The sequence below is a fragment of the Hyla sarda genome, chromosome 8 (assembly GCF_029499605.1).
Source record: "Hyla sarda isolate aHylSar1 chromosome 8, aHylSar1.hap1, whole genome shotgun sequence".
Lineage (NCBI taxonomy): Eukaryota > Metazoa > Chordata > Amphibia > Anura > Hylidae > Hyla > Hyla sarda.
Window position 1 is genome coordinate 103,042,589 of NC_079196.1, and position 72,089 is coordinate 103,114,677.

The 72,089-nt window shown below is 44.0% G+C and overlaps 1 protein-coding gene across 1 annotated transcript; it reads left to right on the forward strand.

Annotated features, from left to right (window-relative positions):
• The first annotated feature begins 5,796 nt into the window (after positions 1-5,796).
• Positions 5,797-45,658, forward strand: LOC130284222 (cytotoxic T-lymphocyte protein 4-like). Its single transcript, XM_056534360.1, has 5 exons — positions 5,797-5,934; positions 9,516-9,866; positions 20,342-20,466; positions 31,857-31,959; positions 44,061-45,658. The coding sequence occupies exons 1-4, from the start codon at positions 5,859-5,861 to the stop codon at positions 31,956-31,958; spliced, it is 654 nt and encodes a 217-aa protein (XP_056390335.1). The 5' UTR covers positions 5,797-5,858; the 3' UTR covers position 31,959; positions 44,061-45,658.
• Positions 45,659-72,089: the final 26,431 nt, after the last annotated feature.

Consider the following 72,089-nt stretch of genomic DNA (forward strand, 5'->3'; position numbering starts at 1 on the left):
TGATCAGTGCTGTGTCCTCGGCATAGCACTGAACAGTATTAGCAATCGAAAGATTGCTATAAATCGTCCCCTATGCTATAAATAGTAAATTGTATAGTAAAAACGTAAATTGTCCTATTTTCCCTATTTTACCCCAAAAAGTGTAATATATATATATATATATATATATATATATATATATATATATATACACGTGGTATAGGTCATAGCAAAAAGTATGCAGACTCCCAATTTCAAAAAGGCTGTGGTCTTTATTTAGGTCATCAGCAGTTCAACGTTTCGGCTATAGTGTAGCCTATGTCAAGCATATATATATATATATATATATATTTTATATACACATTTGGTATCGCCGCGTGCGTAAATATCCAAACTATTAAAATATCATCCTGTGGATTACCCCCCCTTATCCTGTTGATTGTGTCCTGTGTGATCTCTACCAATAAATTGGGGCTGTTCTCCCATCTCTTGCTCTGTTGATTGTGTGAAAATCCCTGAGGAGCAAACCCTGTCACAACCATCCTTATAGATCAGTTGATTTTTATGCAAATATTTAAGGGGTTATCCAACCATAAGGTGATTTGAGTCCGTACCTGCCAGATAGTAATGGACATGCTTAGGAAACATCTGTCTTTGTCTTGGGGCTAAATGGCTGTGTTGTGAGATTACCATAACACCGTGTCTAACTTTTTGTGAACTGGTATTTCCTTTTTGAGTTTTCTTCTTTGCCTACAAATCCCATTATTCCATTTCCTCCCTCCCAAACATCAGCCCCCCCCACCCATTGAAAATTAAATGAGCTGCATCCATTCAAAAAGACCTGGGGTTTTCAATCAGGGTGCCTACATATGTTGTTTTAGTGGCAGATTGATCTCTCTCCCACCAAGCGATCCCTCCACCCATTGAAGCAGACAGGCTCCCTATCATCAGCTGACTAGTGAGGTCAGGTCTTGGCCACATTGCAACCTAGGAAAAATCTGAGACAACAGTCATTTTGTATGCTGTTAAAAATAAATATTGGGGTGAAAATCACATAAAAATTGGGAGAAAACTGTCACACACAGGTACAGACACTATATTATGAACTACACTAACTTTACAGCTCCTGTAGCATAGTCAAATAAAGGGGTATTCCAGGATTTTTTTTTAAGTCAATGCACATCTGTTTTTATGTAATTTAGTTTTATCATTAATTGTTATTTGTCAGTTGTATGTCATGTGTGAATGCATAAATATTCATTATTTTACTATTTTCTATGCCCTAACATTTGCCCTTATTCAATACGGCCTCTGTAGCATCAGACTTGGGCACTCTTAATAGTGTGCTATCTGTGATGGAAAGATAAAGAGAAAGTCTGTTGCGAAAGATAGTGAAAAGCAGTGTCAAAATCTAAGGACAGGAAAACAGAAGGACTATTGTGCAGTGCCTTTTCCATTTAGTAACAATTAGCTTATTATTGGACTTTTGTGGGGTAGTGGAATAGAAGCCAGACAGTAATATGAAGGACATAACCACAACTATGACTCTTAATCTACATGTTAAGGTGTAGGAGTAGTGATGCTCTGGAAAAGCAGGTGCATATTCATAGAGTTTAACCGATTTAAAGTAATGTAAGGCTGGTGTCTCACATAGCATTGCACTTTTATGTGGCATTTTCCCAAGTTTTTTAGCCAGCGCTTGTTTTGCTTGATAACACTGGGGCCAGATGTTAGCTGGAGGTAAATAGTTACATAGTTACATAGTTAATATGGTTGAAAAAAGACATACGTCCATCAAGTCCAACCAGGGAATTGAAGGGAAGGGTGTAAGGGGATAAGGGGAAGGGATGCAGTTTTATAATTCTGCATAAGCATTAATGTTATTTTGTTCCAGGAATGTATCTAACCCTGTTTTAAAGCTGATAATTGTTCCTGCTGTGACCAGTTCCTGAGGTAGACCGTTCCATAAATTCACAGTCCTCACGGTAAAGAAGGCGTGTCGCCCCTTTAGCCTAAAACTTTTCTTCTCCAGACGGAGGGAGTGCCCCCTCGTCCTTTGGGGGGTTTAACCTGGAACAGTTTTTCTCCATATTTTTTGTATGGGCCATTAATATACTTATATACGTTTATCATATCCCCCCCTTAAACGTCTCTTCTCAAGACTAAACAATTGTAACTCCTTTAATCGCTCCTCATAGCTAAGATGTTCCATGCTCCATATTAGTTTAGTCGCGCGTCTCTGCACCCTTTCCAACTCCGCAGTGTCCCTTTTATGAACAGGCGACCAAAACTGAACAGCATATTCCAGGTGAGGCCGTACCAATGCTTTATAAAGGGGGAGTATTATGTCCCTGTCCCTTGAGTCCATGCCTCTTTTTATACATGACAATATCCTGCTGGCTTTGCATGCTATTCTTTAGTCTGTGATCTACAAGTACACCCAGATCCTTCTCTACCAGTGACTCTGCCAGTTTAATCCCCCCTAAGACATACGATGCATGCATGTTAGGGAACTATTGGGTGGTGTTTTTTTCCGGACAAGTATTTTTCCTTGATAGATCTGTATTGTTTTTTTCCCACTAAAAATGCATGTGCAAATGTGTGCCATTTTTGTAAGTTCTTATTTAGTCTGTTGTCTGTTACATTCTTAAAGAACAATCCTTGAATCATATTATTATTGAATCACATGATTTGACATGGGAAAAACAACACATAATAAAATACCTATATTGAAATACACTGGCTCAGATTTGTGAACACTCACAAAAGTCTTATTTGCCCATAGCAACTAATTAAATTAAACCCGAGCTGTGATTGGTTGCAACATTTTTGACTTAACTACCATGACTGTCACGAATTATTTGCATCTCAGTTGTCATGTCCAGGTTAAGGATCAGTGTAGACCTGGTTCTAGACCCAATCACTATCCCTACCTAATAGGGCAATCTGAACTAAATGGCAGCCCCCCCCCTGGGACCTTTGTTGAACTAATTGCAGGGGCGTCAAGAAGCTTTAAGCAATCCAGGTCATTAAGACATGGGCAGAAACACTACCAAATCAAAAGTCAAAGAGTAAACAGAAACAAACCAGAGTGTCAAAGCCAAGAGGGTAATGTAGTACAAAATCAAAGCAAAACAAAGTCAGAACAGGCAAGGGTCGAACCTAGAGAGTGTCGACGTACAAAGTCAGCAGGCAGAGGCAAAGTCCGGAATAAGACAAATGATCAGGCCATAGAAGGTCAGAACAAATAAAGGAACTAAAGGAAACAGGAATGCTGGTGACAGGGTAAACCTCCTTCACAGGCATAGGCCAGATAGATACAGTCACAGATTTCCACCACTGCTTCTCAATCTATTTTTAAGGCTCGTTTATCCTTAAGGTCAATTTATTTTAATTTTATAACTTTAGCTTCCAAATACTTCCAATCCTCAAATCCTGGGCTTGCATAGTTTTTAGTTTTTGGTAGCAATAACACATAGTCATTATTATTAGTTCAGGAAATAAATGAAAGATAAAATGTAATAAGTTTTTAACTACAGCATGATCTTTGACAATTGGATAGGACCAGGTGTCACCTTATTCTAGATGATGAAGCATTAAAGAAAAAGCCAGAGAAGCCGTAGATGAAAAAGTAAACTGTTGTTATTTCTGTCAGCTTTGTACCTTCATAATATGTATATTATTTTCAATTATGCTACTAAAATAGAGCTGAGCGGGGGAGCACTCACGAAGTCCACTCACGGTTACAGTGCCAAGGATATCTTTATTCAGGTGCAAGTTACAACATCAGCCAGACGCCAGGTTCCCGTGACAGGGGTAAGCAGCTTTCACGCCCGCAGCTTTCACGCCCGCTCAAAGGGCACTTACTGTAAGGACATGCTGTGAGTTGTAGTCATGTGGTGAGGGAGATTGTCACCCCCCTACAACTCCCAGCATGTCCTTACTGTGAGGGCATGCTGGGAGTTGTAGTTGTGCAGCAGGTGACAGGCTTGTCAACCCCCCCTTACAACTCCCAGCATGCCCTTACAGTAAGGACACGCTGGGAGTTGTAGGAGGGGTGACAATCTCCCACACCACATGACCAACTCCCAGCATGCCCTTACTGTAAGGACATGCTGGGAGTTGTAGTTGTGCGGCAGGGGGCAGGTGACAGGCTTGTCACCCTCCCCCTTACAATTCCCAGCATGCCCTTAACGGTAAGGATATGCTGGGAGTTGTAGGCATATGGTGCGGGAGATTGTTACCCCCCCACTACAACTCCCAGCATATCCTTACTGTAAGGGCATGCTGGGAGTTGTGGTCATGCCTGGACGGGTGGCAATAAATGTATTAACCTATTTTTCTTTTCTTTTTTTTTCTCATTTCAGATCTGTGTATCTTGTGGACTACTTCGGATTCGGTGGACTGCTTCGATGACCAGCGTTTTTTAAAATCTGTTTAATTCTAATAAAATGGTTAACGAGGGCTTGTGGGGGAGTGTTTTTTGGAATAAATTTTTTTGAAACGTGTTGTTTTTTAAATTCATTTGACAGGCTTAGTAGTGGAAGCTGTCTAATAGATGGAATCCATTACTAAGCCTGGGCTTAGTGTTAGCCCCCAACACAGCTAGCGCTAACCCCCAATTATTACCCCGGTACCCACCGCCACAGGGATGCCAGGAAGAGCCGGTACCAACAGGCCGGGAGCATCTAATATGGCACTCCTGGGCCTAGGTGGTAACAGGCTGGGGTTATCTAGGCTGGGGAGGGCCAGTAACAATGGTCCTCGCCCACCCGGGTAATGTCAGGCTGTTGCTGCTTGGTTGGTATTTGGCTGAAAATAAAAATAGAGGGAACCCTATGCGTTTTTTAAAATAATTAATTATTTATGCAAAACAAATATACGATTCCCCCATTTTTATTTTTAGCCAAATACCAACCAAGCAGCAACAGCCTCATGTTACCAGGGTGGGCGAGGACCATTGTTACTGGCCCTCCCAGCCTAAATAACGCCAGCCTGTTACCGCCCAGGCCCAGGAGCACCATATTTGACGCACCAGGCCTGTTTGTTCCGGCTTCTCCTGGCACTCCTGTGGTGATAGGTACCGAGGTAATAATTGGGGGTTAGCTCTAGCTGTTTTGGGGGCTAACACTAAGCCTCAGCTTAGTAATGGATTCTTTCTATAATACAGCTTCCACTACTAAGCCTGTCAAGTAAATAAAAAAAAAACAACACATTTAAAAAAAAAATTATTCCAAAAAAAAAACACTCTCCCAAAAGTCCTCATTAACCATTTTATTAACATTAAACAAAAAAAATGCTGATCACTGTACTCCCCTGAAGTAATTGACAAGATACATGGATCTGAAATGAGAAGAAAAAAATGAGTAAGTACATTTAGGGGAAAAAAGTGGTCAAAAATAAAAAAAAAACACACACACACACACGTATATATATATATATATATATATATATATATATATATATATATATATATCACATTTTTTTCAAAGCTGCAAATTTGTGTTTTGAAGTCATTTATTGGTTTTCGCTCATGTGTGCAGAAAAAATGGTATATAAAAGTGATTTATTGGTTTTTACTTATGTAAGCCAAATTTATCAACCCACCATGATAGTATAAAAATGTGTCACATATAAGCAAAACCAAAAGCAAGAAAAAAATGCTTACAGAGCTCGCTTACCAAAGCAACGGTGATAAATGTCCCCAATTGTTTTTTTGAAACCACATCAAGGGGCATGGAAAAATGACAAATGTGCAAGCTAAACTCTTCCGCTAAAAACATGTACCACACATCAAGTCTCTTACCTCATTTCAAGGTAAAGGAAACCTAAGGCATTTGGTCTTATCACTTGTAACAAACCAAGATTAAAAGAGATATATGTTGAGAAAAACAGTCTTTGTAATGAACGCTTGTCTTGTTGGATTCCTTCTTCTGACTTCATTGCAGTTTTCTGGTGAGTTTTTACTATGTTTATATTGCATTGAAAACTGAGATGATATTATAATATAAAAGATTATATAGATTATATAGATTATAAAAAAAATATATACACACAAGTACAGGAACATTTATTTTCTGTTCTGATAAAATACATATGCAGAGTCCCAGTATTTGCAAAAGATGTGCTTTCTACAAATGACTAATTCTGAACAGCATATTTTTATCAGCTGGTCGCTATTAGTGAAGCAACCATCTGAAATACATACACATACAAAAATAACATAAAACATCCTGAAAACATGTAGAACCTTTGAAATATTAAACATATTTTCAACCTACTATATAGAGCAATATAAACAACTGTATCGTAAACAAATGCTTACCCAAATACATAACTGTTTAGTTTTAGTTTAGTTGCTTATTTCTTTTATTTTCCTTGTTTGATATTTAATTTTATGTAAATAATTTAACATATTCTAATTAAGTCTGTTGAACAGAGGGATGTAAAGTCATTGGAATACATTAAGTTTACAAAAAGCAAATGCTTTATGGGATATTGGAAGATACTGCATATACTTATCTAGCTTTGCCCGGCATCTTTGACATTGCTGCATTTTGGCCATAATTTTGTATCAGTATTTGTAAACCAAAACCAATTGTGAACCAAGACAGAAAAGGTATAATACATATTAATGAAAATATGGATGAAAATATCAACCAAAGTTCTGTAATGTCAAAGTTGCCTTTTGAGGTTTCTAAATAACATTGTACCAAATAGGTAGACAAAGCTCAATTTAGAAGCACTGCTGCTGGATTAGCACAGGCAGCCAAAGCTTTCATGTCACGATAAATGCACCCAGGTTGTTAGAAACACTAATAGAGATTTATTGTTCCATTCATGGTTAATTATACCTTTTTTGAACATTAAACATTTGATGAAATATTAATATGATAGACTGTTGCTATGCTTGCTACGTTGTAAATGTATGATAATAACTATGGCAGCACATTGTATTGTTAATAATGTTTTGGTAGAGTTTAGAATAAAAAATTGATACAAAAAGTTTACCCATACCAGAATTCCAAGTCTGTTCTACATTGCAAATTTTCATATTCTAATGCATAAATGACATTCTTTGTATAAAATGTTTTTAAAATAAAATGCCTTCAGCAATTAGTGCTTTGTGTATACAATCCTATTATTACTATATGAGTAGACATCCAACCATTTTGTTGCCAGACATTTTATTACAGCAACTATCCCCCCAAAAAGCCCATAAGGCTTGTAGAGAAGTAAACTTTCATAATATTACATGCTGCCATTTGTTTCCTCATGGATGCTCATGAATGTTATGACAGAAATCCCTGGGTGTGCTTTTTTTTTGTAGCAGTGTATATCGCACAGATCTATGAGGCATCCTTGTGCATTGGCCCTTAGTAAATGTTCCCATGTACACTACCATATTTGTCAGAGTTTTCAATTTAAATCCTCCAGTGAACAAATATCCATTCTATAATCTATATGATTGGAGTTCAGAAATCCATGGAGAAATTCACCTATTCATAACTTGGTCAAATACCTAGTAGAACACTAAAGCTAACATCTCCCCCACACGCAGGGCGTAGGGAAGTGGTGGGGGGCAATCAACTGTTTAGGTAGCTGGAGGACTTACTTTTGCTACCATGGCGTTTGTGGTTCTGCAATTGATAGAGCCTGTCTGTAGCAGGTTCTATTAATCAAGTACATAGAACAATGCAGTTTAATAGAAACATTAAAAAATAAGCATATTAAGTATTGCCACATGTGGAATTTTCTGAACTATTAACATATAACATGATTGATTATCTTGTATAGAGAATGGTTTAAATGTAAATAAATGACAAACACCAGAATTGCAGGTCTTTAATCATGTCATATCCCAGAAAAAATGGATTAAAAAGTCAAATCAACACCAAAATGGTATCAATAAAAACTTCAGATCACTCATATAGCCCCATACATGGAAAAATCTAAAAGTTAAATAGGTGAGAAAATGGCAATAAAAAAAAATCTAAAAATGTTCAAATTCTATAAAAGTAAAAAAACCCACAAACAATACAAATTGGGTTGCACCAATTGCAACCCAATTGCACCAACCTACATAATCAAGATACTAGGTTAGCTTATAGGTTAATTTGAATGCCCAGTTAATGGTGTAAACAATAACCCCCCCCCCCCCCCCGCAAAAAAATAAATAAAAAAAGCAGAATTGAATTTTTTATTTTTATTTCTTTTTATTTCACCCTACATATATTCACATTTGTTGACGCTTTGTAAATTGTGTAAATATGATATGTACAAATGTCTAACACATCAATTACCTGAATTGCATTGATATGTACACTGATGGTCTTGGAGGGAAACTGCTGGGAATATTATTTGGAATCTACATTTCTCACGGCTGCACTCATTATTCCCATAAGATCCTCTATTGCCCAGGGCTCCATGAGTAGTCAGTCCCCCCTTAGTTTACTTTATGTGACTAATAAACTGTACCACAGCTAATAACTGCATGTGTTTTTGCCTCAAATTACCGAAATTGCAGTCAAAATTGATGATGCAAATGACTGTAAAATGTGCAGGTTTTTGCAATACTAAGCTAAAGTACAGCTAATTAGCCGCAACTTGTGAGCGCAGCCTAAGACAAAAAAAAACAGTACTCAGTACAGAATTTTATTTATTTTTTTAAATCAACTGGTTCCAGAAAGTTAAACAGATTTGTAAATAACTTCTATTTAAAAATCTTAACCCTTCCAGTACTTATCAACTGCTGTATGCTCCACAGGAAGTTCTTTTCTTTAAAAAAAAAAAAATTCTGTCTGACCACAGTGCTCCCTGCTGACACCTCTGTCTGTCTCAGGAACTGTCAAGAGCAGGATAGGTTTGCTATGGGGATTTGCTTTTACTCTTGACAGTTCCTGAGACAGACAGAGGTGTCGTCAGAGAGCACTGTGGTAAGACAGAAAATAAATTAAAAAAGAAAAGAACTTCCTGTGGAGCATACAGCAGCTGATAAGTACTGGAAGGGTTAAGATTTTTAAATACTGCTATACTACTACTGAATAACACCACTATACACAGACCATTATCACCAATAATACCACTATACAAATGACAAATCATTTCATTACACCATGACCACTTATCACTGACATTACCACCATATAGTGACAGGATAATACTACCATACGGATACCGAATAAAAACCACAATACACAGACCAGTATCAACAATATCACCACTATACAATGGACAAATAATTGTGTTACACCAAGACTAACATTACCACCATATAGTGACAGGATAATACTACCATACTCAATAAAACTACTATTCAAAGACCACTATCACCCACAACACCACTATACAAAGGACAAATATTTGTACCACACCATGACTACATATTACCACCATAAAGTGACTTGATAAAACAACCATACTGACACTGAATAAAAACCATCTCTACACAGACTGTACAGACCATATCAGTTATTATATACAGTTACATCAGGTATAATAATGACTGAACAATAATTACTTTTTTTTTTTTATAGCACACACTACGTGGAACAACTCATGCCTAAATGTAGTGGTTTTCTCTAGAATGGACAAAGTGGAACTCTGCCGATACAGTCTGTTAAACAATTCTACTTTTAACCTGACGCTAGAAAGGGGCAACGATGGAAGTATGGAATGTTTGGTAGAAAGCATGGGTACAGAACTGAAATTACACAACTGGACAGACAAAACACAATGTAGTGTTTCTACATTTAATGGCACTTTTTCTTTAAGTCTTATTAACCTTAAAGGAAAACATTCTGGCAACTATGCTTGTCGTTTGAAAAAAATTTTTCCACCTCCTTTCAGTAATTCTATTATCAATAGGACACTTTTGTATGTCAATGGTAAGTACTCAATGTTCTCATATTATATCCTATAAATTTTGAGACTGTGAGGCTAAATTCATACATGGAATTTTTGGTGCAATTATTGATTCAACTTTTTAGCCAAAATCAAGAGTTCGTTCAACAAAGAGAAGTGTAAGAATAAATAATGCAGCAGGTACTGCCAAAATCACCAGCAGTATGACCACGCAGATGTGCGCAGTCGTAGACGGCAATGAAGTCTGGTGGCATTCTACTCAAGAATTAACATTTATTCTTCCTGCTTAATTCCACTTAGGAAATTTTGCAGTATGCACAGAGTTGCAGATTTGGCTGCAAGCAGAATTTCGCCGGCTGAAAGTGTGCAGAAATACTTATATGCAATAAGATGTCAGATCGCGGGGGTCCCGCTGCTGGGGACCCCCTGGATCTTGGCTGCTGCACCCTGTGATCATTACTGCACAGAGCAAGCTCACTCTGTGCGTAGTGACGGGCGATACAGGGGCTGGAGCAATGTGGCGTCACGGCTCTGCCCCCTTGTGACGTCACAGTCCGACCACTTAATGCAAGTCTGTGGGAAGGGGTGTGACGGCCGCCACGCCCCTACCTCAGACTTGTATTGAAGGGGCAGGCCGTGACATCATAAGGGGGTGGATCGGTGATGTCACGATGCTCCAGCACCTGTATCACCCGTCATTACGCACAAAGCAAATGATAAGTAATGATAAGGGGGTGCTGCAGCCAAGATCCCGGGGATCCCCAGCAGCAGGACCCGTGTGATCTGACCTCTTATCCCCTATAATTTGGATAGGGGATAAGATGTCCTGGGGCGGAGTACCCCTTTAAGTACATTCCCATTGCCTGCTCCCCGATGGTTATATGGGGCCTCCAGTATTCGGTAACTATTACACACAAGAAGAGAGGTTTAGGTTTCTACTATCCATGACTTTTAGGTTTCACTATGCATATACCATGAAAAGGGCACTCAATGCCAAGATCTAAAAGGGCATAGGAGGGGTCGAGTGCTGAGAGGAAATATTCAGTCTCCTTTTATGTTTTCCACTGCCAGCTCATCATTTGTAGGCATGAAGGGTGGCTCAGAGTGACTTACTGGACTGAGACAGCAAGACAGGCATGGAAGAGAAAGGCATGGTGTAACTGACTGATGGACAATGCCTACTGGCACTTTCTGAGTTGCATGTTATTGACAGGGTGACCTAGATACTGATAACTCAGGAGGATGTCAGGAGGAGTAAGGCAAGCATGGCTGACTGCTGACCCTGGCTGGCTGAAACTTGCTGGCACTCTCTGAGCTGTGTATTTTGAAGTAAGCGTTACTCTGCCTTAGGGCATCCAGTAATACAGTAAAATCTCTAAATTATCATTAAAATGACCCTCTGGTTCTTCAGATATGTACTCCAACATCAGATTAGAAAATTAAATTGCTGCATTGCTTGCCCGTCTGCCATAGCTCTTAAACCAAAATATATCCATTTGTTTTGGGGGTCTTAGTCCTGTATTCCCTGGTTGAGCAGTTGCTTAGTATTACAATTTCCAGAATGCATTACTTTCCCTCAGCTTTTCATATTCCACCCACCCTGCCTACTCTCCTTCCACAGCAGTTTCACACTATTTATTTCACAATATCAGTGAGGTTGCAACACCTACTGTAATCTTTCCCTGTCTGCTCCTATGTCTGCTACATTGTTAAGCACAAGGTAACATGCAATTTTTCAAAATCAAGGTAAAAATTTAGCAATTTTAGAATTCTGCAGAACAAATAAATTATGCAGATTGTTGTTGTGAAAAGGAAGAAAAACTAAAAAAAATAAAAAAAATCATAAAAAACAATAACAACATAATTTTTTTCTTGCCTCCCCCAAAAATTTTTAAAAACTGATCAAAAAAGTCAAATGTATCCCATAATAGTACCAATAAAATTTACAGCTTGTTTTGTTTTCTTAACAGCTATTTTTTTTTGTTTCCTCACACACAGCTCCATGAATCAAATGGTGCATGATAAACACACTCAAAACAGACAGGATAATCCTTTATTTAGACATGCGTGCAAGTCAAACAGCATAACTAGTGCCACACATGGACTATTTCCAAAAACTGCAGATTCGGGGTAATGAATATTCAATTTAATTATTCTATTAATACCTGCTGTGTTTACCTCTACCTTGCCTAATTCCTGTGAATCCTGTTGTGAATTCTAAACCCTGTTGTGAATTCTTTAAGAGGTGCAATTTTTCAAATGGGGGTGATATAAGGGAGTTTCTAGCATCTAGGCCTCTCAAATCCACCTTAGAAATAAATTGGTCCTTTGCTACATCAATTTAGGAAATTTTCATTAACCCCTTAATGACCGTTTTTTTTTTCTTTTTTGCACTTTCGTTTTTTGCTCCTTGCCTTTAAAAAATCATAACTCTTAAAATTTTTCACCTAAAAATCCATATGATTGCTTATTTTTTGCGCCACCAATTCGACTTTGTAATGACGTCAGTCATTTTGCCCAAAAATCTACGGTGAAACAGAAAAAAAAATTGTGAGACAAAGTAAATTAAAAAAAAACCGCTGTTTTGGAAATTTTGGGGGCTTCCGTTTCTACGTAGTACATTTTTTGGTAAAAATGACACCTTATCTTTATTCTGTAGGTCCATACGATTAAAATGATACCCTACTTATATAGGTTTGATCTTGTCGTACTTCTGGAAAAAATCATAACTTCATGCAGGAAAATTTATACATTTAAAATTGTCATTTTCTGACCCCTATAACTTTTTTATTTTTCCACGTATGGGGCGGTATGAGGGCTCATTTTTTGTGCCGTGATCTGAAGTTTTTAACGGTACGATTTTTCCATTGATAGGACTTATTTATCGCTTTTTATAAATTTTTTCATGATATAAAAAGTGACCAAAAATGCACTATTTTGGACTTTGGAATTTTTTTGCGCGTACGCCATTGACCGTGTGGTTTAATTAATGATATATTTTTATAATCCGGACATTTCCGCACGCGGCGATACCATATATGTTTATTTTTATTTACACTGTGTTTTTTTTTATGGGAAAAGGGGGGTGATTCAAACTTTTAATAGGGGAGGGGTTAAATGATCTTTATTCACTTTTTTTCACTTTTTTTTGCAGTGTTATAGCTCCCATAGGGACCTATAACACTGCACACACTGATCTTTTACATTCATCACTGGTTTCTCATAGGAAAACAGTGATCGATGATTCTGCCGCTTGACTGCTCATGCCTGGATCTCAGGCACTGAGCAGTCATTCGTTGATTGGACAGCGAGGAGGCAGGTAGGGACCCTCCGGCTGTCCTGTAAGCTGTTCGGGATGCAGCAATTTCGCCGTGGCTATCCCGAACAGCCCACTGAGCTAACCGGCACTTTTTACTTTCACTTTTAGCCGCGTGGCTCAGCTTTGAGCGCGCGGCTAAAGGGTTAATGTTACGCCGAGCGCTCCGGGTCCCCGCTCCTCCCCGGAGCGCTCGCTTCACTCTCCCCGCGGCAGCGCTCCGGTCACGTCCTCTGACCCGGGGCGCTGCGATTCCGCTGCCAGCCGGGATGCGATTCGCGATGCGGGTAGCGCCCGCTCGCGATGCGCACCCCGGCTCCCCTACCTGACTCGCTCTCCGTCTGTTCTGTCCCGGCGCGCGCGGCCCCGCTCCCTAGGGCGCGCGCGCGCCGGGTCTCTGCGATTTAAAGGGCCACTGCGCCGCTGATTGGCGCAGTGGTTCCAATTAGTGTGTTCACCTGTGCACTTCCCTATATCACCTCACTTCCCCTGCACTCCCTTGCCGGATCTTGTTGCCTTAGTGCCAGTGAAAGCGTTCCTTGTGTGTTCCTTGCCTGTGTTTCCAGACCTTCTGCCGTTGCCCCTGACTACGATCCTTGCTGCCTGCCCCGACCTTCTGCTACGTCCGACCTTGCTTTTGCCTACTCCCTTGTACCGCGCCTATCTTCAGCAGCCAGAGAGGTGAGCCGTTGCTAGTGGATACGACCTGGTCACTACCGCCGCAGCAAGACCATCCCGCTTTGCGGCGGGCTCTGGTGAAAACCAGTAGTGGCTTAGAACCGGTCCACTAGCACGGTCCACGCCAATCCCTCTCTGGCACAGAGGATCCACTACCTGCCAGCCGGCATCGTGACAGTAGATCCGGCCATGGATCCCGCTGAAGTTCCTCTGCCAGTTGTCGCTGACCTCACCACGGTGGTCGCCCAGCAGTCACAACAGATAGCGCAACAAGGCCAACAGCTGTCTCAACTGACCGTTATGCTACAACAGTTACTACCACAGCTTCAGCAGTCATCTCCTCCGCCAGCTCCTGCACCTCCTCCGCAGCGAGTGGCCGCTCCTGGGATACGCTTATCCTTGCCGGATAAATTTGATGGGGACTCTAAGTTTTGCCGTGGCTTTCTTTCCCAATGTTCCCTGCATCTGGAGATGATGTCGGACCTGTTTCCCACTGAAAGGTCTAAGGTGGCTTTCGTAGTCAGCCTTTTGTCCGGAAAAGCCCTGTCATGGGCCACACCGCTCTGGGACCGCAATGACCCCGTCACTGCCTCTGTACACTCCTTCTTCTCGGAAATCCGAAGTGTCTTTGAGGAACCTGCCCGAGCCTCTTCTGCTGAGACTGCCCTGTTGAACCTGGTCCAGGGTAATTCTTCCGTTGGCGAGTATGCCGTACAATTCCGTACTCTTGCTTCAGAATTGTCCTGGAATAATGAGGCCCTCTGCGCGACCTTCAAAAAAGGCCTATCCAGCAACATTAAAGATGTTCTGGCCGCACGAGAAATTCCTGCTAATCTACATGAACTTATTCACCTAGCCACTCGCATTGACATGCGTTTTTCCGAAAGGCGTCAGGAACTCCGCCAAGATATGGACTCTGTTCGCACGAGGCGTTTCTTCTCCTCGGCTCCTCTCTCCTCTGGTCCCCTGCAATCTGTTCCTGTGCCTCCCGCCGTGGAGGCTATGCAGGTCGACCGGTCTCGCCTGACACCTCAAGAGAGGTCACGACGCCGTATGGAGAACCTCTGCCTGTACTGTGCTAGTACCGAACACTTCCTGAGAGATTGTCCTATCCGTCCTCCCCGCCTGGAAAGACGTACGCTGACTCCGCACAAAGGTGAGACAGTCCTTGATGTCTACTCTGCTTCTCCACGTCTTACTGTACCTGTGCGGATGTCTGCCTCTGCCTTCTCCTTCTCTACAGTGGCCTTCTTGGACTCTGGATCTGCAGGAAATTTTATTTTGGCCTCTCTCGTCAACAAGTTCAACATCCCGGTGACCAGTCTCGCCAGACCCCTCTACATCAATTGTGTAAATAATGAAAGATTGGACTGTACCATACGTTTCCGCACGGAGCCCCTTCTTATGAGCATCGGATCTCATCATGAGAGGATTGAACTTTTGGTCCTCCCCAATTGCACCTCGGAAATTCTCCTTGGACTTCCCTGGCTTCAACTTCATTCCCCTACCCTGGATTGGTCCACTGGGGAGATCAAGAGTTGGGGGTCCTCTTGTTCCAAGTACTGTCTAAAACCGGTTCCCAGTAACCCTTGCCGTAACTCTGTGGTTCCTCCAGTAACCGGTCTCCCTAAGGCCTATATGGACTTCGCGGATGTTTTCTGCAAAAAACAAGCTGAGACTCTACCTCCTCACAGGCCTTATGATTGCCCTATCGACCTCCTCCCGGGTACTACTCCACCCCGGGGCAGAATTTATCCTCTCTCTGCCCCAGAGACTCTTGCCATGTCCGAATACGTCCAGGAGAATCTAAAAAAGGGCTTTATCCGTAAATCCTCCTCTCCTGCCGGAGCCGGATTTTTCTTTGTGTCCAAAAAAGATGGCTCCCTACGTCCTTGCATTGACTACCGCGGTCTTAATAAAATCACGGTTAAGAACCGCTACCCCTTACCCCTCATCTCTGAACTCTTTGATCGCCTCCAAGGTGCCCACATCTTCACTAAATTGGACTTAAGAGGCGCCTATAACCTCATCCGCATCAGAGAGGGGGACGAGTGGAAAACGGCATTTAACACCAGAGATGGACACTTTGAGTATCTGGTCATGCCCTTTGGACTGTGCAATGCTCCTGCCGTCTTCCAAGACTTTGTCAATGAAATTTTTCGTGATCTGTTATACTCCTGTGTTGTTGTATATCTGGACGATATCCTAATTTTTTCTGCCAATCTAGAAGAACACCGCCAGCATGTCCGTATGGTTCTTCAGAGACTTCGTGACAACCAACTCTATGCCAAAATTGAGAAATGTCTCTTTGAATGTGAATCTCTTCCTTTCCTAGGATACTTGGTCTCTGGCCAGGGACTACAAATGGATCCAGACAAACTCTCTGCCGTCTTAGATTGGCCACGCCCCTCCGGACTCCGTGCTATCCAACGCTTTTTGGGGTTCGCCAATTATTACAGGCAATTTATTCCACATTTTTCTACCATTGTGGCTCCTATCGTGGCTTTAACCAAAAAAAATGCTGATCCCAAGTCCTGGCCTCCTCAAGCAGAAGACGCCTTTAAACGACTCAAGTCTGCCTTTTCTTCGGCTCCCGTCCTCTCCAGACCTGACCCTTCCAAACCCTTCCTATTGGAGGTTGATGCCTCCTCAGTGGGAGCTGGAGCTGTTCTTCTACAAAAAAATTCTTCCGGGCATGCTGTCACTTGTGGTTTTTTCTCTAGGACCTTCTCTCCAGCGGAGAGGAACTACTCCATCGGGGATCGAGAGCTTCTAGCCATTAAATTAGCACTTGAGGAATGGAGGCATCTGCTGGAGGGATCAAGTTCTCCTGTTATTATCTACACCGACCACAAGAACCTCTCCTACCTCCAGTCTGCCCAACGGCTGAATCCTCGCCAGGCCCGGTGGTCTCTGTTCTTTGCCCGATTTAATTTTGAGATTCACTTTCGTCCTGCCGATAAGAACATTAGGGCCGATGCTCTCTCTCGTTCCTCGGATGCCTCAGAAGTTGAACTCTCTCCGCAACACATCATTCCACCTGACTGCCTGATCTCCACTTCTCCTGCCTCCATCAGGCAGACTCCTCCAGGAAAGACCTTTGTTTCTCCTCGCCAACGCCTCGGAATCCTCAAATGGGGTCACTCCTCCCATCTCGCAGGTCATGCGGGTATCAAGAAATCTGTGCAACTCATCTCCCGCTTCTATTGGTGGCCGACTCTGGAGACGGATGTTGTGGACTTTGTGCGAGCCTGCACTATCTGTGCCCGGGATAAGACTCCTCGCCAGAAGCCCGCTGGTTTTCTTCATCCTCTGCCTGTCCCCGAACAGCCTTGGTCTCTGATTGGTATGGATTTTATTACTGATTTACCCCCTTCCCGTGGCAACACTGTTATTTGGGTGGTCGTTGATCGATTCTCCAAAATGGCACATTTCATCCCTCTTCCTGGTCTTCCTTCTGCGCCTCAGTTGGCTAAACAATTTTTTGTACACATTTTTCGTCTTCACGGGTTGCCTACGCAGATTGTCTCGGATAGAGGCGTCCAATTCGTGTCTAAATTCTGGAGGGCTCTCTGTAAACAACTCAAGATTAAATTAAATTTTTCTTCTGCATATCATCCCCAGTCCAATGGACAAGTAGAAAGGATTAACCAGATCTTGGGTGATTATTTGCGACATTTTGTTTCCTCCCGCCAGGATGACTGGGCAGATCTCCTCCCATGGGCCGAATTCTCGTATAACTTCAGGGTCTCTGAGTCTTCCTCCAAATCCCCATTTTTCGTGGTGTACGGCCGTCACCCTCTTCCCCCCCCTCCCTACTCCCTTGCCCTCTGGTCTGCCCGCTGTGGATGAAATTTCTCGTGACCTTTCCATCATATGGAGAGAGACCCAAAATTCTCTCTTACAGGCTTCATCACGCATGAAGAAGTTCGCGGATAAGAAAAGAAGAGCTCCCCCCGTTTTTTCCCCTGGAGACAAGGTATGGCTCTCCGCTAAATATGTCCGCTTCCGTGTCCCTAGCTACAAGTTGGGACCACGCTATCTTGGTCCTTTCAAAATTTTGTGTCAAATTAATCCTGTCTCTTATAAACTTCTTCTTCCTCCCTCTCTTCGTATCCCTAATGCCTTTCACGTCTCTCTTCTCAAACCACTCATCCTCAACCGTTTTTCTCCCAAATCTGTTCCTCCCACTCCTGTTTCCGGCTCCTCGGACATCTTCTCGGTCAAAGAAATTTTAGCTGCCAAAAAGGTCAGAGGGAAAAATTTTTTTTTAGTGGACTGGGAGGGTTGTGGTCCTGAAGAGAGATCCTGGGAACCTGAGGACAACATCCTGGACAAAAGTCTGCTCCTCAGGTTCTCAGGCTCTAAGAAGAGGGGGAGACCCAAGGGGGGGGGTACTGTTACGCCGAGCGCTCCGGGTCCCCGCTCCTCCCCGGAGCGCTCGCTTCACTCTCCCCGCGGCAGCGCTCCGGTCACGTCCTCTGACCCGGGGCGCTGCGATTCCGCTGCCAGCCGGGATGCGATTCGCGATGCGGGTAGCGCCCGCTCGCGATGCGCACCCCGGCTCCCCTACCTGACTCGCTCTCCGTCTGTTCTGTCCCGGCGCGCGCGGCCCCGCTCCCTAGGGCGCGCGCGCGCCGGGTCTCTGCGATTTAAAGGGCCACTGCGCCGCTGATTGGCGCAGTGGTTCCAATTAGTGTGTTCACCTGTGCACTTCCCTATATCACCTCACTTCCCCTGCACTCCCTTGCCGGATCTTGTTGCCTTAGTGCCAGTGAAAGCGTTCCTTGTGTGTTCCTTGCCTGTGTTTCCAGACCTTCTGCCGTTGCCCCTGACTACGATCCTTGCTGCCTGCCCCGACCTTCTGCTACGTCCGACCTTGCTTTTGCCTACTCCCTTGTACCGCGCCTATCTTCAGCAGCCAGAGAGGTGAGCCGTTGCTAGTGGATACGACCTGGTCACTACCGCCGCAGCAAGACCATCCCGCTTTGCGGCGGGCTCTGGTGAAAACCAGTAGTGGCTTAGAACCGGTCCACTAGCACGGTCCACGCCAATCCCTCTCTGGCACAGAGGATCCACTACCTGCCAGCCGGCATCGTGACAGTTAATAGCGCGCGGCACCGCGATCAGTGTCGCGTGCTATTAGCAGCGGGTGCCGGCTTCACTATGACGCCGGGCCCGCCGTGATATGATGCGGAGTCACCATGGGACCCCGCATTATATCACGGGAGCGGGACCAAGGACGTACTCATACGTCCTTGGTCCTTAAGAGGTTAAAAAGGAGAAAAAAATTGTTTCTAAACTTCTAAGCCCTCTTACATTGTAAAAAGCATAAAAGGGCATTTAACAACAAAAAGTAAATATATTGCAAATGTGAATTATTAGCACATATATGTGGAATGACTATCTTTCTTAGGCTAGGTGTTCACACAGGTTATTTTCTGATGTTTTTTGGCAAACCCACTGCAGTCAGAAATGTATTCAGTGGGAAGGAGAAGTAGAAGTCCTTCTTTTATATTTTCCATTCATATTTATGGACATTTATCAACGGGTTTAGTCAGGTTTTCTTTACTATAATTGTCGCAAAATTGTCGCAACTGCGGCTACGCGATTTTTCGTGTGACATTTTGACTGGAAAGCGAGAAAAGCAAGTTTTCCAAAATTAACTACATTGTAATAATTTTAAAATGGACTACGGGTAGTCAGGTATTTATTAACTACGACAATCGCAACTGCGCAAAAAAAGTCGCAACAGGGTTAAAAATTGACTAAATTTACTCCAGCTCAAACATGGAGAAGAAAAAGCTACTACCAAAGTAAAAAAGGAAAAATTGCTTACGTGAAAGAAAATTATCAACAGGCTGAAACCAGTTGATAAATAAGTCACACATAAGCAAAAAAAAGTAAGGAAAAAATTACTAAAAAAAAAGAATACATAAGCGAACATTGATAAATGTCCCTCATTGAGTACACAATTTTCCAAAAAAAATGTAAATGTTTCCCTAAACAATTTTGAATAAAAACAAAGATCAGAAAATTGACTTTAGGGCTGACTTTTATAAAAGTGCATAAGGGCATTGAGAAAAAACAAAATGCTAACAAAAATGTACCCTTAAATAATATGCGTAGAACCTCCAACTTGTCCTGCAAAAAAACATGTAAACATATTGCTGGGAATTTATCATTATTTCAACAATTTTTTTTCTCACGTTTGCTTGTGTGAACATTGTGTGTACTTTCCCAAATTTATGGTGCATGTCCTTTATAAATAAATGGAGTTAGATTGTGCAAAAACTTTCTGAATTTTATATTGTCACATTTAATCAATTTCCACTGCAGAAGTCCAAGCAAATTCAACTTTATCCTGAAGAGTTTTACTAAAATAACTTGTATGTATTTGTTCATAACTTTTTTTTCTGATGGGTTCACACTGCATAGAATCCAATTGCTTGGTAATACCTTGAATGAATTTCTTAGTTACTATGTTTAACATTTTTATCCTAGATTTTGCTGAAGAACCCCCAGCTTGTAATATACTGTCATTTGTGGAAACATGGTTTTTGATTGGAGTCTCCCTCTTCCTGCTTGCATGTTTCATATTAGTGTTATTCATAAGCTCTAAAAGAAAGGTGAGTATTTACCACAAGTAATGAGGATTTTTAAGCACACAAAGGGGGTATTTATCATTAGTGCAGATTTTTGTGCAATGCGTAACCCTCTGTGCAAGTGTGCGGTTTTCGCAGTTGCAGTGCAAAATTTATTAGGTTGGGCACGTCATACATAGGCCATACTCAATTTTGCAGGTGCATGTCAGTTGATAAATTCCACCCATAGGGTACGTTCGCATGTACAGGATCTGCTGTATCTTTTTCTGCATATTTTCTGCAGCTGATTTTTTTTCAAAGTAAGATTTTATTAGAAGTTTACTTCTTAGAAGTTTTTCAATAGAATACAAAAAAGAAAAGCGGGCACTACAAAGGTCTACATTAGTAAACTAACAACAATCACGAGGCAAGTTAAGGTTATGTGACAACAATGAATCACTGCAGGCACTAGGTATATGAACAATTGGTTCAAAGATATTGAAACACATGTGGAAGCAGTTATCGTGATTGATGTAAGAGACAATGTCTATCAATTTGTGCCATTAACAATTAATGAAACAAAAGCTAAAGCTGGCCAGGAGAAAAAGTGGAGAAAGGGAAGAGAAAGGGGCAGAAGTAGAGAGCAGCAGGGATGGAAGGGGAAGAGGAGGGGCGAGGATGGGAATGGAGGTGTAGAGAGGACAAGGCATGAAATAGAGTCGAGAGGGTGAACTTACCCCATAGTAGAACTATGCTCAGACGTCCGAGACACCCGTTATGGAAGGTAAACATATCCGACTTATAAAGGCAAGTGATATGGATAAGCAAAACAGGGCGTGGATGTAGGTTACCAGGCATCAATAAGCCAAGTACATGGATGCGTAGTCTGTGGAGGTGAGGAATAAGGTCCAGGGGCACCAGACTGTGATATATTTGGTCAATTGATTAGATGAGTCTGCTAGTAGTTCCTCCATCCTGTGTAAGTGTGCTACTTCCCAGAGTCAGGATGAAACATTTGGGGGGATGGGGGACTTCCACAAATGGGGTATCAGTGTTCTTGCCGCTAGGAGAAGGAAAGATATCAGTCTGACTGTACCCTGTGGCATGGAGAGAAGCAGGGATTCAGGGGTATGTGGAATACGTATGGATGTAATACGATATATGATCCGATATTGAGTGCTTTAAGACCCTGTACCATCTTGTCAACACTTTATAGTTAATCTACTGGGCCTTGCATGAGATGGAGGTATGGTGGCACTGGGCTAGAGCTCTAGTCCAGTCTGCGTCAGGAGTTAGATATCCCAGTTCATTTTCCCAACCCTTTCTGTATGGGAGTGGTTTGTCTGTGTATGCTTCGAGCACAAGGGGATGGAGTATACTAATAGCATGAGGCACAGCTTCCCACAAAGTGCATAAGTGTTCAAACTTAGTAAGTCATTTATGCAATCACAGCGTCTGCACGTTTGCGGAGTAAAAATGATGTAGCTGAAAGTATTGAAAGGTTTGTAGAGGTGTTGGGGGTTACCTTGCAGGAAATCCGACAGTCTCAGTGCTGATCAAGTTGACAGATCGAGAAAGGTCACTCCTGAATCCTTAGTAAAGGTTAAGAACGAGTGAGTAGAGCAAAAGGGTGGGAAGGCAGGATTGCCAAACAAGGGTACAAGTGGGCCGTCAGGGCGAGAGAGAGCGGAGTGGTTCATGTAGGAAGCACGGGCTTTGGCTATGGAGGTCAAGATGGGAGGGAGGTCATGAGGCACGCTAGAGATAGAGGAAGAGCAGCGGGGGAGCCACATCAGGGATTGAGTTCTATGTCAGATATTGACACTTCAAGTTGGATCCACTGTTTATAACAGCGATGATGGAAACAGTCTAGGACCCTAGTCAGAATCACGGCTAAATAATAGGAGAGATAATCTGGGAGGGCCAAAACCTCATTAGTCTGAGACCAGATCAGAATGTGACGTGCTAGGAGAGCAGTGATCTCTCTAAAAAAGGCACGAGGTAGATGTATCAGTATACAGGAGAAGAGGTATTGGGAGGACGTTCATTTTAAAAATGTTTATCCTACCCAGCCAGGAGAAATCTCTGCACTCCCATCTAGACAGGTCAGATTTCAGTGAGAGGAGGAGGGGTGGGAAATTTACTTCATACATATCTGACAGACCTGTGGGGACAAAAACACCTAAGTATTTGAGGGAGCTCGATTGCCATTTAAAGGGGTATGAAGTCTTCAGGTGATGTACAATGGAGGGGGGCAGGGTAATGTTAAGAGCCTCACATTTAGAGGGGTTCAACTTAAAATTGCTTTACTCAGAGTATTGGTGGATTGTTCGCATAAGGGAGGGGAGGGAAGTGATAGGGGACGATAGGTAGAGAAGAATGTCATCTGTGAAAGCTGAGCATTTATAATGGTAGGAGGAGATAGAGAGGTCCTTGATGTTAACATTCTTGCGTATTGCATCAAGAAGATGTTCCATACAAAGGACATAAAGGAGCGGGGAAAGGGGGCATCCCTGTCTCATCCCATTACCAATCGTGAATGGATCAGAAAGTTGGCCATTTATCCGCAGCTGGTCCTGAGGGTGTGAATCTAGAGCCATGCAAGCTAGCATAGAGGGGAACAGTCCGATTTGTTTAAGGGTTTCCACGAGAAAGCCCCAGTCTACACAGTCAAAGGCCTTTTCTGCATCTAGAGACAGCAGAAACAGAGAAGTTTTATGGACGTGGGCATAGTGAATTGCTGAGAAGGTGCGAAGGGTGTTATCCCTAGCTTTTCTGCCTTGGATGAAACCTACTTGATCCGGGTGTACTAGGGCTGTTATATGGTAAGCCAGTCTTTTAGAGATGAGTTTGGCGAAAAGTTTGGTATTGGTATTGATTAAAGAGATGGGTCTGTAACTGGGGCATAGCAAGGGATCCTTGCCTTCTTTTGGGATTACTGTGGTATAAGCTTTCAGGAAGGATTGAGGCGAGGGAGGTGCATCAGAGATATAGTTGAAAGCCAAAAGTAAGGGGGGAGATAGTTCAGGTCTGAGGGACTTGAAAAATTTAGCTGTGTACCGATCCAGACCTAGGCTCTTGCCAGCAGGTTACGAGGAGGTTTCAAGTTCCTCAGAGGTGAATGGAGCTTCCAGAGCTTGAATCGAGGCAGACAAAAGATGGGGAAGTGTCATGTCAGATATGTATTGTGAAAAGGAAGGGACAGTAGGGGGGGCAGATGCCAGGGTGTGGGGTTTTGGTAGGTTGTACAAAGAGGCGTAGTATTGCCTGAAAGTCTCAAGTATATCTGGCGTAAGGGAGGAAGGCAGACCGTTAGATTGTTTAATGGTAGAAATAAATAAGGAAGATTTTTTTTTTCTCACAGAGAGCATTAGCTAACAATCATCCAGACTTATTTCCCCATTCATAAAACAGTTTACCTGTATTTCTGATTCATCAGGTCCCAGTAAACCATGTCCTACTGTGTTTGTTTGTGTAATGTTTCTAAAGTGCTTTAGTTGTTGCAAGAGGGACACCATTTTAGCCGAGTGTTCTCTCTTAAGACGCGCCCCATGCTTCACGAGGACTCCTCAAAGAACACACTTCAAGGCTTCCCATTTAATTAATGGTGGAGAGGCATCAAGGAGATGATCGGTTTGGAAGTGCTCTATAGATTTCTTAATATCTTGCAGGCATAGAGTATCTAACAGGAGAGATTCATTAAGTCTCCATGAAGAACAGGGTTTGGCATAGAGAAGAGAGCCGGAATGTACATGTGACAGGGGCGTGGTCGGATAAGGTTACTACACCTATTCTGGAACCAAGTACAGTGGGTAGCATATGATGGGGGCAGAAGATATAGTCGATATGACTATATACATGATTAGGATGTGAATAGAAAGTGTAGTCACGATCCTGGGGATGTAGGGTCCTCCACTCATCACTAAGTTTTAGGGAGTGCAGTTTCCTTCTGAGAGCACAAAGTTTACTATGAGATAGGCTTGCATGACCTGAGAAAGTGTCCACCTGAGGGAAAAGGGCTAAGTTAAAATCGCCACACAACAAAATTGGGCCTGATACAAAATCTGTCATTTTATCCAATACTCTCAGAAAGAAAGACACTTGATTCCTTTTGGGAGAGTATATTGTTGCTATAGTGAAAGATTGGCCCGAGACCTCACAATTTGCAAAGGCATAGCATGCATCAGGATCAAGGGAAGAGGAAGTGATTGTAACTGGGAGAGATCTGTGGAACACCACTGAAACTACCTTCATCCTGGCTTCGAGGTTGACACTGTGAAGCCAAGTTGGGTAGTATTGATTATTTAGTCTAGGGAGATGACCTTCCTTGAAGTGGGTTTCCTGTATATTTTATCACAGCCCTGTCAGGACCCTTGTAAACAAATAATAATTAAAACTTAATATTTATTGATATGCATTAAAATGTAAAATTTCAACAAATTGTGATATACACTCGTGATCACCCAAATAAATCAAATAATAATAACGAGGTATTGGACCACAGACCTATAATACCCAATTTAACAGGTATCAGATAGAGTTAATGACAACTAATATCTGCAGTAATCCTGTATATGGTGAGAGTGTGAGATATCACCGTCCCCCAGGCTACACGAGCAGAGGGAATATCACACTTCAATTCCTCAGTTGCCAATACATAGGTAGTATGATATAGTTATCAACAACACAACACCCAGTTGTGCAAACAGCTCAAAATAATGTTTGACAACACAGGGTTAGGCTCACCATTTGTTCAGGTATAGTAAATCCAATATCACCTCATGTGCATAAAGTGAAAAATAATGTTTAAAATGTACATTACAGTTCATGATCCATTAGTTCCGACGCGTTTCTCCCTTTAATAGCGGGGTTTATCAAGGAACGTTTGTAGGAATAGTCCAATAAATAAAGACTTGTGTCAGGAGTATAAGCTAGCTCACAATGAGCATCAGTCTGCCTGCATGGTAAAGAAACAGTATGATCAGATATATACATAAGAATATGTATGCAGTAAGATCAAGCATATGCATAAGGATATGCTGCCATAATTGGTTCCGATTGAGGCACATGTACATACCTCACTCCTAAAGGCTGTATGGGATATCGATAGCGGCGCCCGATGTGCACCCCGGTCCACTGTTGGTCTGCACAGCTGAACCGCATGTCCCACACTGTCATGTTTAAATACCTTCTAGCTCGTGGCAGATGCCGCCGGGTACTTCTGGTGACGTATAGTCACTTCCGGTCCCACGCGCGTCATGCCACGGCTATTACAGAGATATCTGGTTAGTATCCGCAGTATCTTCTAGCAGATCTTTACCTCTATCAGAGGAACTAGATCGCCATATTAAGGATACTGTTTTACCCGTCTGCCTACATTATCACAAGCCTAGATGTTGGCCCTGTATAGTGACGTACAAGGTCATGTGATAGTCACATGATACACTCTCATGTCGGCATTCATGAGGCGTCCCGTTACCACGGTTACCCGAGACATATCCTCTATCCTAGTTTTACACACTGTTTCTCAGTATTGCAACAATTCTGCAGGAAAGACATTAAATTGGGTTAGGTGTAGATGGACGGACGAGGCTGATGGTATATATTTATATATATATATATATTATAGAGACCAGAGTTGACCAATTGGTGTAATGTATAGGGAAGATGGAAGGTACTGCATCTTAGCTATATCTAGGTTAATAAAGGATATTTTTCCTGTAAAGCCAGGATATGAATATGTTGTTTGTGGTGGGAGAATGGAATTTGGGATCATTTTTCTGGTGTGTTGAAACCCTTGACATTAAGGGTTGCCAGTGTGATATCAGCCGCCATGTGGGTGCAGTGTATGATGAGTCCACTTACCACGGGTGTCTCGGGTTGCCAGCACAGTCCCTGCGCAGGGCAGATAGAGGGAGGAATCGCTACTCCTACAGTAGGGAAGAAAACAGAGAAAGCAAGGGTAAGAAAGGAGTAAGGGAGAAAAAAGTATCAATAAGGGAATGGGTACATGGGGTCTAAAAAATTAGGCCATAAGGGCCGGTAACAAGGTCAGAACCAGTCCAACCTCAAGCTAAGGTGGGAATTGTAGAAGGTGCGCCTAATCTGAGGCGTGGTGAAAAGGGTTAGTAGGGATAGTAACAAATAATATGCAATGCGGGGGGGGGGGGTATAGCAAAACTACTCGGGTGCTAGCAAAGGGTGCAAAGCTAACAGCAGCAAATAGCCAATGGGCTATAAAACAGTGACAAAATATTGGGAGGCATGAACAACTAAAATCGTCAGGTAACATGGGGAAGAGGCAGATATAATGTAAGAATACTACGGTTGAGGTAACAGAATAGTCAACATCAATATTATCAAAGATTATACGATATGTTCCGGGATTGTAGCTGAGGGGCAATAAGCCCAAATCAGGGAGCTACAACAGAGGAAGAGCAGAGGAGAAAAGTCAAACTACTTAGCAGGTTTGCTTGTTCAGGTTTTTCCCTTGCTCCTCTGAGGGAGAGGTGTTAGAGAAGCGCCAGCTGACCAGCCATCAGTGGTCAGTCTCTTGTCAGGGGCCTTTGGTCTTTGAAGAGAGACAGGGAGGAATAGGCAGTCCCAATCTGGCAAGGGGACCGGAGGTAGCTTGAATGTAGATAGAAAGTGGCGGAGGTCATCTGGTCTTCGTAATATGGCAGAAGTGGAGCCATGTCTAGCAGTTAGAGAGAATGGGAAACCATGCGGTAGGTAATCTGGGCATTTTGCAGTAGTTGCAGTAGAGGTTTCAGAGCTGCTCGCAGTTTGAGAGTACAGAGGGATAGGTAAAGGAAGAGATATATCGGTGTTCCGTTATAGGATAGGTTGGGGAGGCATCGTGCCTGCCTCATTGTGTCATCCTTGATCAAGAAATTATGGACCCCACAAATAACATCCCTGGGTTTCTTAGGGTTAGGGTCTTTGGCTTTAAGGGCCCTGTGGGCTCTGTCAAGTTCCAGAGGTGTGTCCTGGGTCTTTGGAGGATCTTATTGAATAGTTGTTGGAGAGTAATTGGGATTTCTTGTGGAGGAACAGATTCCGGTAGTCCTTTGACCCTAGTATTGTTCCTTTTGTTCCTATTTTCTAGATCATCAAGGTGTTCAATTTCAGTAGCTTATTGAAGAGAGAGATGTTTGGTGATTTCCTGCAGTTCTTGGATTTGTGCAGACACAGAGGTGCGGAATTCTTCAAGCTGGTGAACTTGTTATGACAGGCTGGACACCTCAGCTTTGACTGGTTTGAGGTCTTGCCTCCAGGCTAATTTTAAGTCAATAGCTAAAGTGGGCATGTCTGATTTAGTAGGAAAGAGTGCCAGCAGGGTTTGCAGTTCTAGATGTTTTATTAAAGTATTGACTACCATTTCAGGACACGGGAGAGTGGGATCATACTCTCCGTCATACAGGTAGCAAGAGAAGAAAGTATGTCAGTAACAGCATGTTGAGGCTGGTATGTGGTATGCAGTTGGTCAGACAATGATAATGGTGGCTGATTGGAGTGGGCCTGCACAGCAAGGGTTGTCCTCATCGCTTCAGTAGGAGTAGGGTAGTAATTTACCATTGGTCTGGAGGACGCCATTACAGTGGTGGCCGTGGTACAGATTGACACAGCGTGGGCTTCACTCCCTGCATAAGATGGAGGATGCAGGGAAGAGGTCTTGCGCCACTGTGCCTGAGTGTCTGCAGAGCTCTTGTGGGTCTTGTCATGTTTGCGGCATTCCGGTTGGGCTACTGGTGAGCAAGGAGCTGGGAGGGATCTTTGGATCCAGAGGACGTCAGAGCATGCTGAGCTGACAGGCGGGTGGCCGTGGCTCTGACATCTGAGCTGTAGCGGGCGGGATGCGGGGCTGGAAAAAGCCAGTGATCAGTCGTTGTGGGTTGCAGGCACTTTGGGCTAACTTTTTCCGGCTTCTCCCCCGAGATTTGCCTCTCATAAGATAAGCCTTTAGAAAGCGGCCCAGGCAGAAGCTCCTAGTGCGTCTGGCTCATCTCAAGCATGGCGAAGCCACGCCCCCTCTGTAGCTGATTTTGCTATCCATTGAAGTTAATGGGTATCAAAATCAGCGGCACAAACATTGCACCAAAAATATGCAGCAGATCTTGTACGTGTGAACATACCCTTAGGGTACGTTCACACGTACAGTATCCTACGCAGATTTAATGCAGATTTTAGTGTAAACTAAATAACTGAGCACAGCTTTAAATCTGCAGCTACAAATCCTGCGCATCAAATCTTCGCAGGATACTGTACGTGTGAATAGACCCTTAGGCTATGTGCACATGTTAGAATTTCTGTGCGGAATAGCGCTAGGAATGTCTGTACGGAAATTCCGCTGCAGCAGAGTCCCAGTGAATTCAACGGGATTCTGCTGCTCTGTGCACACAGCGGAATTTGTTCATTGTTCATTCTTTGTGCGGAGACTGCATGGAATGTATAGCCGTGTATGAGACAGCACATTCCTGTGAGGTCCCTAAATGTTTAAAACAAACAAAAACATTTGTAGACATTCCCTTTAAGGCTCTTGTGAAAATGTAAGCCATATAACTGTTAATACAATTAAAAGGAACCTTTCATTTGGAAAATGTAGTCAAATTTGTAAAAAAAAAAGCATATTATACAGCAAGAGGAGATGAGCAGACTGATATATAGTTATGTGGGGAAAAGATTTAGAATAATTTGTCGTTAATTCATGGAAATCTATGCCTATTCTGGGCTAAGGTGTTATGTGGGCGGTCCTACTCTCTAAAAGTACTCGTATACACAGACAACTGTCAATCACTATATACTACTTATCCCAGAAGGAGCACAGATTTACAGTACTGTGCAAAGATTTTAGGCTGGCATGGAAAAATGAAGCAAAGTAAGAATGTTTTCAACAATATAAATGTTAATAGTTTGTTTTGTTTTCTTTTATCAACTAACAAAATTCAAAGTGAATAAACTAAATCAGATCAATATTTGGTGTGACCACCCATCATCCATTTTTGCACAAATTTATAGGACAGGAGAGAGCACAAAGGAAACCTATCAGACAGAAGAGAGTACAGAGGAGCACTATCAGAGAGGAGAGAGCACAGAGGAGTATTATCAGACAGGAGAGAGCACAGAGGAGTCCTATCAGACAGGAGAGAGCACAGAGGAGTGCTATTAGACAGGAGAGAGCACAGGGCAGTACTATCAGACAAGAGAGAGCACAGAGGGGTACTATCAGACAGGAGAGAGCACAGAGGAGTCCTATCAGAGAGGAGAGAGCACAGAGGAGTATTATCAGACAGGAGAGAGCACAGAGGAGTCCTATCAGACAGGAAAGAGCACAGAGGAGTCCTATCAGACAGGAGAGTGCACAGAGGAGTACTATCAGACAGGAGAGAGCACAGAGGAGTACTATCAGACAGGAGAGAGCACAGAGGAGTACTATCAGACCGGAGAGAGCACATTTACCATGTTAAATGACACATTGACAAAGTTAAGTTATGTTCCCGGGCAACACCACCTTTCTCCGCTTATGTTACGCTGTTAATTGACACACATGGCTCGTTCATGGCTTTCCTGTGTGCTTCATTTGCGCACGCTGTCTGCAATATGTCTATGCATATTTCTATGTGAGATGTGTGCATTGAAAGCCCAGATTCTTGAGCAAATTGCAAATTGGGATCTACTAGTCTAAGAAAATTCCTGGGGCAGATGTGAATCAGGATGAAAGTATGGAAGTACAGAAAAATAAGGCATTTCAGGGGTTGACAGGAGATGGTGTATGGAAAAAATTGTCAGAGAAGCTAGTCCTTTCCCCCAAATGTTTGCCAATTTGGCAAATGAGACAATTGTTAGTTCAAAGGTAACATTGCTCCCACAAGAAAGTTTCATTGACAGCCAGGCTAATGTTTGCTTAATTAAGTAAGGCAATCGGAGTGCAGAGCAGGTCTGAGAGGTTCTGACAGTAGCAGATAAGGCAATCTATCACAAAGGAACAGCTTGAGTTTGACATATCGCGGATCAGGTAGAACCCAGAGGTCATGGTGCAAATTGGCCCCAATTACATATTTAGAGGTAGTTTAGGGTCTGTTAAAATTATTTTAAAGGGGTGCTCCGGTGGAAAACATTTTTTTTAATCAACTGGCTCCAGAAAGTTAAACAGATTAGTAAATTACTGCTATGAAATAAAATCTTAATTCTTCCATAACTTGTCAGCTGCTGTATACTACAGAGGAAGTTAAGTTTTTCTTTTTCTGCCTGACCACAGTGTTCTCTGCTGACACCTCTGTCCATGTCAGGAACTGTCCAGAGCAGGATAGGTTTGCTATGGGGATTTGCTCCTACTCTGGACAGTTCCTGACACAGACAGAGGTGTTAGCAAAGAGCACTGTGGTCAGACAGAAAAGAACTATCAACTTCCTCTGGAGCATACAGTAGCTGATAAATAAGCTGATAATTTTTACAAATATATTTATCATTCTGGCACCAGTTGATTTAAAAAAAAAGTTTTCCCACTGGAGTACCCCTTTAAGGACTTAGGGTATGGATTTAAAATGTACTATGTTTAAATACTATCTGTACCACTACATGTAGATTTGAAAAGTTCACTAAACCTCAAGTCCTAAGGTGAGATTTACTACTACAAATATTGACCCTGAGTTAGTAAGAGTGGAGTGTAGTTTTCTTTGTGGGTTTTAATTACCTAAATTTTTTCCCCCACGGTATTTACTAAGATTTTCCTACATTTAGATTTGTTTACACATGTTCTGATCTGTCTGGTTTTCCTCAGCTCAAATTTGCTACATTTTCTGTGGAAACCTTAGTAAATATGTTGAGTTTTAGTGAAAAGGTTGGTACACGCCCACTTACCGGTTTTCTCAGTAAAATGGAGAGCTAGTCGTTTTTCTTTTCAGTCCTGGCGCACATTCTGGCGCAAAAAGAATTGCTGGTGCAATGCACCAGAATCTGGTGCATAAGCCAACACAACATGTAGGGTTTACAATAGTAAATCAGGGCCATTGTGTTTGTGTATGTTGTTTTCTGCTTAGTGTCCCTCACAAAGAGCCTCAGCTAACATCTGCTATCTTTAAAATGGCTGCTGAAGCTATGTGCATAGGCTTTTATATTGGCTTTGACATCACCACTACACTGCCCCCTGATTGGCTAAGTAAGGGAGACGTTGAAAGGGCATTATGGGACTCCTCTTCCTCTTTGTTATGTAGCTAATATTATTTTAGCAGGTTCTGCTGAGCCAACCCACCCAATGTTCAAGTTCTAGCCATACTGAACTTTTAGCAAAGTTCTGACCAAATTTTAAGTAAAGTTTTGACTGAACTCGTATTCTAATCGAAAGTTTTGTAATTTGTTTCCCTATGTTTGGTCACTTTTTGCAACAGAAATGTGTAGAAATGTTTGCAATTATTAACAGTACCTGTTTTTGATAGCATTGCAGGGAATGCGTTGCTAGAAATATGCAGCTGACGGAGCATAATGGTGAATATATGCACATGGCTTCTGTCCCTCTTCCAAAATACATTGCGCATTAAGGTAAGATGGGCTAATAAATTGGCTGTCACGATTCGGCTGGCTGGAGGTGGATCCTCTGTGCCAGAGAGGGATTGGCGTGGACCGTGTCGGTGGACCGGTTCTAAGTTGCTACTGGTATTCACCAGAGCCCGCCGCAAAGCGGGATGGTCTTGCAGCGGCGGTAGCAACCAGGTCGTATCCACCGGCAACGGCTCAACCTCTCTGACTGCTGAGATAAGCGCGGTACAAGGGAGTAGACAAGAGCAAGGTCGGACGTAGCAGAAGGTCAGGGCAGGCAGCAAGGAACGTAGTCAGGGGCAACGGCAGGAGGTCTGGAACACAGGCTAGGAACACACAAGGAAACCCTTTCACTGGCACAATTGCAACAAGATCCGGCAAGGGAGTGCAGGGGAAGTGAGGTATCAGTAGCGAAGTGCACAGGTGAAGGTACTGATTAAAACCTCATGCGCCAATCAGTGGCGCACCGGCCCTTTAAATCGCAAAGACCCGGCGCGCGCATGCCCTAAGGAGCGGGGCCGCGCGCGCCAGGACAGCACAGACGGGGAACGGGTCTGGTAAGCGAGTCGGGATGCGCATCGCGAGCGGGCGTGTCCCGCATCGCGAATCGCATCCCGGCTGGGAACATTATCGCAGCGCACCCGGTCGGCAGGTCTGACCGGGGTGCTGCGAATAGGAGTACCCTGTGAGCGCTCCGGGGAGGAGCGGGGACCCGGAGCGCTCGGCGTAACAGTACTCCCCCTTGGGTCTCCCCCTCTTTTTGAAACCAGAGAATTTGAGGATAAGATTCTTGTCCAGGATGTTGTCCTCAGGTTCCCATGATCTCTCCTCTGGGCCGCAATTCTCCCAATCAACCCAAAATTTTTTTTTACCTCTGACCGTCTTGGATGCCAGAATTTCTTTCACCGAAAAAACGTCAGAGGACCCGGAAACTGGAGTGGGAGAAACAACTTTGGGAGAGAAGCGGTTAAGGATGAGGGGTTTAAGGAGAGAGACATGGAAAGCATTGGAAATACGGAGAGAAGGAGGAAGAAGGAGTTTGCAAGAGACAGGGTTGATTTGGCACTTGATTTTGAAAGGACCAAGATAACGTGGTCCCAGTTTATAACTGGGGGCACGAAAGCGGACATACTTGGCGGAGAGCCATACTTTGTCTCCGGGAGAAAAAATGGGGGGAATTCTTCTTTTCCTATGGGCATGTTTTTTCATCCGGGATGAAGCCTGTAAGAGAGAATTTTGAGTCTCTTTCCATATGGTGGAGAAGTCCCGAGTCACCTCATCAACAGCGGGCAAACCAGAGGGCATGGGAGTGGGAAGGGGGGGGGGGGTGAAGAGGGTGACGGCCGTACACCACGAAGAATGGGAATTTAGCGGAAGATTCAGAGACTCTGAAATTGTACGAGAATCGGCCCATGGTGGAAGATCTGCCCAGTCATCCTGGCGGGAGGAAACAAAATGTCGCAAATAGTCACCCAGAACCTGATTAATTCTTTCTACTTGCCCATTGGATTGGGGATGATAAGAAGACGAGAAGTTTAATTTGATTTTGAGCTGATTACAGAGGGCCCTCCAGAATTTAGTCACAAATTGAACGCCTCTATCCGAGACGATATGCGTGGGCAGCCTGTGAAGGCGAAAAATGTGTATAAAAAATTGTTTCGCCAACTGAGGCGCAGAAGGAAGACCTGGAAGAGGGATAAATGGGGCCATCTTGGAGAATCGATCAACGACCACCCAAATAACTGTGTTGCCATGGGATAAAGGTAAGTCAGTAATAAAGTCCATACCAATCTGAGACCATGGTCGTTCAGGAGCAAGCAGAGGATGGAGGAAACCAGCAGGCTTCTGGCGAGGGGTCTTATCGCGGGCACAGACTGCACAAGCCCACACTAAATCAACAACATCAGCTTCCAGGGTAGGCCACCAATAAAATCGAGAGATGAGCTGGATGGATTTTTTGATGCCAGCATGGCCTGCGAGGTGTGAGGAGTGTCCCCACTTGAAAATCCTGAGGCGCTGGCGTGGAGAGACGAAGGTCTTCCCTGGAGGAGTTTGTCTGATGGAAGCTGGAGAAGTGGAGATCAGACAGTCCGGAGGAATAACGTGTTGCGGGGAAGCTTCCACTTCAGAGGCATCCGATAAACGAGAGAGGGCATCAGCCCTAATGTTCTTGTCAGCAGGGCGAAAATGAATTTCTAAGTTAAAACGGGCAAAGAACAACGACCACCTAGCCTGGCGAGGGTTCAGCCGTTGGGCAGACTGAAGATAAGAGAGATTCTTGTGATCAGTGTATATAATAACTGGATATTTGGATCCCTCAAGCAGGTGCCTCCATTCCTCAAGCGACAATTTTATGGCCAGTAGTTCTCGATCACCAATGGAGTAGTTTTTCTCCGCCGGAGAGAAGGTCCTAGAAAAGAAACCACAAGTAACAGCATGCCCGGAAGAATTTTTTTGTAGGAGTACTGCTCCAGCTCCCACCGAGGAGGCGTCTATCTCCAGCGAGAAGGGCTTAGATGGATCAGGTCTGGAGAGTACGGGAGCAGAAGAAAAGGAAGTCTTGAGATGATTGAATGCGTCTTCCGCTTGAGGAGGCCAGGACTTAGGGTTGGCGTTTTTCTTGGTTAGGGCCACGATAGGAGCCACAATAGTGGAAAAGTGTGGAATAAATTGTCTGTAATAATTGGCAAACCCCAAAAAACGTTGGATAGCACGGAGTCCGGAGGGGCGTGGCCAATCCAATACAGCTGATAGTTTATCTGGGTCCATTTGTAGTCCCTGGCCAGTGACTAAGTATCCTAGGAAGGGAAGAGATTGACATTCAAAGAGACATTTTTCCATTTTGGCATTGTCCCGAAGTCTCTGAAGAACCATGCGGACATGCTGGCGGTGTTCTTCTAGGTTAGCAGAAAAAATCTGAATATCGTCTAGGTAAACCACAATACAGGTATATAGAAGATCATGAAAAATTTCATTTACAAAGTCTTGGAAGACGGCAGGGGCATTGCAAAGCCCAAAGGGCATAACCAGATATTCAAAGTGTTCATCTCTGGTGTTAAATGCGGTCTTCCACTCGTCCCCCTCTCTGATGCGGATGAGATTATATGCACCTCTTAAGTCCAGCTTGGTAAAGATGTGGGCCCCTCGTAGGCGATCAAAGAGTTCCGAGATAAGAGGTAGGGGATAGCGTTTTTTTACAGTGATTTTATTAAGTCCGCGGTAATCAATGCAAGTGTCACGATGCCGGCTGGCAGGTAGTGGATCCTCTGTGCCAGAGAGGGATGGAGAGGACCGCGCTAGTGGACCGGTTCTAAGCCACTACAGGTTTTCACCAGAGCCCGCCGCAAAGCGGGATGGTCTTGCTGCGGCGGTAGTGACCAGGTCGTATCCACTAGCAACGGCTTACCTCTCTGGCTGCTGAAGATGCTGAAGATAGGCGAGGTACCAGGGGGTAGGCAGAAGCAAGGTCGGACGTAGCAGAAGGTCGGGGGCAGGCGGCAAGGATCGTAGTCAGGGGCAACGGCAGGAGGTCAGGAACACGGACTAGGAACAGACAAGGGAACGCTTTCACTAGGCACAAGTGCATCAAGATCCGGCAAGGGAGTGCAGGGGAAGTGAGGTGATATAGGGAAGTGCACAGGTGGGAGCCAATTAAGCTAATTGGGAAGATTGGGCCAGGCACCATCATTGGTGCACTGGCCCTTTAAATCGCAGAGACCCGGCGCGCGCGCGCCCTAGGGAGCGGGGCCGCGCGCGCCGGGACAGGACCGAGGGAGAGCGAGTCAGGTACGGGGGCCGGGGTGCGCATCGCGAGCGGGCGCTATCCGCATCGCGAATCGCACCCCGGCTGAAGGCGGGACCGCAGCGCACCCGGTCAGTGGATCTGACCGGGGCGCTGCAACAACGAAGATGAGGCGAGCGCTCCGGGGAGGAACGGGGACCCGGAACGCTCGGCGTAACAGTACCCCCCCCCTTGGGTCTCCCCCTCTTCTTGGGGCCAAAGAACCTGAGGAAAAAAAACTCAATTTTTCCGTGATGAGGTCCGATGCAAATTAGGAGGGGTTCTGTGTGGAAACGTACGAGACAGTCCAATCTTTTATTGTAAAAACAATAGATGTAGAGGGGTCTGGCGAGACTGGTCACAGGAACGTAGAACCTGTTGATGAGAGAGGCCAAAAAAAATTTTCCTGCAGATCCGGAATCCAAGAAGAGCATAGTAGAGAAGGAGAAGGTAGAGGCAGATATCCGCACAGGCACAGTAAGGCGTGGAGAAGCAGAGTTGACATCAAGAACTGTGTCACCTTTGTGCGGAGTCAGCGTACGTCTTTCCAGGCGGGGAGGACGGATAGGACAATCCTTCAGGAAGTGTTCGGTACCGGCATAGTACAGGCAAAGATTCTCCATGCGGCGTGGTGTCCTCTCTTGAGGTGTCAAGCGAGACCGGTCAACTTGCATAGCCTCCGCGGCGGGAAGCACAGGAACAGATTGCAGAGGACCAGAGGAGAGAGGAGCCGGGGAGAAAAAACGCTTCGTGCGAACAAAGTCCATATCCAGGCGAAGCTCCAGACGCCATCCGGAAGAACGCATGTCAATGCGAGTGGCAAGATGAATGAGTTCATGTAGGTCAGCAGGAGTCTCTCGTGCGGCCAGAACATCTTTAATGTTGCTGGATAGGCCTTTTTTAAAGGTCGCGCAGAGAACCTCACTATTCCAGGACAACTCGTAAGCAAGAGCACGGAACTGAATGGCGTACTCGCCAACGGAAGAAACACCCTGGGCCAGGTTCAGCAGGGCAATCTCGGCTGAAGAAGCTCGGGCAGGTTCCTCAAAGACACTTCGAATTTCCGAGAAGAAGGAGTGTACAGAGGCAGTGACGGGGTCATTGCGGTCCCAGAGCGGTGCGGCCCATGACAGGGCTTTTCCAGACAGAAGGCAGAACACGAAAGCCACCTTAGACCTTTCAGTAGGAAACTGGTCCGACATCATCTCCAAGTGCTGGGAACATTGCGAAAGAAAGCCACGGCAATACTTAGAGTCCCCATCAAATTTGTCCGGCAAGGACAGGCAGAGGCTAGGAGTGGCCACTCGCTGCGGAGGAGGTGCAGGAGCTGGCGGAGGAGAAGATTGCTGGAGAAGTTGCGACTGAAGTTGGTGCGAAATGGTGGACATTTCCGACAGCTGACGGGTTAGAAGGGCGATCTGTCGGGCTTGCTGGGCGGCCACCGTGGTTAGGTCAGCGACAACTGACAGAGGAACTTCAGCGGGATCCATGGCCGGATCTACTGTCACGATGCCGGCTGGCAGGTAGTGGATCCTCTGTGCCAGAGAGGGATGGAGAGGACCGCGCTAGTGGACCGGTTCTAAGCCACTACAGGTTTTCACCAGAGCCCGCCGCAAAGCGGGATGGTCTTGCTGCGGCGGTAGTGACCAGGTCGTATCCACTAGCAACGGCTTACCTCTCTGGCTGCTGAAGATGCTGAAGATAGGCGAGGTACCAGGGGGTAGGCAGAAGCAAGGTCGGACGTAGCAGAAGGTCGGGGGCAGGCGGCAAGGATCGTAGTCAGGGGCAACGGCAGGAGGTCAGGAACACGGACTAGGAACAGACAAGGGAACGCTTTCACTAGGCACAAGTGCATCAAGATCCGGCAAGGGAGTGCAGGGGAAGTGAGGTGATATAGGGAAGTGCACAGGTGGGAGCCAATTAAGCTAATTGGGAAGATTGGGCCAGGCACCATCATTGGTGCACTGGCCCTTTAAATCGCAGAGACCCGGCGCGCGCGCGCCCTAGGGAGCGGGGCCGCGCGCGCCGGGACAGGACCGAGGGAGAGCGAGTCAGGTACGGGGGCCGGGGTGCGCATCGCGAGCGGGCGCTATCCGCATCGCGAATCGCACCCCGGCTGAAGGCGGGACCGCAGCGCACCCGGTCAGTGGATCTGACCGGGGCGCTGCAACAACGAAGATGAGGCGAGCGCTCCGGGGAGGAACGGGGACCCGGAGCGCTCGGCATAACAGCAAGGGCGTAAGGAGCCGTCTTTTTTGGAAACGAAAAAAAATCCAGCTCCGGCAGGGGAGGAAGACTTGCGGATAAACCCCTTTTTTAAATTCTCTTGGATGTACTCCGACATGGCTTGTGTTTCCGGAGCAGACAGAGGATAGATTCTGCCCCGGGGTGGAGTAGTACTAGGGAGGAGGTCAATAGGACAGTCATAAGGCCTGTGAGGAGGCAAAGTCTCTGCTTGTTTTTTGCAAAAAACATCAGCATAATCCGGATGTTGAACCTGTTGATGAAAGAGGCCAAAATAAAATTTCCTGCAGATCCGGAATCCAAGAAGCTCATAGCTGCGAAGGAGAAGGTAGAAGAAGAAATCCGCACAGGCACAGTAAGACGTGGAGAAGCAGAGTTCACATCAAGAGCCGTCTCACCTTTGTGCGGAGTCAGCGTGCGTCTTTCCTGACGTGGAGGTCGGATAGGACAATCCTTCAAGAAATGTTCGGTACTGGCACAGTACAGGCAAAGGTTCTCCATGCGGCGTCGTGTCCTCTCTTGAGATGTCAAGCGAGACCGGTCAACTTGCATAGCCTCCACGGCGGAAGGAACAGGAACGGATTGCAGTGGACCAGAGGAGAGAGGAGCCGGGGAGAGAAACCGCCTCGTGCGAACAAAGTCCATATCCTGGCGGAGCTCCTGACGCCTTTCGGAAAAACGCATGTCAATGCGGTTGGCAAGATGAATAAGTTCATGCAGGTTAGCAGGGATTTCTCGTGCGGCCAGCACATCTTTGATGTTACTGGATAGGCCTTTTTTAAAGGTCGCGCAGAGGGCCTTGTCATTCCAGGACAATTTGGAGGCGAGAGTACTGAATTGGATGGCGTACTCGCCAACAGAAGAATTACCCTGGACCAGGTTCAGCAGGGCAGTCTCGGCAGAAGAGGCTTGGGCAGGTTCGTCGAAGACACTTCGAATCTCCGTGAAGAAAGAGTGTACAGAGGTAGTGACAGGATCATTGCGGTCCCAGAGCGGTGTGACCCATGACAGGGCTTTCCCAGACAGAAGGCTGACTACGAAAGCCACCTTTGACCTTTCAGTTGGAAACTGGTCCGACATCATCTCCAAATGCAGGAAACATTGTGAAAGAAAACCACGGCAAAATTTAGAGTCCCCATCAAATTTGTCCGGCAAAGATAAACGGAGGCTGGATGCGGCCACTCGCTGCGGAGGAGGTGCAGGAGCTGGCGGAGGAGATGATTGTTGAAGCTGTGGTAGTAGCTGCTGTAGCATCACGGTCAGTTAAGACAGCTGGTGGCCTATCTGTTGCGACTGCTGGGCGACCACCGTGGTGAGGTCAGCGACAACTGGCAGCGGGACCTCAGCGGGATCCATGGCCGTATCTACTGTCACGATTCGGCTGGCTGTAGGTGGTTCCTCTGTGCCAGAGAGGGATTGGCGTGGACCGTGTCGGTGGACCGGTTCTAAGTTGCTACTAGTATTCACCAGAGCCCGCCGCAAAGCGGGATGGTCTTGCAGCGGCGGTAGCAACCAGGTCGTATCCACCGGCAACGGCTCAACCTCTCTGACTGCTGAGATAAGCGCGGTACAAGGGAGTAGACAAGAGCAAGGTCGGACGTAGCAGAAGGTCAGGGCAGGCAGCAAGGATCGTAGTCAGGGGCAACAGCAGGAGGTCTGGAACACAGGCTAGGAACACACAAGGAAACGCTTTTACTGGCACAATGGCAACAAGATCCAGCAAGGGAGTGCAGGGGAAGTAAGGTATAAGTAGGGAAGTGCACAGGTGAAGGTACTGATTAAAACCTCATGCGCCAATCAGTGGCGCACCGGCCCTTTAAATCGTAAAGACCCGGCGCGCGCGCGCCCTAAGGAGCGGGGCCGCGCGCGCCGGGACAGCACAGACGGGGAACGGGTCTGGTAAGCGAGTCGGGATGCGCATCGCGAGCGGGCGCGTCCCGCATTGCGAATCGCATCCCGGCTGGGAACATTATCGCAGCGCACCGGGGCGCTGCGAATAGGAGAACGCTGTGAGCGCTCCGGGGAGGAGCGGGGACCCGGAGTGCTCGGCGTAACATTGGCGTTACTCAAATAGTGTAATTTTGTAACCTTAGGATTTGGACAGTCAGACAGGGCCGGTTATGCCTATAAGCAAAATAGGCAGCCACCTAGAGTTCCCTTTTGATGGGGGTGCCACTCTGCCTGCTGCAATAAAGTCCGAAGCAGACGCCCAGTCAGCACCGCTGTCGCAAGGAGGGGAGGTGTTACAGACGGGGGTGTTACAGTGTGTCACCCCAGTAGTTAGGTGATTACATGATGAGGAGTTTTATTACAGTGTGTCACCCCAGTAGGAAAGTGTGGCGTGTCAAAGGGCGAAGCCAATGGATGGGTTGCAAGGGGTGGCAAAATTAACTTTCACCTAGGGTTGCAAAAATCCTTGCACTAGCCCTGCAGTCAGAGTGGGGCTAACAGAATAACAGAAATGTAAATTGCAATTGAAAAATACAGCCACCAGTATGAATATTATTCAACCTACTATTTGATCACACTAAGTCTCAAATCTGACTCATTGACTCTATTAGTCTGTGGAGTCAGTGGGGGAAATTCATCAAGCTGTGCTTAAGTACACTGTTTTCCATGGTGTAAGTGTTTATGTGTGACACATACCATCACAGGGGGGGGGGGGTTGATAAATTTGGCATACATAAGCAAAAACCAAGAAATGACTTCAGAACACCACTTTGTAACACCACCTCTTCTCCTCTGCTCTAAAGCCGCATTTGTGACAAAAAGTTGCAATATATATGGATTTATTTAATTTTGTTTCCCCTAAATGTATTGACTCCTTTTTTGTATGTTTTTTTTTCTCATTTCAGTTCGGTGTATGCATAGCACTACGGTGACCAGCATTTTGTTTTTTTGTTTAATATTAATAAAATGGTTATAACGAGGGTTTGTGGGGGAGTGTTTTTTGGAATACATTTTTTTTAAAGTGTGTTGTTTTTATTTATGTTTTGTTTTCTTAACAGGGTTAGTAGTGGAAGCTGCCAAATAGACGGAAGCCAATACTAAGCTGGGCTTTGTGTAGCCACGAAAATAGCTAGCACTAACCCCCAATTATTACCCAGTACCCACTGCCACAGGGGTGCCAAGAAGAGGTAGTACAAACAGGCCCGGAGAGTCAAAAATGGCACTCCTGGGCCTAGGTGGTAACAGACTGGCGTTATTTAGGCTGGGGAGGAGCAGTGACAATGGTACTAACCTAATCTGGTAACATCAGGCTGTTGCTGCTTGGTTGGTATCGTACTGAGAATGAAAATGCAGGGAACCATACACATTTTTTGCATAAATAATGAAATAATGATAAAAAAAACACATAGCGTTCCCCCGTATTTTCATTCTCAGCACAATACCAACCAAGCAGCAACAGCCTGATGTCACCAGGGCTGGTTAGGACCATTGTTACTGGCCCTCCCCAGCCTAAATAACGCCAGCCTGTTACCGCTTGGGCCCAGGGGTGCAATTTTTGACGCTCTGGGCCTGTTGGTACTGATTCTTCCCGGCACCCCTGTGGCAGTGGGTACCGGGGTAATAATTGGGGGTTAGCGCTAGCTGTTTTTGTGGCTAACACTAAGCCTGGCTTAGTAATGGATTCCGTCTATTAGACAGCTTCAAATGCATAATAAAAGTTATTTGCTAACCCTCCTATGGGATGGGTGGTAGGGGATGTATAAGAAAAAAAGAGAGTATATATGTATTGGTGTTGCTGCCTGGTATAATTATGGGTCGCTGTTTCCGTATTAGACAGCTTCCACTACTAATCCTGTTAAGAAAAAAAAAAAAAAAAACACCACTCGTTTAAAAAAATTTTATTCCAAAAAACACTCCCCCACAAGCCCTCGTTAAGATTTTAATAATATTAAACAAACAAAAAAAAATCACTGGTCATCAACGTAATCCATCCGGAGCCGACTGGGAACCTTGAATATAATACTACAGAATTGTCATTTCATATTTCCCGCCTGGAGCTGTGATTGGTCGAAGGGTCTCGGCCAATTACAGCTTCAGGAGGGAAAAATGAAACTATAGTGCTGTAGTTTCATATTCATGGTAGCCGACTGGGGAGCGGTGCGCTTGTCACCTGCACCGCATGTAAGGACATGCTGGGAGTTGTAGCTGTGAGATGCGGACAGGTGATAAGTGCTCCGCTCTGCTCCCCAGCCGGAAACCATGAATATAATACTACAGCACTGAAATGTCATAATCCCCGCCCAGAGCTGTGATTGGCTGATCACAGCTTCAGGAGGGAAATATGAAACTACAGTGCCGTAGTATTATATTCCTGTGAGTCGGCCAGGGAGCGGAGCGATTGTCACCAGCCCGCAACTCACAACTACAACTCCCAGCATGTCCTTACTGTAAGGGCATGCTGGGATTTGTAATCATGCAGCGCAGGTGACAAGCAATCTGCTCCCCGTCCAGCTACCATTAATATGAAACTACAGTGCTGTAATTTAATTTTTCCCTCCTGAAGCTGTGATTGACCGAGACCACTCGGCCAATCAAAGCTCCGGGTGGGGAATATGAAATTACAATGTTGTAGTATTATATTTATGGTTCCTGGCCATCCGGCTCCACTCCCCACCTCCCAGCCGCATCCATCACCCGCTGCCCCTCGCATATACCACCCACTGCCCACAGTATGCCACCACATCCCCTCCCCTATATAACCCACATATACCATCCGGCCGCATTTAACACCCTCCAGCTAGCAAAACTACAACTCCCAGCATGTCCACACTGTAAGGGCATGCTGGGAGTTGCAGTCTTACAGCAGCGGGTGGTATATGCGGTCAGCCAGTGATCGATGCGGGCGGCGGGTGATATATGCGGGGAGCCAGCGGGTGTTAGATGTGAGCGGGACTTTACGCTACTTTTTGTAAGCCAAGTTTGTTTTTTGTGTAGTTTTGTAACTTTTTAACCCATTTGCGACTTTTTAACAAAAGTCGCAGTTAGTAAATCCCTGCCTACAGCTAAGCAAAAAACAGAACTCTTGTAAAACAGCTGGATTGTGAAAAATCGTGCAGTCTGGCATACCGCTAAAAGTCACACAAAAGTCGCACATGCCACTTTTTTTGCAATAAATATACACCAAAAATCCAGTGTAAATCCCTTGATGAATTCTACCCAGTGAGTCGAATTGGGTGGCTGGACGGGGAGCGAAGTGAGCTGCCATGCACTTCATCCGGCTGTTACTTACCCTCCCAGTGGGTCTCAGGACTGAGACATGATGTGATCTAAACATTAGACAAGTTTAATTACCCTAATGCTTTAAAGGGGCACTCCAATGGAAAACATTTTTTTTTAAATCAACTGGTGCCACAAAGTTAAACAGATTTGTAAATTACTTTTATAAAAAAAAAAACTTAATCTTTCCAGTACTTATCAGCTGCTGTATACTACGGGGAAGTTCATTTCTTTTTGAATTTCCTTTCTGTCTGACCACAGTGCTCTCTGCTGACACCTCTGTCCATGCCAGGAACTGTCCAGAGCAAGATAGGTTTGCTATGGGGAATTGCTCCTACTCTGGACAGTTCCTAAAATGGACAAAGGTGTCATCAGAGAGCATTGTGGTCAGGCAGAAAGGAAATTATAAAAGAAAATAAATTCCTGTGGAGCATATAGCAGCTGATAAGTACTGGAAGGATTAAGATTTTTTTTATATAAGAAATTTACAAATCTGTTTACTTTCTGGCACCAGTTGATTTAAAATAAAATGTTTTCCATTGCAGTACCCCTTTAAAGCATCCTGTTTCTCATGGCTACATACATACTGGGGGAGATTTTTCAAAACTTGTGTAGGGGAAGAGTGGTGCAGTTGACCCTAGCAACCAATCAGATTGCTTCTTTCATTTTTCACAGGCCCTTTTTAAAAATGAAAGAAGCAATCTGATTGGTTGCTATGGGCAACTGCACCACTCTTCCTCTTCACAGGTTTTTATTAATCTGCCCCACTGGGCTTATTTTAAAGTGAATATCCGTTTTTGTAATGTATATTAGTCAAAAATGTTCTTAATTATTTCTTGATATATCTTTCTAGGTATAACATTTCCATCCTTCCTAGTTGACAATAGTGGAGTTAAGTGATAACATTCTGGGAAAACTTACTGAAGACAAGTTTATGCAGCTTCCACTGAACTAAATAATAAAATTATATGTAGTAAACACCTAAATTACCTCTAGCAGCGGATATATTCAGAAAATGGTCCATGGAAAATTTTACAAAGTGACAGAATGATAATTTATCACAATAATGCAATTATACTCTCTGCAAACTTTGCTGCATAGGTGTGTATGTACAGCATATCGCATTGAAAACACAGACTTATTTGCTTATTTGGCTGCAAAGGAAGTGTATTGTTAATGTTCATAATAATGTATTCTTTTTTATTGCCTACAAGCAAAAAAAATTCTAGTTACATTGGTATGATTGTAGTTTTTACAATTACTTTTTTTTATTTCACTTCTGGTTCACCATGTAAAATGAAGATACATATTGTAAGTCGCAGAGTCTAGTTCACCACAACCACAGGATTATGCACATCTACTTTTGTATTATCTGGCAAAGCAGCTGACTAATTTATTTTCCTATGTACTTAATGTCAAGTATAACTGTGAAATACTCTGAATTGTATTGCGTAACCACTTGCTTAAATTTAGGAAAGAGTATACAGTCATATTGGTAGGGGCAAAATGTATGTTGCTCTTGTTACATGGGTTTGGTATCTGGTTAGAAGGATTATTAGGAAACTTCTTATCATTTTTTTTTAACAACAGAAAAAGGGTAAAACCAATGATAAATTTCCCCCTATGTTTCTATGCACCTTTAGGTTTTTCACATTAGCCTTGGTCTATTAGTTCCAACCACTTTTATGCCTATAAATCTTGTTTAGGTACCACAAAATCACTGTTCACTTTTATTATTTTTAAAAATACTGTGGACTAGAATAAAGATGAAATTAGTCATAATATTTTTGTGCAATTTTAATAATAATAGCTTTGTTTTCAGGCTTAGGTGAGCATGTGTTGGAATGGCCAGTCTAAAGATGTTCCAGATTTTCAAACAGCCTTGGTCACTGTAATAAATCTGATGCATTCTTACACTGTCTAGTCAAAGTCTACACAGTATAAGAATAATATAATATTATTTTATATAACACACTGGCAGTCTTCATATTAGGCACATTCACAGATTTGATGCGCAGGATTTGATGCGCAGGATTTGATGCACAGGATTTGATGCACAGGATTTTCTGCTGCAGATTTCAATGTAAACTAAATGGCTGAGCACAACTTCTAATCAACAGCTACAAATCCTGCACATCAAATCTGCTGTATGTGTGAACGTATCCAAAAAGAGAAAATGTCGAATTTTTGCATATACTGAGTTTGCTAACAGCATATTACATTCATTGGATGGCACAAGCACAGCTCCTTTGCCCACACCATCTGTGAGAGCCCACTGTCACATACAAAAAGCCCACTTACATACAGCCAGACTCCTGCTAGAATTGCCTCTATTGGAGCATGCTTACATGCAATCTAAAGAAGAGATATGATATTACCAAACATGTTATTGCTTTTATGTATCATGTTTTAATTATTTTAATGTAAATAAACCAATTTTAATAAACAATTTTCTTGAGGAGCGTCACCTCCGGTGTTATCTTCCATACCTCCACACCTCATTACCCACTACAGATTCCTGCATAATATACCAGTCCAGACACCAACAGCTTGCTGCACAATTCCTTCGCCAACTCCAGATTTGGGGTGATATGCCCAAACAGCTGAATGGGTGAGAGTTTGATCAATCAAAGGGGTTGCATGGCTACCTTTTTGCAAACTATATTACATGAGGCACTGTCCTCTTTCTTTTTATCGTTCATTCTCCTCTAGCAATGAGACAACTCATTTCACAAAAAATAAGCCCTCAAACATCTCGAAAAAAAAGTTCTGGCTCACAAGATCTAGCGGCACAAAGTCATGTTGACTTCTAGAAACTAATGCGTCATGGTCAGGAGTTTTTATTGGCTGAGGTTTGGGTTGGTTAGGCAGCCACTAATCACTAAACTGAATAAACGTTTTAGTTCAGGTAGCCCAAGGACAAATGTGACATTGAAATTCATTCTATCAAAATATTACAATTCTGAATAGCAAAAAGGCGCTCCTGTCTCTTTGAGCCCTGCTGTATATCCAAAAAGTAATTTACAACCAAGATGCTCATGCATCTCTATGAGAGCAACGGAATATTGTGAATCTCTGGCGCTCCCATGGAAATACATCGAGGGGCGTGTCAACTCTGCTCCTTGCACGAAGAGTCCCGGCACCCCTCAGGAGACCACGGGGTGAGGGGGTCCGAGGTGATACAGCAGAGCAGGGATACGTTTAAATGCACTGGAGTACCCTTTAACCCCTTAAGGACCCGGGCTTTTTCCGTTTTTTCATTTTCAATTTTTCCTCCTTAACTTTAAAAAATCATAACTCTTCAAAATTTTCACCTTAAATTCTATATGATGGCACTAATTCTACTTTGTAATGACATTAGTCATTTTACCCAAAAATGTACGGTGAAACAGGAAAAAAATCACTGTGCGACAAAATTGATGAAAAAACACTATTTTGTAAGTTTTGGGGGCTTCCGTTTTTACGCAGTACATTTTTCGGCAAAAATGACACCTTATCTTTATTCTGCAGGTCCATACGGTTAAAATGATACCCTACTTGTATAGGTTTGATTTTGTATCACTTCATGAATACATGCAGGAAAATGTATTTGTTTAAAATGGTCATCTTCTGACCCCTATAACTTTTTTATTTTTCTGTTTTCAGAGCGCTATGAGGGCTAACTTTTTTGTGCCGTGATTTGAAGTTGCCGTGATCTGAAGTAGGGGTACCATATTTGTTCTGATCAGACTTTTGATCACTTTTTATTCACTTTTTTGTGGTATAAAAAGGGATCAAAAATGCGCTATTTTGGACTTTGGAATTTTTTTGCGCGTACGCCATTGAACGTGCGGTTTAAAAAGTGGTATATTTTTATAATTCAGACATTTCCGCATGCAGCAATATCACATATGTTTATTTTTATTTTTATTTACACTGTGTTTTTTTTATTCTTGGAAATGCCGGGTGATTCAAACTTTTATTAGGGGAAGGGATAATTGAAAGGGTTAATGATTTTTTTTTTACACTTTTCTTATGCAATATTATAGCTCCCATAGGGGGCTATAACATTGCATTAACTGATCTTTAACACTGATTGATGCATCTCCATAGGAATGGATCAATCAGTGTTTTCGGCGATTGAATGCTCAAGCCTGGACCTCAGGCTTGAAGCATTCATTCGGCGATCGGACAGAGCAGGAGAAGGTAAGAAGACCTCCTTCTGTGCTACAGCTGTTCGGGATGCCGCGATTATACCGCGGCGATCCCGAAAAGCTTCCTGAGCTAGCCGGGCACTTTTACTTTTACAGCTTTGAGCGCGCGGCTAAAGGGTTAATAGCGCACGGCACCTCGTTCAGTGCCGCCCGCTATTAGCGGCGCATCTCGGCTTCACTATGACGCCGGGCCCACCGCGATATGATGCGGGGTCACCGTGTATATTGTCTGTATATTGCAGGACCGGGACCCAGGACGTACCCATACGTCCTGGGTCCTTAAGAGGTTAAAGGGTTACTCCAGTGGGATTTTTTTTTTTCATTAACTGGTGTCAGAAAGTTAAACAGAGTTACATAGTAAGTATGGTTGAAAAAAGACATACGTCCATCAAGTCCAACCAGGGAATTGAAGGGAAGGGTGTAAGGGGATAAGGGAAAGGGATATAGTTTTATAATTCTGCATAAGCATTAATGTTATTTTTTTCTAGGAATGTATCTAACCCTGTTTTAAAGCTTTTAATTGTTCCTGCTATGACCAGTTCCTGAGGTAGACCGTTCATAAATTCACAGTCCTCACGGTAAAGAAGGCGTGTCACCCCTTTAGACTAAACCTTTTCTTCTCCAGACGGAGGGAGTGCCCCCTAGTCCTTTGGGGGGGTTTAACCTGGAACAGTTTTTCTCCATATTTTTTGTATGGGCCATTTATATACTTATATACGTTTATCATATCCCCCCTTAAACGTCTCTTCTCAAGACTAAACAATTGTAACTCCTTTAATCGCTCCTCATAGCTAAGATGTTCCATGCCCCATATTAGTTTAGTCGCGCGTCTCTGCACCCTTTCCAACTCCGCAGTGTCCCTTTTATGAACAGGCGACCAAAACTGAACAGCATATTCCAGGTGAGGCCGTACCAATGCTTTATAAAGGGGGAGTATTATGTCCCTGTCCCTTGAGTCCATGCCTCTTTTGATACATGACAATATCCTGCCGGCTTTGGAAGCAGCAGCCTGACATTGCATGCTATTCTGTAGTCTGTGATCTACAAGTACACCCAGATCCCTCTCTACCAGTGACTCTGCCAGTTTAATCCCCCCTAAGACATACGACGCATGTAGGTTATTAGTACCCAGATGCATAACTTTACATTTATCCACATTGAACCTCATTTGCCAAGTGGATGCCCAGACACTTAGTCTATCCAAGTCATCTTGTAACTTATGCACATCCTCTATAGACTGTACCGTGCTACAAAGCTTGGTGTCATCTGCAAAGATAGAAACAGAGCTGTTAATACCATCCTCTATATCATTGATAAATAAATTAAACAGCAGCGGGCCCAGTACTGAACCTTGGGGTACACCACTAATAACCGGGGACCAATCAGAGTACGAATCATTGACCACCACTCTCTGGGTACGATCCATGAGCCAGTGTTCAATCCAGTTACAAACTAAAGTTTCCAAGCCCAAGGACCTTAACTTACCTGTCAGACGTCTATGAGGGACAGTATCAAACGCTTTGGCAAAATCCAGAAACACTATATCCACAGCCATTCCTCTGTCAAGGCTTCTACTCACCTCTTCATAAAAGCAAATTAGATTGGTTTGACAACTTCTATCCTTAGTAAACCCATGCTGGCTATCACTTATAATACTATTATCCCCTATGTATTCCTGTATGTAATCCCTTATAAGTCCTTCAAACAATTTACCCACAATGCACGTTAGACTTACCGGTCTATAATTGCCTGGCGAAGACCTAGAGCCCTTCTTGAAGATTGGTACCACATTAGCCTTGCGCCAGTCCCTTGGCACAATACCAGACACCAGAGAATCTCTAAATATCATAAACAAGGATACAGATATTACTGAATTTACCTCTCTAAGAACTCTTGGGTGTAGTCCATCCGGCCCTGGAGATTTGCTTACATTTACTTTACTTAACTTACCTTGTACCATCTCTACATTAAGCCAGTTCAATACATTATATGATGTGTTAACAGCACTGACCTGGCCAATGTCAGCTCGGTCTTCCATAGTATATACAGAACTAAAGAACCCATTCAGTAGCTCCGCCTTCTCTTGATCGCCCGTGACAACCTCCCCATTATTATTATTAAGGGGTCCTACATGCTCTGTCCTTGTTTTTTTTGTATTTATATATCTAAAAAAATATTTAGGATTAGTTTTGCTTTCTTTGGCCACCTGTCTCTCATTTTGAATTTTTGTTGTTTTTATTAAATTTTTACAGATTTTATTTAGCTCCTTGTACTGTTTAAATGTTATAGCTGACCCATCAGATTTGTATTTTTTGAAGGCTATTTTTTTATTGTTTATTGCTCGGGCATCGGAAATGGTGGATCCACATGTGAGGACATGGGACAAGGAACTCTGGGAAGGCGGGAACAACATTAGGCGGGATGACCCTGAATATGGGATGCAGCCTATCAGCAGCCAGTCACTCCTGTGATGTCACAGCCCTATATAATCGGCAGCCATATCGCGGCCAGTCACTTCATTCATTACACTGCAGAGAGATAGGACAGGCAGCCTGTGTTTGTGTGTTACACAGAAAAGCTTTTTCCAGCAGCGTTTCACCTCCTTGTCATATCAGCGTTCTGGTGGACAGAGAGCAGTGCTTTTTCCACTGAAAAGGATTTTTACTGCAGCCAGTAACCTCCCAGTCACTTTATTCAGCATTGTATTACAGAGGGGGCAGAGAGCTGTGTTAGGCCTCATACATTTCAACAAGCTGCCTCAACTTCATAACCTTAGCAGAGGAGGCAGCAATAATCGTTCAGCGCAATTATGTGTCTTTGTTCCACAACAAACCATCTGTTGGTTATACTAGTCTGTAGACAGTATAATACCCAGCAGTCTATTCTTAATAGTCTTTGATAGAGTGCAATTTTTTGTTTAGTACACAGCTTTTGTGTGCTCTAGCACTGTTGTGTACTGCTGATGTTGAGCAAAAATATGTTTTTTTAAGCGTACTGTAGTGCATTTTTCTGCCCTCATAAGTGCATACCACATAAATACATCTAAGTAGTGTACTATTTTGTAGCTTTTAATCTATCAAGGGCATAGATTCTGTGAAAGTCCAGGCAAAAGTAATCCCCTCCTGGTGTTGTACTCCAATACGTTTTTTTAACGTACTGTAGCACATTTTTCTGCCCTCTTTGTTCCACAACAAATGGTCTGCTGGTTATACCAGTGTGTAGATGGTATAATACACACCCAGCAGTCCATTCCTAATTGTCTGGGAGAGAGTGCAATTTGGATTTAGTACACAGCGATTATGTTCTGCAGCACTGTTGTGCACTTCTGGTGTTGTGAAAAATACAGATTTTTAAGCGTGCTGTAGTGAATTTATCTGCCATTATGAGTGCATACCACATACCTACATCTAAGTAGTGTATTATTTTTAGCTGATAATCTGTCAAGGGCCTAGATACTGTAAAAGTCCAGGCAAAAGTACTCACAGGCTGGTGTTGTACTCAGAGACTTTTTTAAGTGTACTGTAGCGTAGCGTACAGCGGCAGTAGCAGTCAATTAATGTGGACTTTTGGTGGGAAAATCAGCTACTCGGCAGTGTAGCGGTTTTTCATCAAGCATCCGGAGGAAGTTAACATAGCCACATGCAAGATGTGTCAGCAGAAGGAGAAGCGTGACAAGGGTCCCAATGTTGGCACCATGGCCCTGCATCAACATATGCTGTGCCACCATAAAGTGGCCTGGGAGAACCATGGCTCTGATGCAGTGGTCCAACCTGCTGCATCACCCAGTGGCACCACGCTCCCTCTTTCAGCCAGCCAAGGCTCCACCTCCTCAGCTGAAGGGAGCTGTGTGTCATACCCTCCTTCTGTCGCTCCAGATGCTCCTGCTCTTCCTACTTTTAGTCAGTCATTCCGCAACAATCCATCAGCGAAGCCATTTCCAAGAGACAACAGTATGTGCCCACTCATCCAACTGTGCAGAAGCTGAATGTGCTCTGGTCCAAGTTGCTGGTGCTGCAGTCCCTCCCTTTTCAAGTGGTGGACTCTGCACCTTTCAGAGAACTGATGGCTTGTGCCGAGCAAAGGTGAAGAGTAAAGAAGGCAGTACCAGCCCTGCACAATTTTGTGCAAGAGAAGGTGGGCCAGTCCTTGAGCCTGTAAGTGTGTACCAAAGTGCAGAGCAGTGCTGATGTCTGGAGCAGTAACTGTGGTGAGGGACAATACATGTCCTTTATGGCTCACTGGGTGAATGTGAATGCCACAACACCAATTTGGACAGGTCACACCTCTTCCTCTTTCAATCTCTCAGGCTGCTGGTCCTGTGACAGTGTGCTACTCCGCCTCCGCATTCTTCACTGTGTCCTCAGTCTCCAGTGCCCAGACAAGTCTTAGTGCCCCTTCCGCATACCATGTGTGCAGGGCACGGCTGTATCACGCAGTTCTTCAGACGGTTTGCCTTGGCGAATAGAGTCATACAGGGGAGGAACTGCTAAAAGTAATTCGTAAAGAAATCGGAGCATGACTTACTCCATGAAAACTGCAAATGGAAACCATAGTGACAGGCAACAGGAAGAACATCTTGTCTGCGATGCGACTGGGAAGGCTAAGCCATGCACCCTGCATGGCACACATGTTCAATCTGGTTGTCAAGTGGTTCCTGAAGTGTTCCTCCTGTTTGCAAGACATCCTAACAATAGGAAGGAAATTTTGCATGCACTTCAGCCACTCGTACACCGCAAAGCACACCCTCCTTGAGCTGCAGCGTCAGGACGGTATCCCCCAACGTAGTCTGATTTGCAACATTGTCACATAGAATTTCACCCTCCATATGTTGGACCGACTATAATAACAGAGAAAAGCCATCACCGATAACTTGATTATCCAAGCAGATAGGGGTACTCCTCTGTAACTTCAATGTTAACCAGTGGCAGCTCATACATGACACCTACCGTTTGCTCAGGCCCTTTGAGGAAGCCACATTATTAGTGAGTCGCCAGAATTAAGGGAATAATGTAATTCCACTGCTTCATTTCTTACAACACATGTTGAAAACGATGGCTGGTCAGGGCAATGGAGACGTGGCGCCTACATCTCATGGCCACATGAGCCCTGTGGGGGCTGAACTGGAGTAGGGGGGGGGGCACAGTGGAGCACAGTTTAAGTTTCGCCAAATGGGCGGCTTTTCTAGTCATCTGACAGGAGAGAAGGAGCAGGAGCAGCAAAAAGAGCTAGAGGGTTATGAGGAAGGCGAGACAGAGGACCTAGTCACACCATGGTATGCAGTGGAGATGGAAGCAGGGAGTCACTCCGAGTCACTTGCACAAATTGCAACACTCACGTTTCTGAAGACAGGAACTCCGGTGTATGTGGATCCGCTGGACCTGTGTGGCAGATGACTCGGACCGTGCCAGGGAGCGGAGTCCAAGGTGCCGCTGGTTTTCAACAGAGCCCGCTGCAAGGCGGGGTGGGCTTGCAGCTGCAGACGACACCCAGGACGCTACCCCTGGCACGGCTTGACCACACAGGCGGCTGAGGAGATGCAAGGCAAATAAGGGAATAGGCAACTCGTAGTCTGGATAGCAAGGTCAGGGCAGGCAGCTCAGTAGCGCAGTTAGGATGTAGCAGGAGTTCAGTAGGCAGGCGGCAGAGGAGCAAGGTCAAGTCACAAAAGCAGGAGATCTGGTACACGGCAAGGCAATACAATGGAACGTTTTCACTACAGCACAAGGCAACAAAGATCCGGCAGAAAACTGAGGAGGGTGGAGGAATTTACAAACAAGCCACAGGTGGATTACACTAATGAGCATACTGGCCCTTTAAATCTTAACGCTACGGTGCACACACGCCCTAAGGGACGGAGCAGGGGGGCGAAGACAGAGGCAGGAGAAAAACCCGGAGAGTGACGGACTGGGGCTCTCATGTGGCAACAGAAGGTAAGGGGACCATGCGCTCACGGTCAGTGTGTGTGGCCGGAGCGCATTGCGTAACACAATGGCACGATGCATGCTCACTTACTTGCATAGTGACAGTCGAATTGTCACCATTTGGCAGCGGTATGACTTCGGGCTTTCCACCTTATTGGACCCTCGCTACCGCCACAAAATCCACTGAGAGGGGGGACAAACTGACCTACTACAGAGACATCCTACGTAGTCAGTTGGCCGATGCCTATCAGTGCCATCGTCCATCCTCTTGCAGGTCAGACTCGGGGGGACCTCTGCGCTCACCTTCCACTGCCATGGCTGTTGAGGAGGGGTGGCAGGAGCAGTACCAACTCCATCAGCAGCAGCCTGAGTCTACAGTCGCTGATGAGTACCTTTCTTCACCCACATAGTGAAGCAACTCATCAGCAGCAGGCAAACCTGGAGCAGGACCTGAACCAGCAGGTTGTGGCATACCTTGATATGACCATGCCAACACACCTTGAAGATCCTCTGGACTTCTGGGCAGACAAACTTGATTTGTGGCTGCAACTGGCAGAGTTTGCCCTGGAAAAGCTGTCCTGCCCGACCAGTTGTGTGCCATCAGAGTGGGTGTTTAGTGCGCCTAGGGCCATAGTCACCCCAAGGAGAACTCATCTGTTCACAAAAAATGTGGAGACACTGACCTTTGTGAAGATGAATCAGGCATGGATCGTCCAGGATTTCCACCCACCAATGCCTGATGCATCAGAGTAGATTGATCATGGTGCCACGCCAACACTTATATGGATAGTGCCAAACAGATTTAACCCCTTAACGACGCAGAACGTATATTTACGTCCTGCGCCGGCTCCCCCGATATGAAGCGAGATCGCGCCGCGATCCCGCATCATATCGTGTCGGTCCCGGGGGTAATCAACGGCCGGGACCCGCGGCTAATACCACACATTGCCGATCGCGGCGATGTGCGGTATTAACCCTTTAGAAGCGGCGGTCAAAGCTGACCGCCGCTTCTAAAGTGAAACTGAAAGTATCCCGGCTGCTCAGTCGGGCTGTTCGGGACCGCCGCGGTGAAATCGCGGTGTCCCGAACAGCTGATCGGACACCGGGAGGGCTCTTACCTGCCTCCTCGATGTCCGATCGACGAATGACTGCTCTGTGCCTGAGATCCAGGCAGGAGCAGTCAAGCGCCGATAATGCTGATCACAGGCGTGTTAATACACGCCTGTGATCATGATGAGCGATCAGTGTGTGCAGTGTTATAGGTCCCTATGGGACCTATAACACTGCAAAAAAAAAGTTAAAAAAAGTGTTAATAAAGGTCATTTAACCCCTTCCCTAATAAAAGTTTGAATCACCCCCCTTTTCCCATAAAAAAAATAAAACAGTGTAAAAAAATAAATAAATAAACATATGTGGTATCGCCGCGTGCGTAAATGTCTGATCTATAAAAATATATCATTAATTAAGCCATACGGTCAATGGCGTACGCGCAAAAAAATTCCAAAGTCCAAAAAAGCGTATTTTGGTCACTTTTTATAACATTAAAAAATGAATAAAAAGTGATCAAAAAGTCCAATTAAAACAAAAATCATATCGATAAAAACTTCAGATCACGACGCAAAAAAGGAGTCCTCATACCGCCCCGTACGTGAAAAAAGAAAAAAGTTATAGGGGTCAGAAGATTACATTTTTAAACATATAAATTTTCCTGCATGTAGTTATGATTTTTTCCAGAAGTGCGACAAAATCAAACCTATATAAGTAGGGTATCATTTTAACCGTATGGACCTACAGAATAATGACAAGGTGTAATTTTTACCTAAATATGCACTGCGTAGAAACGGAAGCCCCCAAAAGTTACAAAATGGCGTTTTTTTTTTCCGATTTTGTCGCACAATGATTTTTTTTTCCGTTTCGCCGTGCATTTTTGGGTAAAATGACTAATGTCACTGCAAAGTAGAATTGGCGACGGAAAAATAAGCCATAATATGGATTTTTAGCTGGAAAATTGAAATGGTTATGATTTTTAAAAGGTAAGGAGGAAAAAACGAAAGTGCAAAAACGGAAAAACCCTGAGTCCTTAAGGGGTTAAGGAGCTTCTCCGCAGTTACAATCATTTCTCCGCATCAGACCGTTTTTCACCCACCTTCATCACCGGGTGCTGGTATTGCCACCGACTGCACCACTCTGTCACCGGGTCACCTTCAGGACTCCTGATGCTGCTGCTGCCACCTCCAGACTGTCTCATTCAGCCACTATATCATCATCTCTTTCTTCAGCCAACTCCAGGCTGTGCCATTTGGCCACTATATGGTCTCCTTATGCTTCACCACCTCCAGGCTGTGACATTCAGCCACTATATGGTCTCCTCATGGTTCAGCCAACTCCAGGCTGTGCCATTCCGCCCCTATATGGTCTCCTTATGCTTCAACCACCTCCAGGCTGTGCCATTCAGCCACTATATGGTCTCCTTCGTGTTTCAGCCACCTCCAGGTTGTGCCATTCATTCACTATATGGTCTCCACGTGCTTCAGCCACCTCCAGGCTGTGCCATTCTGCCACTATATGGTCTCCTCATGCTTCAGCAAACTCCAGGCTGTGCCATTCAGCCACTATATGGTCTCCTCATGCTTCAGCAAACTCCAGGCTGTGCCATTCAGCCACTATATGGTCTCCTCATGCTTCAGCCACCTCCAGGCTGTGCCATTCAGACACTATATGGTCTCCTCATGCTTCACCACCTCCAGGCTGTGTCATTCACCCACTATATGGTCTCCTCATGCTTCAGCCACCTCCAGGCTGTGCCATTCAGACACTATATGGTCTCCTCATGCTTCAGCCAACTCCAGGCTGTGCCATTCAGCTACTATATGGTCTCCTCATGCTTCAGCCACCTCCAGGCTGCGCCATTTTATTCATTTTTTTCACTTTTTTTTTGCAGTGTTATAGGTCCCATATAACACTGCACACACTGATCTTCATCATTGATCACTGGTTTCTCAAAGGAAACCAGTGATCGACGATTCTGCCACATGACTGCTCATGCCTGTATCTCCGGCACTGAGCAGTCATTCGGCGATCGGACAGCGAGGAGGCAGGTAGGGGCCCTCCCGCTGTCCTGTAAGCTGTTCGGGATGCCGCGATTTCGCCGTGGCTATTCCGAACAGCCCACTGAGCTAGCCGGCAACTTTCGGTTTCGCTTTTAGCTGCGCGGCTCAGCTCTAAAGGGTTAATAGTGCGCGGCACCGCGATCGGCACTGCACGCTATTAGAGGCGGGTCCCGGCTTCACTATGACGCCGGGCCCGCCGTGATATGACGTGGGGTTACTGTGTAACCCCGCGTTATATCAAGAGAGCAGGACCAAGGACGTACCGACACGTCCTTGGCCCTTAAGGGGTTAATCTTAGGGATTGTGAAGCCCTATTGTCTACTCATGCTGCTGCCAACTCCAGGCTGTGCCATTCAGCCACTATATTGTTTACTGATGCTGCTGGTCCTGGGACATTACCTAAAAATATTTTATGGTAACACTCTCTACCATAAATCTTCAATTTTAAATTTTATCTTTTAATCTTAGGGATTGTGAAGCCCTATTGTTTAGTCATGCTTCCACCACCTCCAGGATGTGCCATTCAGCCACTATATGGTGTCCACGTGCTTCAGCCAGCTCCAGGCTGTGCCATTCAGCCACTATATGGTCTCATGATGCTTCAGCAAACTCCAGGCTGTGCCATTCAGCCACTATATGGTCTCGTTAAGCTTCAGCCAACTCCAGGCTGTGCCATTCAGCCACTATATGGTCTCCTCATGCTTCAGACACCTCCAGGCTGTGCCATTCAGACACTATATGGTCTCCTCATGCTTCACCACCTCCAGGCTGTGTCATTCACCCACTATATGGTCTCCTCAGGCTTCAGCCACCTCCAGGCTGTGCCATTCAGACACTATATGGTCTCCTCATGCTTCAAAAGAAGGAGAAAATGAAAGTCTCCGGATGTGTCTTAAAATGTAACTTTTACTAGTATCAATTAAAATTATTAAACTATTATAGGTGTTGGTTCATGGATAGCCCAATGGGAAAAATAAACAGAGGAGGGTGCTAATTTTTGGAAAATTGCTGAGCCCAGCCAATATCCCTATAGCACAGTCACTGTTAAAAATTTTTTAGAGATAAATACACAGCCAGCGCAGTCACTCACTGGAAAAGGTACGTAGCAAAACAAGGTATTATGATAGAATTTCCACGTGAGACACCTGCAATCCTGCAGGGAGCCGGGGATTACCGGCTCACTCGCGGGTTCCAGCGAGGAGATGGCGTCTGACATCACATCCGCCCAATGCCGATTAAATACGCGCTGGCACCGCCCACCGAGTGACGCCATTACTAGAGGGGCGTACGCATTACAATGCATTTGACAGCGCAGAATACAGGCTCGGGCGGCATACATAAAGAGTGAAGTGTCAGGTAAGTCTGGCCTTGGATCACTTAAAGCAACCGCATCACAGTTACTTTTAAAAGGCATAAGAGGCGGATTAACCCAATTCTGCCTAATATAGTGTACATTTAGAAAAAAGAGAATTAGACATTGTCACAGCACCAAGGACAATGACTTCGCAACAGGGATTCCAGTTAGTAAGGGACTGTTCATAGGAGAGGTAAAGTCCAATTTTAGCCACCATAATAATGGATAGGATGATGTAAATAACCTGATAGGGCACATGGGATACTAGCCATAGGATCAAGGACATTAAGGATCAAGAAAACAGTGGTAATCAATAAAACTATAATAAAAAATATAGGATTATTATTTTAATTTTATTAAGGAAGAGGGAGTAGATGGGCAAACAAGGGAAAAAAAATAAAAAATAAAAAAGGGGGGGGGTTTGGGAGGACGAGGGCAAAATTTGCTCAAATTGTTCCACGGAGGTCCCACATATTGGGAGGAGTGGGCTAACCTAGTTGGATAGGGAGGAAGAGATTATTGCATGGCTCTAGGGAACCTATGTTGTCCCTGGTATACCCTAAATAATAGGGCCCTGAGCCTAGGCGGGGTGGCCGCCCTAAAAAGGGCGGTCCCGCACAGGAACCTCCTAGAAGCCACTAGTTGACCCTAATTAGAATGGATGACCGCTCACTCCTAACGGCTGACTACAGCCGTCCCTGACTACCTACAGGTCATCCTGTGTGGGACAAACTGGAACAATGTAGACAAAAATTTATAAAAAAACATCCATATTGAATCTGCTCATTAAGACCTGCGGGGCCACTGTATTTTTGACGGAAACTCAAACACAGGTTCTCCTTAAGGGTCTGTCGTTTGTCCCCTCGGTTGAACATGATAGCTTTGAGTGGACAAAGGATCTCTTTGCCCGGCACCTTAAATGGCACAAATTTTTCAAGCTAAGGGATCAACGAGAATTACAAACTTTGGGTCTGACAGAACAGGATCTTACAGATACTAGACAATTGGTTGAACTATTATGTTGTCCTATTGTTGAACTATTGTGTATTATAGTGTTGTCCCCAACACTGTCCCAATATTGTAGATTGGTCCCCTACATTGTCCATATATAGTAGATAGACCTCCACTCTGCCCCCATATGGTAGGTAGGTCCTCATCACTTTTCCCTGTATAGTAGATGGGACCATATAGTCAGCCATTTTGTATGTTTGTACCATCAGAGCTGTTTGACTTTCAATCATGATAGAAAAAAGAATACTCATATTAGAGAATAAACTCGCTGGATCATCTCTATTTTTGTTTAGTAGATGGGACCCCCACATTGTCCCTATATTATAGTTAAGTCGCCCACGCTTTCTCTATATTGCACTTATGCCCCTCACACTGTCCCCATTTTGTAGACAGGACCCTCACACTGTCCCTATATAGTAGTTAGGTCTCACTTACTGTCCCTTTATTGTAGTTAGGTCCCCCAAACTGTTCATATTTAGTACATATGACCCTATAGACTGTCCCTATATTGTAGATAGGACCCCCACACTGTCCCTATAGAATAGTTATGTCATGTGGCAACAAGAAAAAAAAAACAATACTCTCTCTGACTTCCTTGCATGCAGTTGGGGGTAGATACATTTTGCTTGCACCTGGTAGTATCAGCAGAACAGGGGTACTAAAGTAGTTGAGATTAAGTAATAGATAATTTTTATTTCATGACAATTTTTTAGTTCTCACCCCTAAAATGATGCTTACAAAACACAGAAAAAGCAAAGAATTAAACAAAATGTGTTTCAAGGTCACTGAGTCAATACCTAATGTAAAAAAAAATATATGCATCATTACGAAATTAGTTCTAATGTATGTCATTGCTCGGAATATGTGAAAGGCAAACGTGACATAGCTATGCCTTTCTTAGGACAACACATTAACCACTGAAAGTTACCTAAAGCTATCTATTTGTTCACATATGCAAAGGTGAATACTACATACCACATATTTAAATACAATATATCTTCCACATAGTAAGTCAGATATACAGAGATAAAGAGATGTGGCAAAGCCTTTGCAAAAATAATTCTGTGTGTATGCAGCAGCCTTAAACATTAAAGAAAATATTAAACTAAATACATATACTCATCTTATACTGAATTTTTTATTTTCTGTTAAAAGGAAAAAGTTAATTTGGATAGAAATATATTTTCCAATATTTCAAAAACATAGTGAATTGCATATATTTGTCTCAGGTTTGTTTAGTTATTCCATTTTCATAATATAGTCATTGCCAGAATGTCACAAATAAGCATTTTGTAAACAAAAATCCTCAAAATAAATTGCATTGTACTAAATCCTTGAAAAATTAGTTAAAGGGTTTGGGCTTTTTTTTTTTTAAATACTAAGGTCAGGGGCTTTGTTAGGTCTGCAAAAGACCCAAGCCATGCCCCTAACCACACCCCAGTCACGCCCCTAACCACACCCCGGTCATTTCCTTAACCATACCTTCATTCACATCTAATCTCGCACAGTATACAAAGAGAAATATTATCACCATACATATTACCACCATACTGTTTGTGACCATATCTAAGTAAAACTAAGACCAATATTAACAATAATACCAATACAAAAAACAAAAATGGCCAGCATTTCCAAACAAAATGAAACATATGCAGAGGTGCACACTGCTAGTTTTGTGTGCTACCAGTAGGAACAAATAATACCACCATACAACGACCACCATCACCATTACCACTGACTAATAACACTATATTTGTTACTGAATAAAATAAACTATACAAAAGACCATATTCCCAAATGAAATATGTATATCTACCAGCGCTTCCAAAAAATTGCTATAGTGTAAAGCTGCCAAGTATTAATTACGGATCCCTGTATTCCATAAAGGTATTTAAAGTTAGATAAAAATAAAAATAAGAATAATACCGGCGCTATAATAATGTGAATATTTATTGGATAAATAATGAACAATAAAAAAAAAAAGAATAAATATTAGATATGATAAAATAGGTTGTCACTCAAATAAGCGGTAATATCCTAAAACTCCAGTGATGTCCTCCTAAGTTTAAGGTGGAGGAACAGAGGTACTGGGGAGACAGAAAAAATATCATAGGTATGACAGGAAAAAATAATAATAATGTATTGAGATTTAAAAAAAAAAATTTGTGAGGCAAAAAGTCTATGTGCTGCTCGTACCTAGCAGCAGGATTATAGCGGAGGAGATTCGCAGCTGTATCTTGTGGGGGAAACAAAAGTATCAATGTGAGTAATAGTGGCAGCAATTAGAACCTGTAGGTTCTAATTTAATTTAGATACGTCTTATATTATTATACACTGTGTATTTATAAATAGTATCGATGGGCATGTGAGATATTACCTGCTAGTAATGTGGACTGTACATCAGCAAAAACAGGAGGCGTAGTTGAAAGGGATTGTAAAGATAGGACCTGTAAAAACAGTGAATATATATTTGAAAGATGTGTTGAATATTTAGACAATTGTCATAGGGTTTGATGAGGGGAAAAAAAGACATACTTAGTGTTTGGAGGAGGTACTGCTTCTCCGGCATGCAGTCTATCTGAGGCTTATATGTTTTTGGTTGAGATCACAAATTTCATATAACGCTTCTGTTGGTGGGTATTCTAGAATATCAAATAATATGGAAGGAAATGGGGGAGTAGGAAGGAACCCTTGTTGGTTAGTATGTTGACATTTTTTTTTTCTTTCTTAGGAGAAAACAGCAAATAACAAAAAAACAGAAAGGCTGTATAATGGATCTCCTACTTACATAGCTTAGGAGGCTGAAAGAAACCCCTCTGATAAAGTATGGGTAGAATTAATTGTGTAGCTCTGCAGTTTTTTCGGCTCCGAGATACGCAATGGTTCACATAAACATGTGTGTTTCTTAGATCTTGTAACTGTCAAATAATTATTATATATACTGTCTTCTTTGTAAAATTGCTAATAAACAATATACACGTAGTTTAGTACTAAGTTTGGGATGCCAATGCGCTGGTGCCATGCTCTGCACCTGTGCTTGCAAAGAATAATGTAATAGAAAGGAGGTCCGCAACGTATATAAATCCGTGGTTTCTTTAGGCGGGGATCCTATTGAAAAAAGGGGGTACCTTGTGTTTGATCCTGGGATGTCAGCACCCTCCTTAGGTGTGTCCAGTGAGTTCCAGTGCGTTGATTTGAACAGTCTGGGAGACAGCACCGGCCGGTGGCATCTCTACCAGATCCAGTTCCAGCTGCACGTTAAGTGATGGGTAATCTTGAATTCGCGCTTATGCAAATTTTCGCATGCTAATTTTCACACATGCGAATTTTCGTTTATGCTAATTTTAACATATGAAAATTTTCTCATATGCGAAATCCCATCATCGATGTTTTTTTTAAAGTTAATTTGCGCATTCATTTTTTTAGGCCTATGAATGCATCAGATTTGTTTAAATGCTGTGTTGGGGCAAATTTGAGTCCCTTTCTTAGTAGAGACTCCTAACTTTTTGTCAAAACATAAGAACTCAAATTGTAAATTTTTTGACTACCTTCCTTTAATGATGCCACTGTTATTTTTCTCCTATTTTTTTGGGCGAATTTCCCACCCCTTGTTCCTCTTTGTGGACTTTTTGTTCTTTCCTGCCAAAAATCACTTCTGGGTGTTCTTGAGCTTTTTATAGCATTTTTTTAAAATTATTTTTATGTTGGTTTACGGCTTTTTATTTTTTATTTTTTATTAATGACTGTACTGGCAGTAGATGTCCTTGTAGGGTTAGGAGACTCAATATTTTTGTGACGTGAGTTATCTGTTATGTCTTTATTTATTGAGTGGTTTATTGATGTTTGTGAGATTTGTGGATTTTGTGGATTTGTGGAACTGCTTTGTCTTCGTACTGGGGTATCCTCCCTCAGCGTGGTAAATCTATTACTGATTGGTATTGTGTAAAGAGAGGAATTTATATTTTCTTCCTGGTATCTTTCCTCTAGGGTGCGTTTGGATATGAATATATTTGGAGAAAGTGGTATATGTGAACTAATTATCTCTTCAGGTTGGGAAATGGCCTTGTGCATTGTAAAGTTATTGAAATCTTCCATTGTGTCTTCAGATATGATGGAAGCATCTCCCTTAGTCTCATCAATAGTTTTTAATTCTACTATTTCAGGGGAGGATAAGTTGCTATTTTTCGGGTCTCTGGGTACAGAGTCCCTTTGAAATTTACTTTGTTTCTTTTTTCTGATTTCTTCTTCCTTTTGTCCAATTCAGAATTTTATACTAGCTGCCAAATTTTTGATATCTTGATGATCCTTGTATTTTTGAATATCATTGAATAGTGCGGCTATGGCATTTTTTGTGTTTAATAGGTTGTTTTTTCTTCTTTCTATGATGAACATAACAGCTTGTTTTGAGAATTTGGGGAACATTTGGTTCCACTCTTCTAGGGAGTCTGGGTCCCCAATGTCACCAGATAAGGATTTTTCTACTTTCAGGCCTTTTGGTACCTTATCCCAATCAAGGTACTTTTCAAGGGTGGCCACCTCCCGGGGTCAACTGTCTAACAGCAAATTTATCACACTATGTGGACATGCAGCTCAAAAAGTGCATCACTAAGCTCCCAGCATATTTAACCCCTTAAGGACCCAGCCATTTTACACCTTAGGACCAGAGCGTTTTTTGAACATTTGACCACTGTCACTTTAAACATTAATAACTTGGAATGCTTTTAGTTATTCTGATTCCGAGATAGTTTTTTCGTGACATATTCTACTTTAACATAGTGGTAAAATGTTGTGGTAACTTGCATCCTTTCATGGCGAAGAATCCAAAAATTGTATGAAAAAAATTAAAATTTAGCATTTTTCTAACTTTGAAGTTCTCTGCTTGTAAGGAAAATGGATATTCAAAATAAAATTTTTTGGATCACATATACAATATGTCTACTTTATGTTTGCATCATAAAATTGACGTGTTTTTACTTTTGGAAGACACCAGAGGGCTTCAAAGTTCAGCAGCAATTTAAAAAATGTTCACAAAATTTTCAAACTCACTATTTTTCAGTGACCAGTTCAGTTTTGAAGTGGATTTGAAGGGTCTTCATATTAGAAATACCCCATAAATGACCCCATTATAAAAACTAAACCCCCCATAGTATTCAAAATGACATTCAGTAAGTGTTTTAACCCTTTAGGTGTTTCACAGGAATAGCAGCAAAGTGAAGGAGAGAATTCAAAATCTTCATTTTTTACACTCGCATGTTCTTGTAGACCCAATTTTTGAATTTTTGCAAGTGGTAAAAGGAGAAAAATTTTACTTTTATTTGTAGCCCAATTTCTCTTGAGTAAGCACATACCTCATATGTCTATGTAAAGTGTTCGGTGGGTGCAGAAGAGGGCTCAGAAGGGAAGGAGCGACAAGAGGATTTTGGAGAGAACATTTTTCTGAAATGGTCACTTTTAGGAAGCGCCTAGGGTGCCAAAACAAAAAAAAAAAAAAAAAAAACACATGGCATACCATTTTGGAAACTAGACCCCTCCGGGAACGTAACAAGGAATTAAGTGAGCCTTAATACCCCACAGGTGTTTCATGACTTTTGCAAATGTAAAAATAAAAAATTTTTTTTTACCTAAAATGCTTGTTTTCCCCAAAATTTTACATTTTACAAAGGGTTAAAGCAGAAAATACCCCCCAAAATTTGAAGCCCAATTTCTCCCGATTCAGAAAACACCACATATGGTGGTGAAAAGTGCTCTACTGGTGCACTACAGGTCTCAGAAGAGGAGTAGTCACATTTGGGTTTTTGGAATCAAATTTTGCTCTGGGGGCAAGCCGCAATTATGGTGCCTGGACAGCAAAAAAAAAAAAAAAACACATGGCATTATATTTTGGACACTAGACCTCTTGGGGAACGTAACAAGGGGTAGAGTGAGTCTTAATACCCCACAGGTGTTTCATGACTTTTGCAAATGTAAAAAAAAATAAAAATTTTTTACCTAAAATGCTTGTTTTCCCCAAAATTTTACATTTTTTACAAAGGGTTAAAGCAGAAAATACCCCCCAAAATTTGAAGCCCAATTTCTCCTGATTCAGAAAATAACACATATGGTGGTGAAAAGTGCTCTACTGGCGCACTACAAGTCTCAGAAGAGGAGTAGTCACATTTGGCTTTTTGGAATCAAATTTTGCTCTGGGGGCATGCCGCATTTAGGAAGCCCCTATTGTGCCTGGATAGCAAAAAAAAAAAAAAAAAGAAAACACATGGCATTATATATTGTAAATTAGACCCCTTGGGGAACATAACAAGGGGTAAAGTGAACCTTAATACCCCACAGGGGTTTCACGACTTTTGCATATGTAAAAAAAAAAATTATAATTTTACCGAAAATGTTTGTTTTCCCAAAAATTTTACATTTTTACAAAGGGTTAAAGCAGAAAATACCCCCCAAAATTTGAAGCCCAATTTCTCCCGATTCAGAAAACACCCTATATGGGGGTGAAAAGTGCTCTGCTGACGCACTACACGTCTCAAAAGAGGAGTCACAAATTTTGCTCTAGGGGCATGCCGCATTTAGGAAGCCCCTATGGTGCCAGGACAGTAAAAAAAAACACATGGCATTACATTTCAGAAACTAGACCCCTCGGGGAACTTAACAGTGTTACAGTGACTACTTACACTTCACAGTTTTTTTGAACAGTGGGCCGTAAAAGTGAAAAATTTTATTTTTTTGCACTTTATTGATAGTGTTACCCTAAATGTTTCATTTTCACATTGGGTAATAGGGCAAAAGGCCCCCAAAATTTGTAGAACAATTTTGTCTGAGAAAAAAAATACCCCATATGTGGATGTAAATTGCTCTGTGGATGCACTGCAATGCTCAAAATAGAAGGAGTGAAACTTTAGTTGTAAATGAAGTCGGGGGTCATGTGCATTTATAAAGCCCCCATTGTGCAATAACAGCAGAGAAAAACCCACATGTGACACCATTTTAGAAACTACACCCCTCAATAAACGTAACAAGGGTTACAGTGGGAAATAACACATAACAAGTTTTTTTGAAAAGTGGGCCATGAATTGAAAAATTTGATTTTTTTACAGTAAAATGCTGGGGTTCCCCAATTTTTTACATTTTCACAAGGAGTAATATGAGAAATTGGGTTACACATTTTGGAGGGCTTTTCCCTCTGACTATAAAAATACATCTACATATGGGGTAACATGCTGGGCGGGCACACAAGGCTCAGAAGTCATAGAGGTCACCTTGTATTTGTGGCCTATGGCATATCAGTAGCTGACGGTTACATACATAAATACAAAAATGAAACACCTACATGTGACACCATTACAGAAAGTACCCACCCTGAGGAATGGGCATAGGGGTAAAGAGGACATTTTGAATGCACAGGTGTTTCCTACATTTATTTTCCAGGAATGGATGAAGGGTAGCTTTTGAAAATTGCAATTTTCAACCTATGCTCTGCTTCATTTTTCTGGGAACAACTAACATGTGACTCCGAATTGTCGCCTGGAAATACGACAGAGCTCAGCGAGAACTCTTCGCATTTGAGGCTGATGTTTGTTACGGACCTAATAGTTACATACATTCAGAGGAAAATATAACAAAGGAACACCCACATGTGAAGCTATTACAAACAGTACACCCCTAGGGAAGGTGTATAGGGTGAAGTGGAGATTTGGAACAGACGGGTGTTCCCTTCATTTATTTTCCAGGAATGGATGGTGTACTATGGGGGGAAGAAAATTGCAATTTTAATGATATGCCAATTATATTCCCAGAATGATGACCCAGAGTACAGCCAAAAGTAAAAATGATGCCCGCCCCAAACCCTATACTCTGAATCATCATTCTGGGAAGGGGATGTGTGGGGCCGTCCCTATTCTGTTACCTCAAATGCGCAACCCGCTCAAGTGGGGAGAGAGCGTTGCGCATTTGAGGCAACTGCAAACCTCCAATGCTGTTGACTCTATGTCCCATGACCCATTTTTTGGGGTACAAAGATATTATGAGGGGCATTGGGAAAGAGGTTTTGGGTTTGATTTTTTTGGGGTAGGGTATTTTGGTATAAAATTTGGAAGACAATGTGAATTCTGGGGAATGAAATTTAGGGCAAAGGATGGAAAATTTTGTACTCCATGGAAGTGTGATACTCCCTGAAGCAGCCTATGCAGAGGCCCGGATGATCGGGGCAAGTGTCACACTGAATGGTGGTGTCCCTCCGTCTCCCCTTCCTGTGACACACTCTGCATCTTTTCTGGGTTCGTCCCGACCTTCCAGTGTTGGGGATCACACCTGGAAAGTGTTGGCCGGGGACGATCCGGGGACCTAAAGTTCCAGAGGTGCTCTGACCCGCTCTTTGGGGGTCACCAAATATAAGGAATATGGATATTCCAAATAAATTATATATTGATTCACATATACAATATGTCTACTATATGTTTGCATCATAAAATTGATGAGTTTTTACTTTTGGAAAACATCAGAGGGCTTCAAAGTTCAGCAGCAATTTTCCAATTTTTCGCAAAATTTTCTAAATCGGAATTTTTCAGGGACCAGTTCAGGTTTGAAATGGATTTGAAGGGTCTTCTGGTTAGAAATACCCCATAAATGACCCCATTATAAAAACTGCACCCCTCAAAGTATTCAAAATGACATTCAGTAAGTGTGTTAACCCTTTAGGTGTTTCACAGGAATAGCAGCAAAGTGAAGGAGAAAATTCAAAATCTTCATTTTTTACACTTGCATGTTCTTGTAGACCCAGTTTTTGAATTTTTACAAGGGGTAAAAGGAAAAAAATCCTCTCAAAATTTCTCTCGAGTAAGAAAATACCTCATATGTGTATGTCAAGTGTTCAGCGGGTGCCCTAGAGGGCTCAGAAGCGAAGGAGCAACAATGGGATTTAGGAGAGTGAGTTTTTCTGAAAAGGTTTTTTGGGGGCATGTCCCATTTAGGAAGCCCCTATTGTGCCAGGACATCAAAACCCCCCACATCGCACACTATTTTGGAAATGACACCCCTCAAGGAACATAACAAGGGGTACGGTGAGCCTTAACACCCCACAGGTGTTTGACAACTTTTTGTTAAAGTCGGATGTGTAAATGAAAAAAAAAATTTCCACTAAAATGCTGGTTTTTCCCCAAATTTTACTTTTTTACAAAGGATAATAGGAGAAATGCCCCCCAAAATTTGTAACACCATTTCTTCTGACTATGGAAATACCCCATGTTTGGACATCAAGTGCACTGCGAGCGAACTACAATGCTCAGAAGAGAAGGAGTGCCATTGAGGTTTTAGAGAGATAATTTGTTTGGAATGGAAGTCGGGGGCCATGTGCATTTACAAAGCCCCCCGTGGTGCCAGAACAGTGGACCCCCCACATGTGACCCAATTTTGGAAACTACACCCCTCACGGAATGTAATAAGGGGTACAGTAAGCATTTACACCCTACTGGCGTTTGACAGATCTTTGGAACAGTGGGCTGTGCAAACAAAAAAATTACATTTTTCATTTTCACGGACCACTGTTCCAAAAATCTGTCAGACCCCTGTGGGGCGTAAATGCTCACTGTACCCCTTGTTACATTCCGTGAGGGGTGTAGTTTCCAAAATGGAACCGCTGTAAAATCAGCCACCCCTGTGTAAATCACCAATTTCGGCCTCAAATGTACATAGTGCGCTCTCACTCCTGAGCTTTGTTGTGCGCCCGCAGAGCATTTTACGCCCACATATGGGGTATTTCCGTACTCAGGAGAAATTGCATTACAAATTTTGGAGGTCTTTTTTTCCTTTTACCTCTTGTGAAAATAAAAAGTAAAGGGCAAGACCAGCATGTTAATGTAAAAAAATTTTTTTTTTACACTAACAGGCTGGAGTAGACCCCAACTTTTCCTTTTCATAAGGGGTAAAAGGAGAAAAAGCCCCCTAAAATGTGTAGTGTAATTTCTCCCAAGTACGGAGATACCCCATATGTGGCCCTAAACTGTTTCCTTGAAATACGACAGGGCTCCGAAGTGAGAGAGCGCCATGCGCATTTGAGGACTAAATTAGGGATTGCATAGGGGGGACATAGGGGTATTCTATGCCAGTGATTCCCAAACAGGGTGCCTCCAGCTGTTGCTAAACTCCCAGCATGCCTGGACAGTCAGTGGCTGTCCGGAAATGCTGGGAGTTGTTGTTTTGCAACAGCTGGAGGCTCCGTTTTGGAAACACTGCCGTACAATACGTTTTTCATTTTTATTGGGGGGGACAGTGTAAGGGGGTGTATATGTAGTGTTTTACTCTTTATTAGGTGTTAGTGTAGTGTAGTGTTTTTAGGGTACATTCGCACTGGCGGGTTACGGTGAGTTTCCCGCTAGGAATTTGCGCTGCGGCGAAAAATTTGCCTCCAGCTGTTGCAAAACTACAACTCCCAGCATGCATGGTCTGTCAGTACATGTTGGGAGTTGTAGTTTTGCAACTGCTGGAGGCACACTGGTTGGAAAACCTTCAGTTAGGTTCTGTTACCTAACTCAGTATTTTCCAACCAGTGTGCCTCCAGCTGTTGCAAAACTACAATTCCCAGCATGTACTGATCACAGAAGGACATGCTGGGAGATGTAGTTATGCAACAGCTGGAGGTACGCAACTACAACTCCCAGCATGCCGAGACTGTTTTCTGTGTGGGCATCCTGGAATTTGTAGTTTTGCAACATCTGGAGTGCTACAATTTAGAAACCACTGAACAGTGATCTCCAAACTGTGGACCTCCAGATGTTGCAAAACTACAACTCCCAGCATGCCCAGACAGCAAACAGCTGTGTGGGCATGCTATGAGTTGTAGTTTTGCAAGATCTAGAGGGCAGTATAGAGATCACTGTGCAGTGGTCTCTAAACTGCAGACCTCCAGCTGTTGCAAAACTACAAATTCCAGCATGCCCACACAGCAAACAGCTGTCTGGGCATGCTGGGAGTTGTAGTTTTGCAACATCTGGAGGGCTACAGTCTAGAGACCACTATAGTGGTCTCAGACTGTAGCCCTCCAGATGTTGCTAGGCAACTACTCACCGGCTTCCGTCGCATCCAGGGAGCCGTCCTCTTCTGCCGCATGCCGCCCGCAGATCTCCGTCGCCGCCCGCCGATCGCCGTCGCTCCGCAGCCTCCGGAGCCTCCGGAGGTATAAGTTGACTCCGGCGCCGCTCCTCTTCGTTTTCCCCATTCTGCCCCGCCTATTGTGGGTGGGCAGGATGGGGAAAACTAAAGTAAACCCCTCCGCCCCAGATCTGCTATTGGTGGTCGCGTCTAGACCACCAATAGCAGGGATAGGAGGGGTGGCACCCATGCCACCTCACTCCTATCGCTTTAGGGGGATCGTGGGTGTCTTAGACACCCGCGATCCCCCTTCTATTCTGGGTCACCAGGTCACCATAGACCCGTAATGACCCGGAATCGGCGCAAATCGCAAGTGTGAATTCACTTGCGATTTGCGCCGATCGCCATCATGGGGGGGTTTAATGACCCCCCTGGGCATTTGCAAGGGGTGCCTGCTGATAGATATCAGCAGTCACCCCAGCCCGGTCCCCGCCTGGAGCGTGGCAGGGACCAAAATTCCCACGGGCATATGGATACGCCCTTCGTCCTTAAGTACCAGGACGCAAGGGCGTATGCATACGCCCTTCGTCTCCAACAGGTTAAACCGGACCAACAACAGGTTCTCATGGGAAAAGGCATGGGACTCACCCCGGGGGATAGGAGCGTGTAGGGGATGGGGCGGAAGGCCTCTTTGATTCTTCCGGACTGTCCCACAAGCGTCCGTGGATCTGGCGGCGAGGGATGTGAAGAGAGGGATACTAGTATAAAAGTTATCCACGTAAAGGTGGTAACCTTTATCTAGCAATGGGTGCAAAAGGCCCCAAACGATTTTCCCACTAACACCCAGAGTGGGGGGACATTCTGGGGGTTCAAAACGGGAATCTCGTCCCTCATACACTATAAACTTGCAAGTGTACCCAGAGGTACTCTCTCAAAGTTTATACATCTTCACGCCATACCGTGCTCACTTGGTAGGAATGTATTGCCGGAAGCTGAGTCTCCCCTTGAAGCTGATGAGAGACTCATCAATAGAGACCTCCCGCCTCGGGACATAGGCCTCCAAAAATCTGGCCCCGAAGTGATTGATGACCGGCCTGATTTTATACAGGCGGTCATATGCGGGATCAGTTCGGGGGGACATGCCGCATTATCAGCATAATGCAAACATCTCTGAATGGCCTCGAACCGGGAACGTGCCATGGCCATACTGTAGAGGGGTGTCTGGTAAAAGACATCCCCACTCCAATATTGCCTGACACTGGGTTTTTTAACTATACCCGTATGCAGCGCGAGGCCCCAAAATGTCCTCATTTTGGCTGCATCGACTGGAGTCCAGCCGTCTGGTCTATCTAAAAGTGAGCCCGGGTTAGCGGCGATGAACTGTTGGGCATACAGATTCGTCTGTGTAGCCATCAAATTAACAAAGTCGTCACTGAAAAAATGACCAAAAAAGTCCTTTTCAGTGAACCCGGCAATGTTAATTTTGATTCCTGAGTCGCCAACAAACTCAGGAATCACGGGCTCATGGTCCGCTGGCACAGCCCAGTCAAGTTCTCCGGTACGAGGTACCAGTGACCTTGGCAGGGGGGCTTCACTAGTATGAGCGCCAGGGGGACTCATACTAGCATGGGGCACAGGGTCAAGGGCAGAGGAGGTTTGCGGCACCGCACTGCGGCGAGTTCGCCACCTTGGTGGCTCATCATCTGAACTAGATCATGAGGAGGATGATGAAATAAGGAAGGTGGGGTCTTCATAGTCCTCTGAGATGCTTTCAGAGTCGAAGGCAATTATGTCATATGCCTCCTCCGCCGAAAACACTCTGCGGGCCATTTCCCTACTCTAATGGGGATACGGGTGTGTGTGTGTGGGGGGGGGGGGGGAAACTTTGTTGGTGTATGTGCTGTGTATGGTGTGGTGCGAGACTACCTCCCTGACCCGCCCTAACCCTCCCTAACCTAACCTAACTAAACTAACCCACCCTAACAGAAAAAAATATAAAATAAAAAGGGGACTTTAAAAAAAAAAAAAAAGGGGGGACTTGTAGCGCAAAAAAAAACCCTGCACAAAAAAAAAGCGTTTATCTAATCAGTGGTGTGCGCACTGATTAGCGCTTGTTGCGGCAGGGGGCGCAGAAGTCAGTGGGGGGTCCAGCCACTCAGCCCAGAACAGTAGTTGGTGGCTTGTACACAGACCCCCACACAAAAAAAAAACGAA

Bases quoted from the DNA above. Each gene is read 5' to 3' on its own strand.
- LOC130284222 (XM_056534360.1), top strand. From the start codon at position 5,859: ATGTTGAGAAAAACAGTCTTTGTAATGAACGCTTGTCTTGTTGGATTC. The intron at 9,867-20,341 runs GTAAGTACTCAA...TTTTTATCCTAG, and splicing joins GACACTTTTGTATGTCAATG to ATTTTGCTGAAGAACCCCCA. The intron at 20,467-31,856 runs GTGAGTATTTAC...TGTTTTTGATAG, and splicing joins TCATAAGCTCTAAAAGAAAG to CATTGCAGGGAATGCGTTGC.